Below are 68,251 nucleotides of genomic sequence, written 5' to 3'. Positions count from 1 at the left end.
ACCCGAAATGTTCATCAATGGAGATATTTGAAAACCGAGGTACCACTGTACTTTATTTAGGGGAGAAATAAAGGTTTCTTTCCTCAAAGAGCTCACATGCTAGTTGGCAAAAGGGTCAATTATTCATTCACTGAGTAAAGATTTGTTGAGCAGCTACTATGTGCAGGCACTGGGGCTATAGCTATGAATGAAATAGACAAAAATCTCTTCCTAAATATGGAAAGTAAAAAATGAAGCTTACATTCTAGTAGTAGTGCTGGTGGAGAGATGATAAATAAACTAAATCAGTATGATCATGACACATTGGATGATGGGAAGTCCTATCACAAAAAATAGAGAAAAACAAAACATAGGAAGGGGATATGGAGTGCTGGGGGTGCAGTTTTGGAAAGGTGGTCAGGGAAAGCCTTGCTAAAAAGGTAATCTCCAGGTGAAGACCTAAAGGAGGTGAAGGAGGGAGCCATGCAGATTTTGGGGGGAAGAGCATTCCAGGCAGGGGAAGAACAAGTACAAAGGCTCTGAGGCCAGAGCATGTGCCATATTCAAAGACTGGCTAGGAGACTGCAACCCAGTGAGTGAGGAGACATCGTGAGAGATGTTGAGGACAGAGGTGTAACAGGGATCAAATCCTGCAGGGCCTTGCCAGCGGTGGTAGGCTGTGGAGTTTGTTCTGCCTGAGATGAGAAGCCACTAGAGGATTTTGGACAGAGGAGGGACATAATGCAACTAGGTTTTACAAGGGTTACTGTAGTGTTGATAATGGGTCGTAGGGAGCATGGTGGCAGCAGGGAGACCAGTGAGGAGGCTACTGCATGGACCCAGGGGAGCAGTGATGATGGCCTGGACCGGAGGTGCCAAGGAGTGTGTGGGCTCAGAGAACAGTAGGGTGCTAATGGGGGGAGCTAGGGGGCAAAGTGTGGGTGCCACTTTCCTCCAGGATGGGAAGGAGTTGCTGTCAAGTCCTAGAGGCAGCTGCCTTGAAGGAATTGGAGAAGGCTAGAGAGGGCTCCCTGGTCCCACTGGGAAAGAGTGGCTGAAAGTTGAGCATGAGGCTGGTCTCTCTCCCGAACATACAACTCACCTCACAGCACACCTGCCACTCCCTGTCGCACCCACAGCCCTACTAGATGTGCTCACCAGAACATGGACAGAGGAGAGGTGGCTGCCCTGGGTGAGAGCTGAAAGGAACAGCAGGCCCTCTCAGGAAAGCCTGAAAGGATAGAGCATTCCTGCTGCCACCCCTGCCTCTCCAGCCGAGCTTGGCGTAAATGCTTGGCAATGATGACAATGGTCAGGACGACACACTTCCTAACCTTCCTGGGTCTTAAATTTGTGTTGGAGGGGCGAAAATACAAGCTATTACCCACAGTTGCCCACTTTCAGCCTGTACCCCCCTCCCTATTTCAAGCTCCCAGATCCTTACCCCTGGGTGGTCCCTGGCCTGGATCTGCCCACAGGCCCCATCCCCTCCTCTCTCCCTCCCAGCCCTGCCTATGGCCTGCCAGCCAGTCTTCCTGGCACTCAAGCTCCCATCCCTCACCCCCTCCACTCTAGCTTTAATCACAGCTCAGCCCAGACCTCCCTCCTGTGAATAATCGGGGCTGATTTAGGGGCTATCAGGGGAGGGGGGGGCTAATGGAGTTCGTGGGGGGGGCGCCCTGGTGATGAGGGGAAGGTTGAGAGGCAATTAGCAGGGCTGACAGCCTCAGGAATCACCTAATGCGCCCCCTTCCTCTGCCCACAATAAGGACTAAGGAAGGGTGAGGGGCTGCCCCATGCTCACATCCAGAGTGGACTTGGGCTTGGAGAGAGAGCCTAGCCTTCCCTCAGCAGGAAGCTGGAGGCAGATAGCAGGAGGGACTTCCAGAGAAACAAAAGCAAGGAGTAGGGTGGTGGGGCACTGTGGGGAGAGAGGAGACTGACAGGATAAGTCAGGTGCTCCTGGTCCCCCATAGCTCCTGACTCGTCAACACACACACACACACACACACACACACACACACACACACACACACACACACACACACACACACACACACAGTGCCCCAGCTGAATCCTATCCCTCACTGGGGACCAGCTCCTCATTAATACCAACATTAGCCCTGAACACTCTCCCCTCCTGGCCTCCTGGTCATTAATTACCTCTCCTCCCAGCCCAGCAGAGGGAAAGGCAGCTCCTCTGGGGCAGAAGGAACTGGGCCTGACCCCCTGCCCAAGAAGCCACTCCTGCCCCCCCTCCTCCCAACTTCCGAAGGAAAAGAGAAGAGAGGAAGGAAAGAATCCAGAGGAAGGAAGGAAGGAAGGAAGGGAGGGAGGGAGGGAGGGAGGGAGGGAGGGAGGGGAGATCATGTCATTCTATCCCTAGCACCCCCACACCCCCACATCTCCCTCTCTGAGGTGCTCACCCAGTGGAGTCTTTCTGCAGCCTAAGCCCCATCACCACCCCTGGAAATGGTCAGCAGGAGCTGGAAAACCTCTGGCTGGGAAAGGGGCCAGATCCCTGAGCCCCCTCCACTGCCTGCATCCCTTCTGATTGCAGGTTGGGAATGGGAATTTGCACAGACGTGTGCAGGGAGCCAAGTTTGCACAAACCTTCACCCAAGGACTGTCACGTGCAAACACAAAACCAGATATTCTGGGACCAAACTCACTCTGAGGGTGAGAAGGGGACAACATACTCCACTGTGAAGTGCCACCTACCACACACGCTGAGACAGCTGCTTAGAGAGGTGCGGGTTAGGTGTCACAGAGCACCCAAGTGTTAGGGGAGGACACTCTGCCTCCATGGGGGGAGGTTGAGGGTCATTTGCATATACATGAGCCTCAGGAGGAGGGATCCCTGCCTTCTCCCCCCTTGTGCTGCCATCTTGAATCTCTCGAGCTCAATTGCATTCTCTGTCTCTCTGTTTCTCTCTCTCTCTGCCCCCCCCCTCTTATGCACACACATGTGAGTGTGTGCCCATTAAAGCAAAGTGTAGTGAAATGAAACCAAGCCCACATCCACCTAAACTGTCTGGCCCACCCCACAGTGTCTGCTCCTTGCCCAGGATAACAAACCCTAGCTCCCCTCTCAGCTCCCTCTGCCTTCCTGGAGCCCTTGCCTCCCAAGTTGTGTCTCCATATGTCTTCCTTTGAGACCCAGGCAGCCCTGCTCCCACCCACTCTAGGGGCTAGAGGCTCTGTGAGGTTCTCCTGAGCCCCTCCCATCACCCTTCCTGAGCCCCTCCCATCACCCCCGTGAGCCCCGTTATAAGACCAAGTGAGCCTGGAGACCCCACAATCGATATTCCTCAAAGATAAAGACGCTAATAACTCTATCCCTTCTTGTCCTCTAACTCTCACCTACATTAGCTCTGACCACAGGCCCCAGGCATCTGGGACCTGCGAGGGGGGGGCGGGGGCTGGAGCTAACCCCTTCAGATCCAGGTAGGAAGCAGGACGGCAGATAGCAGGAAGGACTTCCTGACACTTAAGAATGAGAGGCCACAGGGATTAGGGAGAGAAAGCCTCAGAAGCATGTTCCCACTCCTGGATGGATGCACTGGAGACCTAAGAGTCTGTGAGGATTTGTGCCAAGATCCGTGTCTAATCCATGAGGGCTGCCCAGAGGAGGTGAGCTGGGAGGCAAGTTCCCACTGGGAAAAATCAGAGTCAGGGGACTGGAATTGATAGGGCTGATTAGAGGGGGAGCTCTACCTCTGTCCTCCCTGTAGTGCCTGGGGGCTCTTCCCCCAACAAGATCTGTCAGGGCAGCCCAGAGACCTGCAGCCTACAACATTTCAGGGGGAAGGAGCCCTCCTCACCTCACACACTCCACAGACAGGCAAGCCCTCTCTGGAGCAGCTGCAGCTGGAGGGGGTGGTTGGGATTAGGGGGCATGTGCTTAGTTTTGTGAGCCTTATCCCCCCAAAACATACCCCTGCCCTCCTGTCCTGCCTCATCCCCAAAGACCAGGGCTAGGGCCTGGACTGGGAGTAGGACAGAGAAGGAGAGAAGGAAATGGAGGAGTGGAAGCAATAAAAACAGAGAACATTTCCACAGCACCTACTATAGGCCAGGCCCTGTGGGAAAAGTTCTACACGAGGCACATTTAAACCTCATAACAACCCTACGAGGTTAGTGCTATTAGTATCCCCATTTTGTAGAGGACACTGAGGCACAGAAAGGTTGAGTAACTTGCTTGACATCACACAGCTGGTAAGTGCACAGCCAGGCACTCTGACTCCAGAGTCTAGAAAATTCTCCTCTAGGGAACTTAGCCCTGGAAGAGGAAGGGACCCAGTTCAGTGGGAGGTGGGCTAAAGAGCCTCTGATTAGAGGCAGAGCTCAGAGTATGGCCCTGCGGCTCTGCTCCCACAGACCACGGGCTCTGTCCTTCTGCACCTGAGCTCTCTCCCTTTTTCTCTGTGCCCTCTGCCTGCACAATCTGCTCCTCTGCGCAGCTCTGGGCCCTTCTGAAGGCTCCTCCTGCAGCTCTGGTCTGTCTGTCTCTGTCTTTCCCGGCTCCAGACCTCTCTCCTCCCCCAGTGCCCCAGAGCCAAAGCTGTTCAAACTTTTCCATCTTAGCAGGGGAGGCTGTCAGAGCTGGAGTGGGGGTGGGGGGACAGAGAGACAGTCGGGGAGGGGACTGATGCTTGAAGTAATGGAGTCACCTCATTCCCCAGAGAGGGCAGTGCAGGAGCTGGACTGCCTGGTGCTTCAGACGGGCAGTTAGGATTCCTGGGTCCTGGCTCCTCCCTGGACTGTCACTTCCTCCCTCACCACAGCCTGTCCAAGGCCACTTCACTTTAGGAATTTAGCAGGACAGGCTCTCTCCAGCTGGTAGTTAGAGAGCCCAGGGCCTCTGGAGTCTGGAATTCTCTCTAGGAACTCTTTTCACCTTGAGGGTTCCAGGGGGCACAGGACATGCCCCCCCAGGCTGAACAGATGCTCTGCTCTCCTGTTGGAATCCGGCCCCTGAGGGAGCAGGGCAGGAAGGAAGCCAAGGCTGCTTAGGAAGGCTGAGGGGGGCAGGATGGCTTTACCCCGGATTCTTTAGAGAGTCCATCCCATTGGGGGGCTGGGGAGCCCCCCTGGCTTCTGCACCACTGAATCCTTCCCTTGAGAGTTGATACAGAGGAGCTGGCAGGAGCTTCCTTAGAGAGAATTCTGGGTCCTTTCCTCGTTGCTGGGTGTGCTTGCAGTGCCCACCACCCTTTCTGAGCCTCTGCTTTCCATCCATTTCTGAGAGGAAGAGCTGGATGGGGGGGCCCACGCCAGGTCTAGAGGACCCAGATGTCTGATTCCCACAGCCTTGGGTTCCTGTCCCTGTCCCAGCTCCCAGGGCCCTCAGGGTCCCATTCCATTGATTCCCCCCCCCCCCCCCCCCCGCAGGCATCCATCTGGTGCTCAGCTCCTGGTGTGTGTGTGGGGTGAAGCTAATGGACTTGGCACAGGCAGGAGGTAATTAACAGGGAGGGGGCATGTGCCACAATAGGGTGGAGGGGGGTGCCAATGGAATCCACCAGCTATGAGTGATGGGCGGGCTGTGTGTGTATGTGTTTGCACGCGTGTGCCTGGCTGTGGGTTAGGCCAGTGTGTCTATGGATGTGCCATGCATGTCTGTCAGTGAAGCTGGTGCTAGCCCCCTTTCTACCACTCAGGACAAGGCTCTGGGCCCAGATTGCCTGAAGGGAGCCATGACTGGCTTCAGCTCCTGTTCCCAGATAGATAAAAGCTATCCGGTTCCCTTTCCCATGCTCTCCTGGAATTTTCCTTTCCCTGTCCTAACCTTGTTCCCAGAACCCCTCACCTCACCTGCCCAGCTTTTCCAGCAAAACCTCCAGCTGTGGTTTTAAGAGCCTCTGATGCCCTGAGGCTCTTGACCTTGGAAATGCTACCCGTGCCCTGGCAGGTCCCTTCTGCTACCTGCCCTCCATCCCCTCTGCTTTAATCCCGCTCAACGGTGGCTGAAACTCAGAGACCCTGAGCCTCTAGCACAGAGTCTCCAAGGCTGGGAGTACCCACCCCCTCCCCAGCCTTGAAGAAAGGCTCACAGGGCAGAGGAGGTGGGGAGGATGGGTGTGCAAGTGAGATAGAAGTGCCCCAGGAGTCCATACTATTCTCCAGGCAGGACACTGATTCAGCTGCTTGTCCCACTCATCTGTTCTCTGTCCGTCCTCTGTCCATCCATGTGTGTGTTTCTCTCCTCTCTGTTTGCTGTCTCCCTCTGCAGTCTCTGTGTGCCTCCATATCTGTAGGTCCTGTCCCCATCTCTGTCTGCACTGTCTCTCTTTGCACCTGTTCCTAGGCTCACCTGTCAGATCTACTCCCCATCGTCTTTCCCACCAGGTTCCCACCCCGTCTCCCCCCAATGACTCCACCTGCTTTAAGCCCCCCCTCACAGGGGCGGTGCAGCACCACCTCACCCACCCCAGGGCCACAGAGGAAGGCCTGTGAAGTTACCCTCAGCCACCAGACTCCCATCAATCAGCCTGAAGCCTTGGTCAGACCTCCATTAGCACTAACCAGCCTGGACAAGAGGCAGACACCATTGGGCTAGGCCTAGGGGTGATAAGACCCAGATTGAATCACCATGGGGGGAGAGTTGTGCACCCAAGGACATGAGGCAGCCATACCATTAGCCCTGAGGAGCTGTGGGGAACGTGGGTTATTGCAGGAGCTGGGCAGGTGATTGAAAGTGATGGGCTGTGGGCGGGAGGACTGCTCCTCCCTGGCTCTGGGGTGAGGCAGATGGGGGCAGGGCCCATGTCCTGGGGATGAGGAGCCTCACACAGCCTCCGTGCTGACAGAAGCCTCAGGCCACTCAGTAAGGCCAGTAGTGGCCACTCAGCAAGGGGGAGAGGGCAAAGGAGAACCCATCTCCTCCCTTGGGCAGAATGGGACAGGGACATGGCTTTGTCCAGTCCCCAGCCTTCAGATGCTGATCTTAAAGCTCTTAGAGCCAAGAAGAGTGATGGAGGGGAAGCAACAAGGGGTCCCGCCTCCTTCATCATTCCTGTATCCTGCTCCTTCCCTGTCCCTGCCACATGTACACACACGCTCTCTCTCTTTCTCTCTCTCTCTCTTGTCCACTGGTCCTACTGTGTGCTTGCACTGTTCTGAGCAAGGAAGACTCACCCGACCAATGTTCCCATCCTGTCCACCATGACAGCTAACTTTCATCCCTCCCACTGTAGCACCAGCTCCTGAGCATGAAGTATGGAGATAGGAGATTAGGGTCTGAAGGCCTGAGAAGCTTAACCTGAGGCTTCCTCACCACCACGTAAACAAGGTGACCTCAAGCCTGGGAGGCAAATCACAGCCACAAGGTGGAGGTGACAGCTACATGGAATAGGGGTAGATGCTGAAGGGAACCAGAGAGAGGGAGGATCCCAGAGAGTCACCCCCTACCTGAGTCCCAATACCACACTCCCAGAATGAGGTCATCCCAAGAACTGGCAAGAGACACAGCCAAGGGATAATAAATATAATTGCTGTGACAGAAGCCTACCTAGAGAAGAGGCACATCCCCCCTCCCAGACTCTACCCAACCCCTCCCGCATGCTGAGGGAGAGTTAGATGCTTTGGGATCACCCTGGGGCTGCTGGGAATTATGGAGTTGCTGAGGGCAGATCCCAGTATTCAGGCTACTCAGCCCCAGCCTCTGGCCAGCCCCTTAGCCCAGGACATCCAGGTAGACAGGAGGCGCCTGGGCCAGCGCTTGCAGCCTGGCGTGCACATCCTTGATGCTGTGGCGTTGCTGGGGCTCCCGCTGCCAGCAGCCCTGCATAATGGCATAGACCTCCGGTGGGCAGGCACGTGGCCGCTCCAGCTCACGTCCCTGAGTGATGCACTCAATCGCCTGGGGCCACCAGAAGGAGAGAGAAGAGGGCACACTGGGTTGGGAGACAGGAGAGTGCAGCCAGCCCCAGTACTACCCCTGCCTCACTGAGGCTCCCAAGGCAGGTCCCACAATTGCCTGGCCTCTTAGCTACTAATAATCTAAAAGGATGCAGTGAACCCCAAGTTCTTTCCACACTGACACAGTAGTGGGAAGGATTAAGGCCAGACAGACTCTGGGAAGGTTGGGCTGGGGGTGGGATTGCTTCCCATAGGGTTAGAATCATATCCTCAGAAAATTTGCCAGGTGAGTTGAGGAAGGGGAGGGGCCAAGGCATTTGCCAAATCCATCAGCCTAGTGTTTAGGGCTGAATGGAGGAAGGAAAGGTCCTCTACCTCTCAGCTTGAGGGCAAAAAGAAAATAGAGCAGGATTGTGGGCAAAGGCCTTGAAAAATGGCTGGCTTGCATTTGAAGGTAGAAGACAACCCCACTTCCTTTTCTCTTCTGTAGGTATCACTCTGCAAGGACCTAGCTCCTCTGAAAAGAAATTGCAGCAGGGGAGATTAAAGTTGGACTCCAGGAAGGACTGCCAGAGCTACTAAGGGATCTAATGAAGAAGAGATGGTGGCAGGGAGCTGGTTGAAGGGGCCTGGAGCCTCTCCCCTGCTCTTCTTCCCTCCCACCCCATTAGAGGACTTGGGTTATAGGCGGCACTAATTCCATTCCTTCTCTCAGTGCTTGAGAAAATTAAAATCTATAACCCTCTCCCCCACCCCACCAGCCTCCAGGGAACAGACTGCATTAGGAGAAGAAATGGAAACTGACAGCTGTGAGCCAAGGAGGGGGTGGGGGAGCTGCTCTGGAAGACAGAACACCTGGGGCCTGCTCTGGCTGTGTCCAGCCATGAGGGGGAGGGGGCAGGACTGTCCTTCCTACAGTCTAACCTTCAGCCTTCCTGCTGCAGTGTCAGGCCCTCTTGTGCTGTGCTCCTCTTCCCAGCCTCTCCCTTCCACCCTGATAATGCCTATTAGGTCCATAAAATGCAGCTAGCGATGGGGGTCTGAGTGCCATTTATAAAGTGCTTTGAGGTTCCTCAGGAGCCAGGAAGTGGAGGCAAGAATAGAAGAGGGGCAGAATGTAAGAAAGAACAGGGTTGGGGTGGAGGGAGCACAGTGTTGGCAGGAGGATGGGTGCCCGCTGGCAGTGGGATGAGGGACAGAAGGGGACGGAGTTCTAAAACAGAGCGATGGGGCAGGGAACGGGGTGGCCGACAGGGGCGGCCCACGAGGAGGGGCTGACCTCGTTGTTGGAGAGCTGGTACCAGGGCTGCTTGCCGTAGGTGAAGATCTCCCAGAGCAGCACGCCGAAGCTCCACACGTCGCTCTCGGTGGTGAACTTGCGGTAGAGGATGCTCTCGGGCGGCATCCAGCGGATGGGCAGCATCGTGCGGCCTCCCACCTGCGGCGGGCGGCGGTCACCTGCAGGGGGCGCCCCTGCGCGGCCTCCCGCGACTAGACCCGCCCCAGTCCCCTCATTAAAAATACATGGCAGTTGCTCTCCCGCCCAGGGCTAAGAGGGAAAAACCGGTGAAGCCGTTCCGCCCAGGGAAGCGGAGACAGCCCCTCCTCTACTGCCGGCCCCGGAGCTAAGACGGGGGTTTTAGCCCGAGAGCCGCAGACCCCGCCAGGCCCGAGGAAGAGGTGGGCGCTCCCGGCTAGGGCGGGGGCTCGGCATCCAGTGTCTGGATGCTGGGGCGGGACTGGGACCAAAGATCCTTACGCGGTAATAGTCGGTGCTGTAGATGTCCCTGCTCATGCCGAAGTCGCCGATCTTAACTACCAGTCCCTGACCCACCAGACAGTTGCGCGTGGCCAGGTCCCTGTGCACGAAGTGCAGTCCCGCCAGGTACACCATCCCCGCAGCGACCTGGCTGGCCACAGCCAGCAGCTGCCCCAGGCCCAGAGGGCCTGGAGCCACGTCCTCCCCGCCGGCCAGCAGCTTGGCATCAGGCCCGTGGGACCTGCAAAAGAGGGAGAGAGAAGGCGTGGGCTGGGAGGAGAGAATCCCCAGCAGCCCGAGGAAAGAGAGTCTGGGGAGCTGGTGTGGAGTGGGGTAGGGGACTCAGGGGGCTGGAAACGGAGGAAGGAAAGAGCAGGTGAGGCAGCTGTCTGAAGGGGGGGCATCGCCTCCCTCCTGCTCCACACCCTCCACTGGCTCCTCCCCACCCACAAGGGAAGCTCAGACTCAGGATCTCTCCCAGCTGACTTGTGCAGCCTGATTGCATGAATGCCCCATCACTCCCAAGGGATTGTTTGGGGACCAAAGCAGGACCACCAACTCACAGTCACACAAAGCTTTCTCATCCAGAATCACAGTCCCCTGGGTGGGGAAACAGGTCAGAGAAGAAAGCTACTTGACAAAGAAGGCTCAGCAGAATCCAAACCCTGGCCTCTCCCTGCCTCACACTGCCCCATCCTCACAGGGCTCATCTCATCAGAACGGGTGACCATTTACTTCATCAGAACATGTGACCATCACAGTCAGGGCTTAAAAGCAGGGCTCTGCCCAGGGTCACATCTCCCCTGGGCCATTTACTACCTATGTGCCCTTGGGCAAGTCATTGAACCTCTCTAAACCTCATCTGTGAAATGGGCACAATTCTTGAAGTTACTCAAATGATCAGCACAAATTAGTAAACATATCACAGTTGTTCCATCCAAAGCCAAAGAAATGAATTTTGGGTAACTTTTTTCAAGTATAAATTGCCATATATGCTTGGAGACTATGAAAAATAAATATATATTTCTATTATTATGCAGATGTATATGTACAAGTACATAGAGCCATATTAAGAATGGATTGTAAGGTATATAACGTAATGCCTGGAACATGGTAAGTGCCCGATAGATGTTTGTTGCAGTTTTCTCAACTGCCACCTCTCACAGGCATGGCTGCCGTGTGCCATACACAAATGCACACACTCTGCAAAGCTCACCATCCTGAAGTTTGAGTTCATGCCTTCTGCTAGTGCACCTCCCTGACTACTGCCACTCTCTGCTTTGCAAGGACTGTCCCCATGTCCACACACCTGCCTCAGAGCTCCCTGAGGTCAGGGGTCATGCCTTTCTGCTGCTTCTCGGTGTCCCCCTCATCCAACAGACAAGCAAGAATGTGCTTGCAAGAAAGGGACAACAGGGTTCAGAGCCAGGGGCCAGCGCGGGGACCAGGCACTTGTACCGGAGGAAGCGGTTGAGGTCACCATGCCGCATGTACTCGAAGACCATGAGGAGTGGGCGGCCCTCAGTGCAGACACCAAAGAAGCGTACAATGTGCTGGTGCTGCAGCATGGTGAGCAGCTCGGCCTCACGCTGGAAGTCCTGCCTGGCGCTCTCGGACACCTCCTTCAGCACCTGAAGGGAGGGGAGGGGACAGGACTGAGTGGGGAAGGGCCCTCACCTCCCCACGTCCAAGGAGGCCCACTCAGCTGCAAGTCGTGAGCCGCGCCAGATGCCAGCAGCCCACCCGGCAGCCTGTGCACCCTGTCCTGGAACAATGACTAAGGGCTTACCTTCACGGCCACCAGCATCTTGTCCTGCTCGGGCAGCAGGCTGTGGCACTCGGCAAGGAAGACCTTCCCAAAGGCGCCCTCCCCCAGCTCCCACTTGAGAACGATGTCCCGGCGCTTGATGTGACGAACACCTAGGGAGTGGCTTACAGGATCAGACAGGAGCCCCAGTCTTGGGAAGGATGGGGTAGGGGCCAAGGCAGGGCTGTCTGGCAGGGCTGTGCACTGCACAAGGCCACCAACCGAGGGGGCGGGTGGGGACTGAAGCTGAGCCTTTGCTTCTTCACCAAGCCCCATGCTGTGGGGTAGACAGGGGTGGTGATGGTGTAGACAGGAGTGGTGGGGTAAGGGAAGGCTTGTTCAGGCCTGGGGTAGGCGAAGGTGATGACACAGGAATATGCACGTAAACTTGCCCCACCCTCGACCCAGCATAGCCCCTCACAGGCATCACTGAAGTATTGTGGGTTCTCAATGATGTGGCCTTGGAGCCCGGAGCCTTTGCCCTCAGTGGGGGACAAGGAGCTGCCACCCAGTGTCATGAAATGCAGGGACATGGCCAGTCCATCTTCCGGAGCCAGCACAGCAGGGCCTGGACAGGAGACACAGCCACAGGTTGCAGGGTGCTAAGTGACCCCACCTTGTAATTTGCAGGGGGAGGAACAGAGGAGCTAGGGAGCAAAACAGCCAGCAGGGAGAAGGGAAGGCACTAAGGCCTCTCTATGTCTGGCTCCTGTCCAACTCCAGGCCCCGTGGGCCACCAAACAACTCCCCCCCCCCACACACACACCAAGCTCAGACCTCCCAGACCCACTTAGTGTTTGACTACAATCCAGCCACCAATTAGCATCTACTGCCTCTGAAACTACCCCAGCACCAGCCTGACACACACTCACATGCACAGCCTCACAGCCAGGCCCTCATACACCCCAAACACACACTCCCTAAACTCCACATGTCCCCCTACCCCACAGAAGACAGGGTCAGGAAGAGCTAGTAGGAAACAAAGCTAGTAGGACACACTGACAGACAGCCGCCCCCTCCACTCACGATTGATCCCAAACTTGTTCCTCCGGCCACATTTGTTGAGCACGAGGAACAGCGTAGAAAGGAAGAGGCAGGCAAAGACAGCCAGGCCCACAGCCACTGAGACCTGGGGGTGAGGGAGGGTGAGATCCAGGGCTTCCCTGGATCTCTAAGAGCTCCCCTACGGCAAACTGTTTCTCCATCCTATATCAGAGCCCAGGGCCAGGCTCTCAGACCTGCCTCCTTCCCCGGGGCCCCAGGTTGTGGCTGTGACCGAGTGCAGGCCAGACTGTAGTGATCCCCACTCTCTGATCAGAAGTGACATGCAGATGAGCCTCCCGATCCCAAGTGGACGAGCTTCCACCTCCCACGCTCACCCCAAAAGGTGTTTCCTCCTTCTTCTCCACTGGGTCTCCAGACGTACTGTTAGTGTCTGCGGGGACACAGCGCAGGAAGGTGGGCCTTGGCACATGCTGTGTCTTCTCCAGCAACTCCCCACCCTGGCCCAAGCTGACCCCTTGGGGATCAGGTTAACTGTACCCTCTGCCCCAGCCTTGGCTCCGGGGACCAGACAGAACCTACCTCCAGCCTGAGTTACTCACCCACTGGAGAGAAGGAGACTGCAGCAGGGGGGAGGAGAGAAAGCAGTCAGATGGGGGAGGAGAGCAGTGAGTCCCCTTCCCCCTCGAGGCTCCTCCCTTCATGGGCTGCGGGTGGGATGGGGTGGCGGGGTGCTGGACCTCAAGCAAGAAGACGCACATGGCCCTTTTCCAGCTGGGCCGTGGGTGCCCTGGTGTACAGCTCTCTCCAGCCAGCCCAGGTGAGTGGACTAGCTCAGGGACTCGGGACTCCTGGGCATGCAGGAGGCAGGGGCACGGGGGCCAGCACAAAGCCGGACGACAGAACGCCACTCGGCTCTCCAGCTTTTAAGGTCAGGATCACAGCAGAAAGTGGGCCAGGCCTCCCTGGACACCAGGATATGTACCCAGGTAGAGCCCAGGGAGTGGGGGCAGGGTTCAGGGTGGCCCTCGCACCAGGGATGGGGTCCTCGGGGTTGAACTCGAAAGGGTTGTCCATGAAGGCAGCTATGACGGAGGCAGCGGCCTGGCCTGAGGGGTTGGTGGCCAGCAGCGTGTAGTTGCCATTGTTGACGTGAGTGGGTTGGTTGAGGCGCAGGCACCCATGCCTCACAGTCTCGTTGGCTGCCGGCTCCAGGAACTCAGTGAAGATGAAGCTGGTCTCGTTGAGCACGGAGCCATTGAAGAGCCAGCGAAGAGAGGGTGCTGGCTGCCCATCCACCGAGAAGGGGATGCACCAGTGATGCAGCTCCACCGCCGCGTGCAGCTGCACACTGGCCGGGACTGTGGGCCAGAGAGAGCCGTGAGAAGTCAGGGGGCCGCTGGAGGGGACCGAGTACTGCCGGACACGTCCAGGGCTCGGCAGGGAGGCGGGGGGAACTGACAGTAAATCTTAAATAAATCGGGCAGCAAGTGTGTAAAATTCAGAAGCTTAAAGAAAAGTGGCGGGCCCGGCCAGCGGGGCTCGGTGGCTGAGTGTCAACCTATGAGCCAGGAAGCCATGGTTCAATTCCTGGTCAGGGCACATGCCTGGGTTGGGGGTTCGATCCCCGGTAGGGGGCGTGCAGGAGGCAGTTGATCAATGACTCTCATCACTGATGTTTCTATCTCTCTCCCTCTCCCTTCCTCTCTCTGAAATCAATAAAAACATGTTTTAAAAAAGAAAAGAAAAATTGTGGGCCTAAAGTAAATAAGTAATGACCCTAGAGAAGGGGGGCACCAGCTTATAGAAATTAAACATGGAGTCTTTTGGATAAGTATAATCAAGCTTAAGCAGAGGAGGGGGCCTAAAAACCAAATGAGCAAAAAATAAATAAGTAAAAGTTAAAAAACTTTTTGAAAGAAGACATGGTTTTGAAATAGGCTCAACCTGAAAGAGGCAGAAAGTCCCTCAATAATAGGAGAACATCTATATCTCTATATCTATACACATATGCATATATAATTTATATCGGAATTCCAGCCTGCGCTCATGCAGTGGAATATTATTCAGCAATGATTTGAATGAACTAAAGCTACTCCAAGTAACATGGGTGAATTTTACAAATATAATGTGAGCAAAAGGAACTAGACACAAAATAAACTTGAGGTCTGATTCCATTTATAGGATGTGCAAGAACAGGCAAAGCTACACCATATTGACAGGGAAGCAGAAGCATATAAAATTATTTTTTAAAGCGAGGAAATGATTATCACAAAAGTCAGGATGGAGTGGAGGAAAAGGATGGGTCCTGAATGGGGAGAGGAAGGGAGTGTCTGCTGAGGTGCTGGTGAGAATAATTACTGTGTAAGGGGTATAAGTTTTATGCAGGAATCTGTGTGTGCTATATTTCACATTAAAAGGAAGTTATATAACATAACTTTTCAGCCAATCAATTACTGAAGATTTAAAATAATTTATTGGCAGACCTAGAGAAATTAGGCAGTGAGCCTAGAGAGGAACTGGGGGGGCGGGGGGGATTGCTTCTTTTAAAACTAGTTTGTAGAGTTAAGGCCCTACAGAGGGACAGGCATGAAGAACGACAGCGGAGCAGTGAGAACAGCCGGGCAGCTGGCGTTGATGGCCTCAGGTAGCAAGACTTGGGCAGTGGGCCAAAAAGAAATCCATCTCCATCCCTCTGGCCTTGATGAGCCCCCAGGATTTCCCCCAAAGGATCAGGTTTTCATGGGAATCTGGAGACAGCTGGGAGGGAGCAGCTGTGGAGACACACATCCCACCCCTTTCCTCCAGCCCCTCCCACCCTCACATCTTTTCAGGGAAGGAGATGAGGGTGGTACAGGGCAGTCATTGGGACTCACAGGAGACGTTGACCTGGACAGAGACTTCAGCCCGGCCCACATCGTTCTCTGCCCAGCATGTCACATTCTTTCTATTGAGGTTGCTGGTGACATTGGCCAGGGTCAGCCCCAGAGATGGCAGACCCCCAGATTCCTGTGCCAGGAAACAGAGGAGAAGATCAGGAAGAGCATCAGCTGGCTTCTGGCTAGAGGTTGGGGCTAGAGCTGACATCTTTGGGGATCCCCTTTGGCTAGAAAAGAGAAGAGTGCAGTAGGGAGTGGAAGGAAAGAGGTATGGGAGAGACTATAGCAGAGAATGGGCCTCCTCACTTTAGAGTTTGTTCACAGACTCTCCCCTGGATTATTTATTTAATGATCTGAAAAATGTAAAACACAACCAATAACCTCAAAGTAGGCACAAAATACCCCAAACCAAAATCACCCTTCTGAACAGCTATGTAGATGCCACAGATTTCAAGCACCAAATACACACCACTCACTGGAGAACCATCTAGGACCTCGCCAGCCACTCACTCCCACTCTTGGCACCATTCTAACACCTTAGTCTCAGCCCAGGGAAGGTTGGAAACAAGGAGATGGCACTGGCACCATGACCTCCTTTGGCAGATGAAGACAGAGTGAAGTTGGAGAGGCAACCTGACTTCATTCTGAATCATCAAAAGGTCGAGTCAGGTTCAGATTCTCTTCCTAAGAAACCACAGACACGTGGAAGTTCTACGATCTTAATCTTGCTGGACCATCGTTTCCTTGTTTTTTAAGCGGAAGTGGTAGGCAAAATGATCTTCTGACATTTCAGAAAGCTGTTTTCATAAAATGATGAAAATAAGTGAAGTCGTGGACAAATCTCACTCATCTGGAAATTTCTAAATGTGGAATCCCTTGAATAAAGCCAGAGGAGGTTAAGTTTCCCTGGGCTTCCACTGGAATATGTGAGTTCAAATATGCTGGAAGTGCTGTCCAGCCTCTTGTGCAAGTGCTGGGTTCCAGCCCTGCCCTAAGCCTCTCTTGGCTGTCCCATCTCTTCCAGATTACCCTGGAGTGTGGTATCCTGTCAGCTCTTCCCTCTGAGCTGCTCTGCCACCCTTCACTCTCCTGAAGGTGGCCATTCTCCCCTCCCCTCCATTTAACCCAGTTAGGGTGTGACTTTTCTATAGGACGTTTCTAGAAAATTTAACTGGTAGCAAAATGTAAATCTCCCCAAGAGAAAAACAAAAGCCGATAATTTTTCAAAACATAGTTGATCAAAGGTCTCGCCACAGATAGTCATGGCCCACCTCTTGCCTCTGCCTTGCCCCCTTTCCATGGCTCACTCTCAGTGGCTTTGATCTCTGGGGGGAGGAACCAGTGGCTAGTGGTGCCTCCACCATGTCTGGAACCCCCTGCTCAGGGCTCTAGTGGTTCTTCCTGCAATATTGTTTCAGGGGCCTCCAGCAATTCTGGTGTTGACTCCCCTCCCAAAGTGAGGGCCTCTAAAGTGAACACCACACCCCAAGTTCCACTGGCCCACCTCCTTCCAGGGGCTGGACCCTGTGTGTCTACCCATGTGGGGACAGCTTTTGGGGTGGGCACAGCCCACTGTTGGCCCCTCCTGACCTTGTCAACAAGGTCTCCTGAGTCAGTTATGACTACTCTTGACTGCCTGTCACCAGCCTGAGGACACAGGGCAAGCCTGGGAAGGTGCCCAAGGACAATCTGAATGGCAGAGATAAAGGCCAGAGAGTGCCCAGGGGCAGGCAGGCCATCAGAAGGCCATCATGTCCACCTCCTCAATTTACAGATAAGAAAACCAAAGCACAGGCAGATTAAAAGATATTTCTGAAACTCACTCTAAGAATTAATTAGGGAGCAAGCTGGAACCATCCCTGGGAGGGATGGTCTGCGGGGTCCCCCTCAGCTCCAATATATGAAGGCTCTGTGGCCCTCTGTCTTGCAGCCAAAATCATGTTCCCAGAGAGGGGGCCTAAGTCCCTGTGGCTCCAGCAGAGCATGGGGTCCCCACTGCCCACAGCATGAGCCTGAGCACCGTGGGTCTAAACCACCTCTGCCCATCCATTGCCCTCTATGTGCTTCTTACTTGTGGTCTCTTTTCCTGTCTTTGTCCACTGTGTTCTGCCCAGGGTTCTCCTGGGGAGAGGGGGAGGAGGCAGCCATGGTGAAGGGCTTCTCACCATCACTGTGGCCGATTCTTCCAGCTCGGTGAAGATCCAGCCGGCCTGCTCCAGGCCCTGCCCCTCCACCTGGCACTGCAGCAACACGTCATCCCCCACGTCCACGGAGACATTGGGCATCTGGACCTTCAGCATGGGCACACCTGGTCACCCAGGATGCCCAAGGGGTGTTAGAGAAAGTAGTGGCCTCAGAACCCTGCTTCTGAGCAGTGCTCCTTCCCCCAACCTCCTCGATGACCTGAGCCCACCACTGGCAATACTCTCCCCAACCCTCAGTTTCCTCAGCTCTTGTCAATGCCTGTTCCCCAGGTGTCCTTCAGCGCTGCCCTCCCAGCTCTGCTCTGTGCCCTCTCCCCAGCCCCTTACACCACCTCTAGCACCTACCACAGCTGGTGTTGGACCCTTGGGCGAAGGGCTCCTGCTTGAGACACTGGAACTTCACACCACCCAGTCCCTCCTCCTGCCAGCGCTTCAGCCAGCGCAGGGCACAGGAGCAGCGCAGAGAGTTCCCAGACAGGTCTCTGGTGGGCGTGGGGGATAGCAAGAGTCAGGGGAGGGGGAGGGGGGGCCTGAGGAGCCACAAAGAATGAAGTACTACCTAAGACAGAGTGTGGCTGGCAGCGTGGAATGTCTAGAGGGAAGGGAGCGTGGGCCCAGGAGAAGTCCCTCTCCTCAACCAGTAACAAGACATTGAAAGAAATAGAAAGCAGAACGTCAGACAGTTGCCTATAGGCCACGTGGAATTCCTGGATCCCAGGCTCCCCAGGGGGAGAGGCCAGGTGACAAGGAGGGAGGGACATTGCCCTCCGGAGTGGCCAGAGGCCGTGGGTGCCCACCAAGCACGTGGCTCACTGTTGTCCCACCCATCCCATGTGCACAGGCAGCTGGCAGCCCTCAGCCCCCTGAGCACACACAGAATTAGTGTCCACCCCACACCCCTCCCGACCCCAGGGCAATAAGCCCCTCCAAGGGTAGGCCTGCAGCCTCTGTTTTTATGGGAGGCTCCCAGGCAGGCACTGAGTCCCCAGCCTCAGCTCACAGGTAAACAGGGAGCCCCCAGAGCCACCCCACCCCTGCCAGTTCCACACAGACACAGTGACACAGAGATACAATCACACACACACACACACTTGCTGCTCTGGCCCCTGGAAGCCCCCACACTCACAGTTCCTGTAAGGAGAGGCCCTGGACAGTTTTCCAGGAGAGAGACTCCAGAGCATTGAAGGAGAGATTCCTGCGGGAGTTGACACAGCAAGACAGACAGACCCCAGTGAGCAACCCGACCTCCCTCTGACCCAGCTTGAGGGAGGGGAGGAGCCCAGGAGGAAGCTGACAACCAGAACCAGCTCAGCCCAGCAGGAGGGCCTTGGGGGTGGGGGACAGGTTAAGCTCTTCCAGTGCCCTTGTTCTTCCTGGAACAAGAGCTCACCCCACTTAACCCCCTCTCCAGACCCCAGGGAGGGGGTCTCAGGGAACAGCTGCTCCTTCCTCCCCACCCTTGGCCCCAGCTGGCAAAGTGCTGAGGCCCCAGCTGGGGGAAGGGGCTCCATCTGTGCTCTCCTCCCCACAGAGCCCAGGACAGGGCCAGAGGAGGGGGAGGACTTGGGCTCCCACCCTCTCTTGCCCCCTACCGGATGACAAGGGTTTCAGAGTACTTCCTCAGGTCCCCTCCCCATTCCTCCTCAGGGATAACTAAAGGAGGGATGGGGAGGGGTCCCCAGGCCCCCAGACCCATTATTGTAGAAATGGAGAAAGTGAGCTGGGGAGGACCAGCTCCAGGCTACACAGGAAGCTGGTTTAGGAGCTCCCATCACCAACCAGGCTGCCACTCCCAGGGCCTTCTGCCTCTGAGAGGCCTGCCCTGACCTCTCTCCTTGCCTAGCTGTCCTACAGTTTTGGGGGGCTGGGTTAGAGAGGTACCACCACCCAGGGATCAGAAAGACTACCCACTTCAGCACCAGACAGAGCTGAGTGTGATTCTGTCCTGCCATTCACAGCTGTGTGACCTCAGCCCAGAAACTTGACCTCCCTGCATCTCAGAATCCTCAATTATAAAGTGGGGATGACACTCTCTCTAGGTTGATTGTGAAGATTCATTGACACAAGTATTGTGAAGTACACATTTTTAACTGAAGTCCCGGTTCATAATCAGTGATGTAACATCACTTTATTTGGTGTTGTTGTTGTTGCTGTTGTTGTTGAATCACTGGACACAATAGAGAGTTCAGAGTACCCAGCACAACCATGTGAATGACAGCTCTCCCTTCCCGTTGCTCCTCCTGCCTGTGGTGGGGAGAAGTTGCTAAACTCTTGCCCTCAGAAGGCCAAGAAGAGGCAGTCAGGGACACCAAGGGTCTCTCCTTCAGCAGTCTCTCCTGCCTGCCCCTCTCCTCCCTGTCCTGAGCTGCGACTCCCAGGAATTGGGAGGGTGATGAGTGGCAGATATGATACCCCAGCTCCCAGGGGAGATGGAGTCCCAGCCGGAACCCAGGGTCCTGCTCCTGTCCCTTGCTCCCCAGTTCATGTGTATCTGAACCCTGGGAAGAAAACAATGGGACAGGCACCTATGAGAAGTGTTCCTGCAGCATGAAGCATGGAAGTGAGACAGCAAGAAGGACCTTCTAGCTGTCGGGGAGGGGGGGAGCTGAGAGTACGGCCATCCCTGAAGTGGATGAGAAGCCCCAGGCTGGAGCCTTCCTCAGAACAGGTCCCTGGAGAGGGCCAAGCCCATTAGCTGCCCAAGTCTGGGTGGCCTCCCACCCTCTCTGCCCAGCCAGGGCCACTCACAGGCGACTGAGCCGAGGGGTGAAATGAAAGGCATCTGGCGCCACGAATCGAAGACCACTCTTCACGATGGTGCTGGAAAGGGGTGCGGCAGGGTCAGCCCCAGGGCCTTAGTTACAATGGGTCCTGGCATGTCTGCCCATGCCAGCCCCCAGGTCCTGTGCTGAGCCCTGGAGCCCTCCCCCGGCCCTCATAGCTTCCTCAGCTACCCTGGACCCATGAGCCTTCTGACCTCCTCCAGCCCCTCAGGCTCAGCCTCTCATGTCCTCCCAGACCCCTAGAATCTTTGAGCCCACCCTGACCCTCTGGTCCAACAGGCTCTGTGCAGAGCCCTACACCCACAGTCCCCAGCCTCCTCACAGGTTTCTCAGCTCCCCCAGGCCCCTCAGATGATTGGGTTCCAGACGCTGTAGATGCTGCTCATTCTCGATGTAGCTGTGGGGAGAAGGGGTGGGAGTCACAGGAAGCCAGGCCCACACTTGAGTTCCCATAAGCACCCACCCACCTCCCTCACAATCACACATGCACGTATGCATGCATGCACACTCATATGCACAGACCCATTTACACACACACACATGCACAGCCATGTATCCACACCTGTATACACATATGCACAGATACACACCTCCTCGCACCATCACACATGCACATGTATGCGTGCATCCTCACACCATCATACATGCACACTCTCATGTACATGCACATGCTCAGGCATGGACTTACACACACAGAGGCATAAATATATGCACAGAGACGCGCCTCCTCACACACGGTCACACATGTGCATGCCTGAACACAGACGTGCACACGTGTATGCTCACACTCTCACACATGGACACCCGTGTACATGTATCTCTCCTGCACACACGTACACATGTGTGCGAATGTGTGTGCATACTCACATTCATAAACACACACAAGTCCATTCTTGGCTTGGTATTCTGCTTTTACACAAGGCGTCTCCTGCACATGCTCAACAATGGGGCTCATGCTGAAACACTGGCTTCCGTAAGGGGCTTAGGCTCATAGCTGCCACTGCCCACCTAGCACAAAGGATGCCTCATGGTCACGCAAACATGTGTGCCCAAACACACCTGCTCACCCATACTGCTGCACACGCTCACACACACACCACCCTCTCCCCCTTGAAGCCACTGGCCCTTCTCCACACAAGCAGCAATTCCTACTCCCTCCCAACCACCTTTCAGCAGAGCGAGCAGAGGCACAGAGGCTGTCAGTCAGGGACATCTTGAACCCCTCCCTGCCCCAGGAGGGACCTAGGAGGGAGGAGAGGGGCAATGAGAGGATGGGTCAGACTGGGGGGGGTGTGAAGAGGCAGGACTTACACAGTGAGAGAGGGGTGGGAAGGCTCATGTGGGGGGTGGCAGAAAAACAAACAGGAAGAGCAAAAAAGAGACACTGAAAAAGAGTAACTGACAGAAGAGACTGGCATAGAGAGAGAGAGACAGGGAGAAAGACAGATAAGGAAAGGGAGACAGAGAGACAGATAAAGGGCTGAGAGCCAGAGAAAGCTAGATAGGGAGATGAGAAAGAAAGAAGAGCAGGCATGCAGGGGTGGAGGATTGTGGGCGCCCTGGGCACTGCCCAGCTTCTGGATCTGGCATGCCAGGGAGTTCCTGAGAACTCAGCTGCCCTGCAAGGGCATGTCAGTGAACCCCCCACCCACACCCACGCCAGGGGCCCCTGACTCACTGCCTGTCTCAGAAATCTCCCCTTTTACCCCCTTACTTTCTGTAACTTGTGGGAACCAGGAACAACCTGAGTGACCCTCTCCTTCTCTCCCCTTCCCAACCTTGGCCCCAGCAGGACGGCAGTGCAGTCCCCTAGGGCCTAGGGAATAAACTCCAGTGACTCTGAGGGGGAGTGGGTCCCTGCCCAGAGGGTTTAGAGCTGTATAGACCCGGGGAGGGGTGAGAGTGGCCGGGCATGTGCAAGCTGTCAGGCAGCGTGCTCAAAGCTGCCTCATTCGTTTGGATTCATAATCAATCTGTCTATTCAAGTCCATTATCTCCTCGTTAGTTCTGCCAGTGATGGAGGAGGAGGGGACCCTGCAGGGAGAGGCAGAGGGTCAGGCTGCTGCCCCACCCAGAGAGACATCTCAGCTCACCACCCTGCGTGCCTCCTAGTCCCCAGCCCCAGCCTGTCCACAACCACCCCCCACTCCAGGCCAGACCCACTTGGGGTTTGGAAGGAAACTGAGAAATGAGAGCTCTCATAGGAAATATTCAGGAGACTGGGCCCTGGTTTGAAGGCCCAGGGTGATGAATGGAATAGACTGGGGGTGGCAGCCTGGATCTCATGTCCCCTCCCATTATGCCAAGACCTAGGCCCAGACCAAGACAAGGCCATCTCTTCTCCTCCTGGTCTCCCTAGGGCCATTAGAGAGATTGAGTACCTTCCCGTTAATTACCACAAGATACCCGAGTAACTCAGTGCCAATTATCTCAGGCTGCTCAAGTAACTTCCAGACAGTGATGGCCCCTGACTCAGATACCTTCCAGCTTGTCCATCACTGCATGAGACAAGGTTCCTTGCCCACCCTCTAGGCCCCAGGCCCCAGGAGAATGATTTTCTAGCAGGTCCTCCTCTCTTCTAGAAGTCTTGCTGGCCCCACCAGCCGCAAAGAATACTCAAGTATTTTCCAGCCATCACCATGCGATGCTGGAAACCAATTATTACAGAACACTCCCATAGGTTTCACCAGCTGCTAAAAAGTACTCGAGTATTTTGTAACCAACTACTGCACAATGCTGGAGATTCCTCCCAGTTTGGGGCCCCAAAGGGAGGAGAGTCCTCAGCAAGGGCCCTGACTTCCTGTCCCAAGCAGAGAGACAAGGGTGGAAAGGGAGATGGGTGTGGGGAGAGAGAAGCCAGGGGGGTGTCTCCTTTCCTACATTCAGATCAAGGCGTCGTGGGGACAAGGGAAGAAGAAAGCTCAGCCACCCAAGCTATGACTCCTCACCACCTCCCACTTTCCCAACTCAATTCCCAATTCCAGGGGGAAGAGTGGGGGTCGCCTGGTCCTGACGAGGAAAGGGGTGGGAGCTAGTTCCCCCTGGAAAGGGGATAAGGCAGTGAGGGTGCCCAAACGGAAGGGTTCTCCTGAGCTCCAGAAAGCTGCTTGGAGACGGCGGGGTCTCTCAGACCTGGTCCGCGGAGAGTCCCCCTTGCTCCCCCCGAAGCCAGCGCCCCAGCTGCACTGAGCGCTAGGTAACGTCTAGGCAGTAACTACAGTCGCTGCCAGGGCGGCGGCGGCCGCGGAGGACCAGGGCACAGCCTCCTGCCGTGCCCGCCGTCCTGACCGCAGGGAGTCCGCACCCTCGGGGCTCGGCTATGCTCGCTTGTCCCCGCGCCCCCTCGCCCGCCGGACACTCACAGGTCGGTCAGGTTCCCGGCGCCCGGCAGGTGGCGGAGGCTCTCCAGGGCCCCAGCTCGGGTGCAGCGCAGCCCCGAAGGGTCTTGGTGGCAGCAGACATCGGTGCAGGGTGCGGCGCCCGCAGATGCCAGCATCAGACAGGCCAGCAGGCGGCCCGGGACCGTAGCCAGGCAGTGCCCGCGGAGCTGCCCGCGCCGTCCGCCTCGTAGCATCGCGGCGGCGCCCGCCTCGCCCGGGCCGGGCCGCCGTCTGTGCGCTCCAACGGCGGCAGCCTGGCCTCCCCAGACACGTGCGCTGGGCGGTGTTAAAGACCCAGTCGCCAGGAAAGGGCGGAGCCAGCGGCCCCCGCCCGGCCCCGCCCCACCCCTCTGGCTCCCATCCCTCCCACACCCCTCCTAAGCCCCCCAACTCGGCCCCCACCCTTTCTGGGGCCCCACCGCCAGCTTTCTCCCCCAAGATCCCCCCAGCTCTGGGAGACGCGGAGGGGCGATCGCAGAACGCCTCAGAGGTGTCTGCTGGGGTGGGGAAACTGGGAAGCTGATATGTTATTTCTCCCAGCCTAAAGCAGCTGCATCCAAGGGGGAGGGGAGGGGACTGAGCCCGGGAAAGGTTGCCGTCCAGGTCATCCTACCCAGCCCCCGGCCTCAGATCTCGCTCCTCACGGCGCATATGCCTGTGGGAGTGTGCAGTGTTACTTGGGGTAAATTAGGTGAAACGCTCTCTAAACCCTAGGAAGAAAAGGGAAGGGACCCCAAAAAGACAAAACTCCGGACCTTGAGAGGAAAAGTTAAGAGTCAGAGAAAAAGAGAAGGTGTAGCCCAAAAAGCGGGAGAAGGGTGACTAGGGAACCGAGATGCGGACTTCCAGCAGAGGCCACTGGGCGGCGCAGGAAGCCAGCGTGCAAAGGTGTGAGCTCTGGGGGGTTGGGTGGGCGGGGGTGCGGCCTGCAGCGTCCACCGCCCTGCGCCTCCTGACCCCCAGCATCAGCCTCCGACTCAGGCCAGCCAGCGCTGGCCCCCAGGCTGGGTAGGTCCAGGTTGGGCTGGCATCGATCGCCGCCCTGACAAGAGCATCGATTTCTGCACCGAGAAATTAATAGATCTTCTCTTAGCTCCTTGAACGTGGGAGCGGTCGGCGAGTGGAGCTGGGGACCCGTCGGTCCTAGGAGGCCACACACCCGGAAAGCCCCGGGATCCCCAGCACCCAGGGGCCACAGGGCATGTACCAGCCGCTCACACCCCGTCGGCCTTCGTGGCTGCAAGAGCCCGTCCGCCTCCAGCCAGGGAGAGGAGGAAGAGGGGTCCAGGAGGAGGGTTTGCGGGGGGGGCGCAGACAAGGGCTCCAGGGAGAGAGCGGCGCGCGGCTCTCTTCTTCCCCAGGGCTCGGGCACAGACTGCACACACACACACACACACACACACACACACACACACACACACACACACACACGCCACCCGCCCATTCCCTGAGGCTGGGACGAACAGACAAACCAGGCCCATCAAGCAGCCTGAATTCAAGAAGGCAAGGACAGAGGAGGGGCCCCGCAGGGTGACTGCCCTCTCCACGGGGATATTGGTCAGAACCAAGGGACCTGGCTGAGAAGGAACCTCGCACCCCAAAGCGGACGTGGAGGCCTCGGGGGATGCTGAGCGGCTGGGAGAGGCCAAAGGCTTGAATATTAAGGAGACACAATTCACGTTCCCGCCAGGTTTCTACAAGCTCGCTCCGCCGCGCCCCGGCTGCCAGAAGTGACCCCGCAGGTGTCCGGGCGTGAAGGCAGAACCTGGAACCGCTCCTCCAGAACCCGGCTGCTGGGAGCACGCCTCGGGCGGTGCAGCCCAGCCTGAGGAAAGTCCGCAGGGCGGGGCCGGGGAGCTCAGTTCTTGGCCTACCACCACCTCCCCTTTATTTTGGCCTTATTTCCCCAACAGACCTGTCCCCATCCCACCCGCCCCAGTTGTCAGGCTAAATATTTTGGCTTGGCGGGAGGGGCGGAGAGAGCCTAGAGGTCCCAGCGAACCAATCCATTTGGACTGGGGGCGGGGGGAGGACCGGAGCGCCCCCCCCCCCCGCGTGCGCAGCGGGAGGCGGCCCTCGGGCACTCGGGAGCAGAGCGCGCCCCTGCAGATCCCGAAAGACTCTCCCGCGCGCTCCGCTCGCGGACACTCGCTACTCTCCGTGGCACGGCAAGCTCCTCGAGCTTCTCTCGCCCTTGCGGCGGGCTGGCCCCTTTTGCTCTGCACCCTGTCACTTTCTCCCCCTGGGAGCCCCTCTGAGCCTCTCCCTGTGCTGTCTGCATGCCTGTCCTCTTCTGTCTCTGCCTTCACGCTGAGTCCCTGTCTCTCGATGCCTCCACTGTGTCTCTGTGGCTGTCTGTCATTCCTTTGTTCTGTCTCCTGCCATAACTGGTAGGATTCCATGTGGCTTGGTCCCTACCCTTCCTCTCCCCTCAGAAGCTTGTGTCTCTGTGTCCCTTAGGGCCTGTGAGACCCTTCTGCCCAGGGCCATCTGGAGAGTCAGGACTGAGGCAATGGCAGTGACCAGACTGTGGCCATGGGTGGCATGTCTGCTTGTGATCCTCCTGTCCTTGGGATTTGGCCTGGACACACTAGAGGGTGAGTCTCCCGTACTGTCTCCTAGAGCCCCATCTCCCTCCCAGTCAGCTGGGAGGCCGAACAACTGAGCTTCCAGCTGGAACACATCAATTTAGCTGCTGCTGTGTGAAGACTGGTGTTAGCTCTCAGAAGGACTTCCCATCAGGAAGAGCAGTTAGTTCCCTACGTGAGGGTGTTTTCCTCTCAGTTCCCCGGGAGGTAAAAAAGACCTTGAATGGAGATGCCCTCCATTCCCGCTTATGAAACCATGATCCCAATAGAGCCTGAATGAGAACTGAAATGAGGGAGGAGAGTCTTAGAGATCATTCCCAGGGCCCCTGAATGGGAAGTGGGCAGGAATGGAATGGGTAGCTGAGAACTAGGCACAATTAAGTGACTGAACCCACTGCGCAGGCAGGAGACGGAGACTCAGGGAATTGAGAGGTAAAGCTAGACTGGAGTTCTGAGCTCCTGCCTCCAGGGCCCTATCCCATGTTCCCCACCTTAGGGCCCATTCACTGGAGTGGGGTGGGGGCTGCTTTTTATTGATGCCCCAGGCCAGACAATCCCCATGTATAGGGTTTGGGGTGGGTGGGACCATACAGACTAAGTGGCCCTCATGGGGGTGCTGGGGAATTGGCTGGGAGAAGAAAAATGCTGAGGATGGAAGATTCAAAAGGGGAAGGATTAAGAGACTCCCCCTTCCCCATATCCACTGTTCCCTTCCAGCCTCCGGGGCTCAGGAATCCAGCACATCCAGGACTCCATGCCTGCCTGACATCCTCAGACTGGGGGCTCCCCGGGGCAAGGCAGAGTCTTCCCTTCCTACACAGACAAAAATGATGCAAATGGATTGGAGTAGGAGGTCCCTGAAGAGTCACAGACTCACTGCCTTCAAAGCATAGTCCCTCCCGGACACCACTTCCCCTCCTCCACTGTGTGCCAGGATTGGGCACAGAAAATGCCAGCCAGAAGCATGGTTGTCAGGACAGGAGCACGTCCCTGGGGGGATGGAGGGGTTGATGTTTGGTCAGGGGACCCAGATGTCCCATTCCCAGTGCAGCTCTGCGCAGGGCCATGCCCTAAGGGGAAGCAGGTGAGGGTTAATCTGTGAAGGTCTGAGATTTGTTTTTCCAAATGACTCCCATCAGGGGAGCCCTAGAGAGGCAGGGGGCATGATGGAAAATGGCATTGGGCGCCTGAGAGAATCCCCCATCTGCCTCGAAGAGCCTGATTGGCCTTCGCCTGGAGGGATAGAAGTGTTTTCTCATGTTCTCTCCCTCTTTTGGGTTTGTGCCTGTACCTGCACGTGCTCAGACACACAAACTCAGAGCTGCTGGAGGAACTAAGCACAGGGCCCATTAAGAACAACAGGGAGGAGGTGTGAAGTAAGCTCCAGGGAACCTGCCCGCCCCACTTTTACCCATCAGGGGATGGCCTGGTTATGTGTGACACTTGTGATGTTGCTGAGGGGTAGGTAGGAAGGGAGGGAGTAGAGGCTGCAGAGGTCAGCAGGACTTGAATGGCAAGTGGAAGAACAGATTTGAATCTTCCCCAATGGGGAGCCATGGAAAGTATCCCTGGGATCAAGTGAGTGCAGTGACCAGGGAGCCCATTTAGGGGACCGGTCCTAGGTGCCTTGGGGAGAGAAAGGGAAGCAGGGCTGGGGCCCTGGAGAAGCCAGACATATTGGCATCCCCAAGGAGTGGACTTGGGATCCAGATGTCCATCCATTCAACCCATGGTTTCTGAATGCTCTGTGGTTCCAGCCTTGAACAAGCCAGCTAACAAGGGCCCTGACCTCAGAAGACTTCCTCCTTGGAGGGGAGGGGAGGTCATATATATAGAGAGCAATGTTGAGGCAATGCCCCAGTTATTCTAGTGCGGGTACTGGACTAAGTGCTGCTGAGCCTGAAGGGAAAGTGATTAACTCATGGTTGGAAGGTGAGGGAAGGGGTAGAGGGCCTTGACCTGAGGCTTGCAAGACAAGAGCTGAAGTTATTACCAGGGTGAGGAACCCTTCTGAGGCTGTAGATATTAGTGGGGATGAGTTTAGTGTCAGGCTGAGGTATTTAAACTTCAACTTTTGGCAATGGGGAGCCATGGGATGTCCCTTCAAAAATAAACAAATGCAGGGACCTGGCATCTAAGCTCCCTTAGGTCTGGGAGAGAATTAGAGTGTATGAAGCTCAGACTACTGATTCCCAGTCAAAGAATTCATTCATTCATTCTTTCATTCATCAAATATTTATTGAGTGCCAGTTTTGTGCCAGGCACTATACTAGGCACCAAGGGTACAGCAAAGACTATACAGAGATCCCTGCCTTCCAGAGCTTACAGTAAACAAAATTAATAAATTATATATTAGCAAGTGTTAAGAATTATGGAAAAAATAAAGTAGGAAGGGTCACAATTTTATTTTATTTTATTTCTAAATATGTCTTTGTTGATCTCAGAGAGAGGAAGGGAGAGGGAGAGAGAGAGAGAGAAACATCAGTGATGAGAGAGTCATTGATCAGCTGCCTCCCGCACACCCCCTACTGGGGATGAAGCCCGCAACCCTGGCATGTGCCCTGACTGGGAATTGAACTGTGATCTCCTGGATTCTAGGTCGATGCTCAACCATTGAGCCATGCCAGCCAGGCTGGAGTGTCACAGTTTTAAATAGGATGGTCAGAGGTGACATTTGAGCAAAGACTTAAAGGGGCTGAGGGAGCCATTTAGAGAGAAGAGTTTCTAGCCTGAGGGAACAGAAAGTGCCAAGACTTCAAAACAGAAGTTTGACTGGTTTGTTTAAGGTACAGTAAAGTGGTCAATGTGACTGCAGAAGAGAGAAAAAGGGGATGGTGACAGAGGCTGCAGAGGCCTTATAGGCTGTGGTAAGGAATTTGGCTTTTAATCAGTGATATAGGGCCATTGGAATGTTTTGAGCAGTGGAGGAAGATGATCCAACTTGTGTTTTGAGAAGATCACTCTGGCTCTAGAGTGGAGCATAGACTGAAGAGGGGACAGGGTGGAGGTGGAGGGGCTGTTTGGAAGGCTGTTGCTGCAAATGCAGGAGAAGATGATGGTGAAAGCAGTGAAGGTGGTGACCAGCAGTTGGATTCTGGGTGTGCTTTAAAGACAGAGCCCACAAGGTGTGGACATGAGAAAAGAAAAGGAGTCAGGATGGTTTTAGATCTGGAGTCTGGCTGCAAGGAGAAAGTGGCAATCAATGGAGAAGGGGAAGTGGGGTGGGGGGGCTCGTCTGCTCATCTGGCAGAGCCCCCTCAAGCTGCCCGTGAGACCTCTGAGGCCCTTAGAGGAAGGCACCCCACACCCACAGCAGAACCTGGCTCCCACTCCATGTCCCACTCCCAGTATGATTCCCTCCTCCAAAGCTGCTGGGGTGGGATGAAGTGCTTGGCCCAAGCTGTACTGACCACTTCCTGCCCTTGTGCCCGCAGTGTGCCCCAGCCTGGATATCCGCTCAGAGGTGGCAGAGCTGCGGCGGCTGGAGAACTGCAGTGTGGTTGAAGGCCACCTGCAGATCCTGCTCATGTTCACGGCCACAGGAGAGGACTTCCGTGGCCTCAGCTTCCCACGCCTCACTCAAGTCACCGAGTACTTGCTGCTCTTCCGTGTCTATGGCCTGGAGAGCCTGCGTGACCTCTTCCCCAACCTAGCAGTCATACGCGGTGCCCACCTCTTCCTGGGCTATGCGCTAGTCATCTTTGAGATGCCACACCTGCGGGACGTGGGGCTGCCGGCACTGGGGGCTGTGCTGCGTGGGGCCGTGCGTGTGGAAAAAAACCAGGAGCTCTGCCACCTCTCCACCATAGACTGGGGCCTGCTGCAGCCTTCACCTGGTGCCAACCACATCGTGGGCAACAAGCTGGGCGAGGAGTGTGCCGACGTGTGTCCTGGTGTGCTGGGCGCTACTGGGGAGCCCTGTGCCAGGACCACCTTCAGTGGGCACACAGACTACAGGTGCTGGACCTCCAGCCACTGCCAGAGAGGTGGGCACTGGCACAGAACACAACTGGAGGGCACAGGGAAGGCAGGGTCAGATGGGTGGCTACAGGATGGTGTGGGTCAGTACTTTGCAGCCACCGTTCATTTTAATCTTCAGCCATCCTATGAGGCAGCTACTATTGTTTTGCAGATGAGGAAACTAAGGCTCAGAAAAGTTAAATAACTGATGTAGCATAAGGTAGTCAAGACATAGGCACAAGATGGCATCAGGTAGTAATGGAAAAAGTAAAGTGCAGGTACAAGGTGGGCATGGGGGTAAGAGTAGGCATGAGTGGGTATAAGACAGCAGCACAAGAAGCATTTGGGGCAGTGGTTAACTACAAAGCCAGAGGGCCTGGGTTCGAATTTCAGCTCTACCACTTATTGGCTGCTCTTTTAGCCTATCTGTGCCTCGCCTTCCTTATCTGTAGAAAGATTATAGGGTTCTTGTAAGGAATGAGCTGGCTGATAAAGCATTAGAGCAGTGCCTAGGCTGTGGTAGCAGTCCTGGTCCTGACAAAAGTGACCACAGCACAGGTGACCCAGGGTGGCTGGCAGCATTGTAACGGGGAGGTTGGAGGCTGGGTAGAAGAAAGGAGGAGGTGACAGACGGAGAGGACAGGCGAGGACCACTATGTGAGGTGGGATCTTTAGGAAGTAAGGAGCATGGAGAGGAAACAAAAGGAAGGGGGAGGAGAAAAGGGAGGGTAGACCAGAAGGGGCTGGTGGGAAGAGGGGGAATTGAAAGTTCTAGGGGAGAGAAGGCCTTTCAGAGTCTGGGAGCAATCTGGGGTCCTTTCCAGCAGTTCCTGGGGATCAGCTTCCCTCACCCCTCAGCATCAGGGCAGAAGAGTAACCAGATCCCTACTGTATCCTTCCAGCCCGCCTCCCTGATGCCTCCCTGTTGGCTGTAAACACAGCTGCTGCACGCCCTCTCTCGTGTCCTCTCTCGTGTATAGTGTCAACATGCCCTGGCTGACCCACACCACATGCACGCTCCCACAGACATCCAGCTGCCACTGTGCAGAGTTCCCAGGCTGCTGGTTCCCCAGCCCCAAACCCACCCACTTTTGCTTGGGACTGCCTCCTTCCCAGGGCAGAGAGCTGAAAAGGGAGGAGGTATGGACAGGGGAATGGGTGAAATGACCCACCTTGCCCTGGGCCTAGCTACTCAGGAGAAGCTGGCTGGTTCACCCTGGCACAATGCCCAGTGACGATCTGGGCACCAGGCCTAGACAGGACAGCAGGAGGGGGAGCAGCAGCCCTGATGGACAAGGTCACTGCTCTGGGATGATACCCCTGACTAGGCACTGCGGGAGGTGGGGAGCCACAGAGAGGGGCCACAGTCCTTGTCCTCAAGAGCCCCTTTCTGAGGGAGAGTCAGCAACCAGTGTTATCTGAATTGGAGTGATTTGGGTTCAGACTAAGAGAGTTATCCCAGATGGAGGGGGTGGGGCCAGGGCCACAGACGAAAGGATACAGTCTCACACAGCACTCTGCCCACAGTGTGCCCCTGTCCCCACGGGCGAGCCTGCACAGCGGAGGGTGAGTGCTGCCACACCGAATGCTTGGGGGGCTGCAGCCAGCCAGACGACCCCAGTGCCTGCGTTGCCTGCCGCCACTTCTACTTCCAGGGTGCCTGCCACCAGGCCTGCCCTCCAGGCACCTACCAGCATGAGTCCTGGCGCTGTGTCACAGCTGAGCTCTGTGCCAGCCTGCGCTCTGTGCCCAGCCACGCCTCCACCTTCGGTATCCATGAGGGCAGTTGCCTGGCCCAGTGCCCTCCAGGCTTCACCCGTAATGGCAGTAGGTGAGTGTAGGGTGGGTGAGGGCACCCTTGAAGCAGTGAGAAGGCTCAGACTAGTCCAGGGCTCATGCCACACCCTCTGCTTGCCCCTGCAGCATATTCTGCCACAAGTGTGAGGGGCTCTGCCCCAAAGAGTGCAAGGTGGGCACCAAGACTATCGACTCCGTCCAGGTGGCACAAGATCTGGTGGGCTGCACGCACGTGGAGGGGAGCTTAATCCTCAATCTTCGCCAGGGCTGTTAGTACATTCTTCGGGGCCATACCTCTCCTCCTGGCTATACCCCTCCTCCTGCCACACCCCTTACAGAGGCCCAGCTAAAGCACCACTTCCCATTACCCTGGCTGAGGATCCCCCCTGCCCTGGACCCCATTTAGCCCTCTGCCCTGTGGATGCACCACTTTCACTGCCCCTGCTCCAGCCCTGTCTTCTCCCTCCCCAGACAACCTGGAGCAGGAGCTGCAGCACAGCCTGGGGCTGATAGAGACCATCACTGGCTTCCTCAAAATCAAGCACTCCTTTGCCCTCGTGTCCCTGGGCTTTTTCAAGAACCTCAAACTAATCCGGGGAGATGCCATGGTGGATGGGTAAGGAGTCAGAAACAAGCCTTTGACCAGCTCCCTCTATCACATCTTCACCCCTACACTCCCAAAACTGTGGTGAAGAGCATGGGCCCTGGAGCCAGCTCTGCTACTCACTAGCTGTGTGACTCTAGTACGTTGGTTACTTAATTTCTCTGGTCCTCAATTTTCTCATCTGTAAAATGGGGTTAATATAACACTACTTATTTCTTAAGACTGTTGTAAATATCACTTAAATTGTTCTGTATAAAGCACTTAAAACAATGCCAGTATATACTATGTAAACTGCAGTTACATATAATCTCTATGGGTTGGCTATAATTGTTATCTGATCCTTTCAGCTGCAGAGCAAGACTGCCTGGGTTTGAAGCCCATTCCAACCACCTACCAGTAAAGGCCTATCCTTAATATTGCCAGGGTTTTTCAAAATAAAGACAATGTTTAAAATTCCCATCCAGGCAGGTGGTTCCTCATGTCTCCTGGCACACTGCCATGTACCCCCAGTGTTGCCCACTCTCCAGCTGGAGAGGCATAGCCCCATGCTGAGTACCACTCCTTAGCCTGGCATGTAGAAGGTGCTCAGTTAATGTGAGGTGAGGGAAGGAGGGAGACAGAACAACTGTCAACCCCAGTGATGAGGAAAAGACAGGGAGTGTGGGTGACTCCTGGTCAGTGGTATAGAGTTGGTGTGTATGAATACCTCCAGTGCACTGGTGAGAGTGGGTGGGTGCGCCCCCTCCCCTGTGCCCCCAACACAGCCTTTCCAAGGGGAGCCCATAAGGCTCCTCCTCCTCCCCACCCTTGCCCCATCTCCCGTTTGGAACAAGGTCCTCTCTGGCCCCCAGGAACTACACTCTGTACGTGCTGGACAACCAGAACCTACAGCAACTGGGGTCCTGGGTGACTGCCGGGCTCACCATTCCCGTGGGTAAGATCTACTTCGCCTTCAACCCACGCCTCTGCTTGGAGCACATTTACCACTTGGAGCAGGTGACCGGCACGCGGGGCCGGCAAAACAAGGCGGAGATCAACCCCCGCACCAACGGAGACCGCGCCGCCTGTGAGGCCCAACCCCCATCCCGAGGGGGGAGCACACGACCCCAAGAAACACCCAGAAGCGCAGCCGGGTGGGAAGGGGCGCTTGGAGGGGACAATGTGATAACTGCTCTTCAGAGGCGGTGTTGGGGGTGGGATGCCGCGGGGTCAAGGTCGGGGCTTGGAAGTGGGCGGCTCCAGAGGATGACCACGCGGCTGAGGGCGGGCGTTCGCCACTCGCCCCGCCCAGGCCAGACCCGCACCCTGCGCTTCGTGTCCAACTTGACGGAGGCCAACCGCATCTTACTGCGCTGGGAGCGCTACGAGCCGCTGGAGGCTCGCGACCTACTCAGTTTCATCGTGTACTACAAGGAGTCGTGAGTGCCCCTGCGGGGACAGAGCCGGGCGGGGCCAGGGAGGGGACCCAAGGAGCTGGGCAGAACCGGGGCGGGGTCATCCTGACCCAAGGCAAAGGAGGACAGGCCCACGCAGGGCTATGGGGAGTCAGGCAGCCAGGACCCCCAGGGCGCACTCCCTGTATGTAGGGCCCACCCACCTCTGGCTCGCTCCTCTTACCTTCATCCCTCCGTGTCGCATTTTCACCTCACCTAGTGAAATGAAAAGGGGAGTCAGGACTTCTGAGAGCCAGGGAGAGGTGCCCCGCTGGGAAGGCTTGGATAATTAAACTTCAATTCACTGTGCTAATATTCTATACTGACCACATGCTCCTGCCCCAGCAGCGGTCTGGGAGTACCCACTAATTTGGCCAGCTTTATATGCAGCTTGGCCAGCATTTCATTAAAGCCTGACGAAGGAAGGAACCAGGGACAGCCAAGGACAGGCTGCTCTTTGCTTTGGAGAGTGTACCGACCAAAGCAGGAGGGATTGTGCTTAGGCCACAGGAAGCATTTGGGATGGCAGGCTGGGGGGGGGCAGGGGTGAGGAGTACTCCTCCTCCTATGGTAGAGAGAAGATGGGAGCCACCTGGCTTAGAAGCATTTCCTGCAAATTAAAATTAAGAGGTCTTAGCTGTTCACTAGCACAGGCCCTGGCCTGGGAGGAAGGGAGGGAAGTCAATGGTGGGAGGCTTGCTCAAAAGGCCAAAGCTCTCCTAGGCCTCAGTGGTAGGTGATGGTCTCTAGCATGGGAAGCTGGAGAGCTTGTTAAATACAGATTCCTGGGCCCCACCCCCACAGATTCTGATTCAGTTAGTCCTGGATAATGCCCATGAATCTGCATTTCTAACTAGCTCCCAGGTAATACTAAATCTTCTGGTCCCTGAACCATACTTTGAAGAGTGCTAACATGGATTGCAATGTAAATGGCACCCCTTGGCTTGTGCAACTGACAATCTGCACAACTATACGCGTGCCTCTGGATTCAAGGGGCAGAGTATCGAAGAGCTCCTTCAGGAAGCTCCCCACCATCACTGCAGGCTGTGCCCCCTCAGAGACAGATACTGTGGATCCTGCCTCAGCTCCAGCTCTAAGCAGACCCACTCTGTGAGTGCCACAAGGCACCTACCCCAAAGGTGGACCCACATCTGCTTCTGGATGCCTCATGCATACTGGAAGAAGAATGGCAATAACAGTCTTGGGATGATTTAGGGAGGAGGGAGCTGCTAGAAATTGGGGGTGGGGTGTTCAGCCCATTCCAGAATGCCACGGAGCACATAGGTCCAGATGCCTGTGGGACCCAGAGCTGGAACCTGCTAGATGTGGAGCTGCCCTTAAGCCGCAACCAGGAGCCAGGAGTGACCTTGGCTCCCCTCAAGCCCTGGACACAGTATGCAGTGTTTGTGCGGGCCATTACGCTGACCACTGCTGAGGATAGCCCCCACCAAGGAGCCCAGAGCCCCATCATCTACCTCCGAACCCTGCCTGCAGGTAGGCCTTTGGAGGGAGTAGGAGTTAGATGCCTGGGTCCTAGTGAGAATGGGGGAACCCAGGCACCAGAAATAGAGATTCTGGGTCACTGAACACTTAGCCCACAGAGGATGGGAGGCCAGATGCTTGAGTCCTAGAAAGAGCAGAGAGCAGGCTCTGGCCAGGTAGCTCAGTTGGTTAGAGCATCCTCCCTATACACCAAGGTTGTGGGTTTGATCCTGGTCAGGGCACATACAAGGATCAACCAATAAATGCATAAATAAGTGGAACAACAAATCCCCCCCCCTTCTCTCTCTGTCTCTAAAATCAATCAATAAATTTAAAAAAAATTATCCCTGGCCGGCGTGGCTCAGTGGTTAGAGCATTGGCCTGTACATGGAAAGGTCTCAGCTCGATTCCCAAGGGCACATACCTGGGTTACAGGTTTGATCCCCTGTCCAGTGGGGGCGCAAGCAGGAGGCAACCAATCAATGTATCTCTCCTACACCAACGTCTCTATCTCTCTCTCCTCCTCCTACTCCTCCCTCCCTCTCTTTCAATAGAAAAAAACATCCTTAGGTGAGAATTTAAAAAAAGAAAAAAAAGAATAAAGGGCATTGCCTAGATCCTAGGGAGACTGTGGGTGGGACAGGGCAGGGGAATAACTGAGCCAGATCAAGGGCCCTTGGGGCACAAATAAAGGACAAACTGCTCAGTTCTAGGAGGAGGAGGTTGAGAGTCACCTATTCCTTGGGACAAGTGGGAGTTGTACTCAGAGAGGGGGAACAGACAGTATTTGAAAAGGGATCTGCAGCTTCTCAGTTGTACCCTTACTCACACCCCCAGCGCCCACAGTTCCCCAAGACGTCATCTCCACGTCCAACTCCTCCTCCCACCTGCTGGTGCGCTGGAAGCCACCGACCCAACGCAATGGGAACATCACTTACTACCTGGTGTTGTGGCAGCGTCTGGCAGAAGACAGCGACCTCTACCTCAATGACTACTGCCACCGCGGTGCGCGGGGAAGAGGCCTGGGAGCGGCTGGGGCACCGGGCGTGCGGGCTGCCGCTCTAACTCCGTCCCTCCCTGCCCACGCGCCAGGCCTGCGGCTGCCCACCAGCAACAACGACCCACGCTTCGACCACGAGGACGGGGAGCTCGAGGCGGAGATGGAGCCCGGCTGCTGCCCTTGCCAGCACCCACCTCCCGGGCAGGTCCTGCCACCGCTGGAGGCGCAAGAGGCCTCGTTCCAAAAGAAGTTTGAAAACTTTCTGCACAACGCCATCACCATCCCCAAGTGCGGCGCCGCCTGGGCGGGGGCGGGACAAGTGGGCGGGGCCTGGGGCGTGTCTTGGGTTTGCTGGCGCGGCCCGGTGCCGGGTGGGCTGGGAGGCTGTGCGCCGCTGCGCGGGGGCAGTTCCGGGCGGACGTTGCAGCGCCCTCCCTGGTCTCCCCAGATCCCCCTGGAAGGTGACGTCCATCAATAAGAGCCCTCAGAGGTGAGCTGGGGTGGGGCTACGGCTGAGGGGTGTGGCAGGGGTGGGGGGACCCGGTTCTGACTCGCGCCCTCCCTAGGGACTCGGGGAGGCACCGCCGCGCCTCAGGGGCCCTCCGACTCGGGGGAAACAGCTCAGATTTCGAGATCCAGGAGGACAAAGTGCCCCGAGAGCGAGCCGTGTTGAGTGGCCTGCGCCACTTCACGGAATACCGGATCGACATCCACGCCTGCAACCATGCGGCGCACGCCACAGGCTGCAGCGCCGCCACCTTCGTCTTTGCGCGCACCATGGCCCACAGTAAGGAGCGCGCCCCACCACCGACCCCGAGCACCCTACCCAATTAGTGCTCCATCCAGCGAGTCTGAGCTCCAGCTAACCCCAGGGCCTTGCTTTCCTCGCTCCTCCCAGTCCCCACAATCCTAGAGTTTCCTCAAGCCTCCCAGTTTAGTCTCCTTGGGTTTGCATTTGAAGGCCAGAGTCATTCGCTGCTTAACAACGGGCATATGTTCCGAGAAATGTGTGGCTAGGCGACTCCGTAGTTGTATGAACATCAAACCTAGATGGTATAGCCTGCTACACACCTAAGCTGTATGGTCTAGCCTATTGCTCGTAGGCTACAAGCCTGTACAGCATGTCACTGCACAAAACAACACGAGGTTAAATCAGGCACAAGAGAAAACAACGCAGCCAAGAAACACAGTAAACGCGTGAGATGCAGCAGCCACAACGCCGAGTACTATGCTCACAGCAAGCATTTTTTATAAATAGAAAGAGCACCCTCTAAAATAAGGACAGCCCTGGCCGGGTGGCTCAGTTGGTTGGAATGTCATCCCCTACACCAAAAAGTCTGTGGGTTTGATTCCCAGTCAGAGCACATACCTAGGTGAGGGTCCTCCCATCCGAGTGCTTACAGGAGGCAACCTATCCATGTTTCTCTCTCACATTGATGTTTCTCCCTCTCTTCCTCCCCCTTCCTCTCTCTCTCTCAAATCAATAAAAACATACCCTCAGGTGCGGATTAAAAATAATAATAAAATAACAACAGAAAGTATATGATAGTAAATACATAAACCAGTAACACTGTTTATTATCATCAAGTTCTATGTACTGTACACACTTGTATGTGCTATACTTTCATACACCGATGCACTGGCTTGTTTACACCAACATCCCCACAAATGTGAGTATTGCTCTGCGCTATGACGTTAGGACAGGTACAAAGTCACTAGGCGGAATTTTCCAGCTCTATTATAATCTTATGGGACCCCCATTGTCTGTCGGTCACTGACAGAAGCATCCTTATGTGGCACATGACTGTACTTGTGACTGGGCTGCCCCTTCCCGCAGGAGAGGCTGATGTCATCCCAGGGAAGGTGGCCTGGGAGGCAGCCAGCAAGAGCAGTGTCCTCCTGCGCTGGCATGAGCCATCGGACCCCAATGGACTCATCCTCAAGTACGAAATCAAGTACCGCCGCTTGGGAGAGGTAGGTACCCCAGAAGACCCCCTAACCCAGCTCCAATTTGTGCCTCCACCCACTTCCCAGCCAGCTGTTCTGTGTTGCCCTCAGGAGGCCACAGTGCTGTGTGTATCCCGCCTGCGATATGCCAAGTTTGGGGGTGTCCATCTGGCCCTGCTGCCCCCTGGAAACTACTCTGCCAGAGTTCGAGCAACCTCGTTGGCTGGCAATGGCTCTTGGACAGAAAGTGTCGCTTTCTACATCCCTGGCTCAGGTATACACAGCCTCTGTCCCAGACCTGTACTCCCAAATGGCTCTACCCAGGTCCCCAGCCACATCTCCAGTGTGGGGACCACAGGCCCCTCCATCCCATCCTTGGCCCACCCTCATCTTCCGTTGTGGAAAGAGAAGTGTCATCTACCCCTGACTTCTCCCTCTTCAATGCCACCCTCTGTTCCTGCCCTCTGACTGACCGCCAGAGGAGGAAGACTCCGGGGGGCTGCATGTCCTTCTCACTGTCACCCCCGTGGGGCTCATGCTGCTCATCATTCTTGCTGCCCTTGGTTTCTTCTACAGCAAGAAGAGGTAAGGAGAGGTCCCGCTGCTTCCCAGCCCCCTTCTCTCCCTGAGCCCTCAGCATAAAGTCAGTGCAATCAGAAGGTAGTAGATGAGATGGCAGGAAGGACTTCCTTCAAAGAAGTAACCCCCCTGAGGCTGGTGTGGAGGAGAAACATCTTTCAGTTAGGGCGATCAGCTCATTCCAGTTTCCCTGGGACTTTCTTGGTTTTAGCAGTGAAAGTCCCACATCCTGGGAAATCCCTCTGTCTGGGTCCCCACATGAATGGAGCTGGCTCCGCCTAGCTGGGGGAGAGGCAGGAGACCGCAGGCTCTATTCTGGGATGCCTGATGTCAGATGTGCCCTGGGGCTGAATAGAAGAGGGAAGTGGGGCCAGGACTTTGATTAGCTGGGTTCTAAGGTCTACTAGCTGAGGAAGCAGGAGCCCCTTTACTCCTGTCCTCCCTGTTTCCAGCCTGTCAGATCCTAGGTCCCAGGACTAAGACCAAGATGAGTTTAGAGAGTGCTCAGGGCTCCCCAAGTGTCACCCTGATCAGGGTGGGGGTATTCAGTAACTTCCCTCCTCCTTGCACTGTCCCTCTTCCTTGTGCTCTGATGTTGCTCCTTCCAGCCTGATCCCCTCACCTCCCATTGCAGAAGCAGCACCCTCTATGCCTCTGTGAATCCGGAGTACTTCAGTGCCTCTGATAGTAGGTCTGGGGGTGGGTGGACAGGTGGTGTGGGAAAGGGAGACAGGAGGGGAGGAGAGGCAAACTTGCAGGAGACCTTTTTGGAGCAGAGAGCCTTGGGACCTGAGCCCTTCAAAGGAGGAGAGACGTGGGTGGAGGAGTGGCAGACAGCAGCATCCTTGCCTTGTGACCCCCACCTCCTCTCAGTGTACATCCCTGATGAATGGGAGGTGCCTCGGGAGCAGATCTCCATAATTCGGGAACTGGGCCAGGGCTCCTTCGGGATGGTATATGAGGGGCTGGCACAAGGACTTGACGCTGAAGAGGAGTCCACACCTGTGGCCCTGAAGACAGTGAATGAGCTGGCCAGCCCACGAGAACGAGTTGAGTTCCTCAAGGAAGCCTCCGTCATGAAGGCATTCAAATGTCACCATGTGGTAAGGGAGGGTCAGTGGCATTGTCAGGGTCATAATTAGGTAAGAGGGATACAGTCAGGGATGAGGTCAGGGCACCATCAAGGTCAAGGTTGGGACTGTAGTTAGGACCCTAATTGAGGTAAAGGTCATGGTTAGGGTTAGAGTCAAACCAGGGTCATGATAGGGTCATGGTGGACTCATGGCTAGGGCTGAGATAAGTCATGGTTGGGGGTCAATATTGAATGTCCAGATCATTATTGGGATTGGGATTGGGATCAAGGTCAGAGTTGGGCCAATCATAAAGGGTAGGATGACAGATATAATCAAGGTCATGGGTTAGGGTCAGGGTTGGTATCTGGGTCAGAGTGTGGTCATAGCAGATCAAGATTTTGGCCAGGTGGATCCAGGGGAGCTGGGTGAACCTGCAACCAGGGTCTTTGTCTATCTCAGGTACGTCTCCTGGGTGTGGTGTCTCAGGGCCAGCCAACTCTGGTCATCATGGAGTTAATGACCCATGGGGACCTCAAGAGCCATCTTCGATCTTTGCGCCCAGAGGCTGAGGTGAGGACTGGGAAGACTCTGAGCCAATGGGCCAGAGAGTTAGAGAAGACTCGGACATAGTTATGGGGGATAATCCTTGGTGAGGCGTCTTGCCTTTAGGTTCCTTCATCACCAGCCCCTTCTCTTGGCTCTAGAATAACCCCGGGCTGCCACGGCCAGCACTGGGAGATATGATCCAGATGGCTGGTGAGATTGCAGATGGCATGGCCTACCTTGCCGCCAACAAGTTTGTGCACCGAGACCTAGCAGCCCGAAACTGCATGGTGTCCCAGGACTTCACCGTCAAGATTGGGGGTATAGAGGAGTTGAGAGGCTCCCTCTAAGCTAAGCATCCAAGGACCCAGGCTTCGCCCACAGCTCTATCCCTGATAGCCTCCCACCCTGAATCTCAGTCTCCGTCAGAGTACAGAGGGGTTCGAATGGGAGAGTCTCTGATGTACTTAGAGCCCTCACATTCCAGGATTCTTGGAGACTCTGGAGGTGGAGAAGGTTCGGATAAGTATTCCTGGGGCAGGAGCTAGCGAAGGCTCTGCTGCCCCACACCCTGTCCCCCTTACTTTCCAGACTTCGGGATGACTCGAGATGTGTATGAGACAGACTATTACCGCAAGGGCGGGAAGGGGCTGCTGCCTGTGCGCTGGATGGCCCCCGAGTCCCTCAAGGATGGAATCTTTACCACCCACTCGGATGTCTGGTGGGGCCTGGCTGGAGCAGAGGGCTCAGGGGGTGTGGAAGTGGGGTCTGGGGAGAGGTCTGGGTGCACTCTCTCATGAAGGGTGGTAGGTTCAGTCCCTCCTATGTGTCCTCAGGTCCTTTGGTGTGGTGCTCTGGGAGATCGTGACCCTGGCTGAACAACCCTACCAGGGTCTATCCAATGAGCAGGTGCTCAAGTTTGTCATGGATGGTGGGGTTCTGGAGGAGCTAGAGAGCTGTCCCCTTCAGCTGTGAGTCACCCCAGCCTGCCCCTTCCACATCCCTGCTCTGCCTACCTCTATCGCCTGCCCAGGGATCTGGTCTACCTCCTTTGAGGCTTTTACTTCCACTGATCCCCAGCTTTAAACTCAACTCTAAATCCCCACTATGTTGCCCATTTACTCCCTGTGACCCCCTACTCATACTGACTGACCCTCTCAGTACAAGAGGCAGGGGCTGTAGACCCCTCTGACCCTGCCCTCCCACCCCACCAGGCAGGAGCTGATGAGCCGCTGTTGGCAACAGAACCCCCGCCTGCGACCAACATTTACCCACATCCTGGACAGCATACAGGAGGAGCTGCGGCCTTCCTTTCGCCTCCTTTCCTTCTATTACAGCCCAGAGTGCCGGGGGGCCCGGGCTCCCCTCCTACCCACTGATGCAGAGCCTGACTCCCCAACCCCAAGAGGAGCTTCCCCAGACTGCAGCCCTCAAAATGGGGGTCCAGGGCACTGAGGGTCACTCCATTCCCTGGGTGATTGGCCTCCCATGGGCAGAGAGGAAGGGACCTGACCTTTTCAGCTGAGATGTGCAGACTTTTACACCCCCTGACCATGGGGTGGCCAAGGGTGGGGCAGGAAAGATTTGGGTTTGATTAGAGCACTCATTGTAAAATTTTTTCAGGAGTCTGAGTGCTCCCTGAGAAAATAAACAAGGTCCCAGCAGGAATGGAGATTAGGCCCTCAAAGAGCCCCTACTCAGACTAAGAAGAGAGGGCCTGTCCACCCCAGAGGTATTGTCCGGACAGCCCCACCTTCAGCCCACAGGTCTCTTGTGGACTGCGGGGCCATCAACACGCTTGAAACCAGATAAGCAACCAGAATGGTCCTGGAACCTCCTGTGTCCATGTTTAGGCTGCTGGGAAGCATGACCGTCTTTCTCACCACTGCGTGTCACCTCCTACCCTCTGCCTCAGACACCAGGCAGGGTGGAAGCACCCAGGTCCAGCCTGGCCCTGAAGGCCTGCGCTCACCTCTTCCTCTCCTTTGCCATCCTGGGGATTCCCAAGCTTGGTGCTCCTCCTTCCTGCTCTCCTGAAAAATCCCTTGGAGTGAATCACCCACCTCTCCTGGTCTCACGCCCTCAATCTCCCTCATACCCTTGGATTATTAAGGCTTTAAGAGGCTTGCTTCCTCCCTGCCCTCACTCCTGCCCCCTCCCCTCCCCTCTCTGGGAAGCCACAATAAATGCCAATGTCTGTTTGTACCCTCGTCCCCAGCAGCCCATTTTCTCTTCATCTCTATGGAGTTAACACTAGATGAACTTCCCCCCTCCCTCCTTGGAGACTTGAGGTGGTGACCCTGAAGCAATGATACAGGATGAATGCTGCTGTCAAACACCACCTCCTGGGGGCCTGAGCAGCCAGGGTTGCCATGGCAGTGAAGCAGGACCACCCTGCTTGTATCTGAGCTCAGGCAGCCCGAAGTGGCTGAGCCCAGCAGGGAACCCTGTATCTGGCCTCCCAGGCTCACCAGCCTATCCTGACATCTCATCTTGAAGTTATCTCTTGCTATTTCCATGGGCAGACATGTCCTGGGGTATCTCAGGACAGACTTGAAGTGGGCAGAACACGAGGTGGGGAGGGGCCTTGAGGACATCACCAGTCCATGCTCAGTGCCACCCGGTGAGGCATCAGAGCAGTCTGTGTGTCTGGCGCCCCTCTCCCAGCAGAGATGCCCTGGAGGCCTGTTGAAGCACAGGGGAGTTCATTTCCCAGCTCTCCTGCCAGTGCCACCCAGGCATTTGAAAGGAAAGGACTGCAGAAGGGGGTGGCGGTGGAAGCAGCTGGTCATGGCTCAGGACTTCTTAGCATCCTGTACCAGTGTTTCCTGCATCCCTCCTCAGGGCTATAGCTCCCGCTGCCACAAGCTGCCACACACCTGGACTCTGAAGAGATTTGCTCACTCCGGCAGCTGTCCCACAAAGCACAGCTCATTAAGGCAGGGCCCGAGGGGAGTGGGCATGAGTCTATGACAATAATTACAACTCATATACACTACCCTGACCGGTCAGTCAGGGTGGGCAGCAGGGACCACCTGTCACGGGACCCAGGCCCCGACCCACCTGTCATTGGTGGCTGAAGCAACAGCGGCCCCTAATGGTTTCTGGCAGAACCACAGCTTAGGGAGAAGGGGGCAAGTTGTCTCCCTTGCGTTGCTGGACTCAGAAGCCTCCAGCAGGGTAGAATGGAGGAGATACTCTGCACAAAAACCCAGGATCTGAGACCCACACACTCACACGGAGCACACAGCACCCCTGCACTTGCTCAAGCCCTCTCCTCACCACCCACGCCCCCAACCTCCACGGTGCTGGATATTGCATGCTCAGGAAGTGCTGGTCACCTGAATATGAAAGGGTTTAAGGATGGGATTGAGTGTAGAAGGAAAGAGAGCTTCAGAAAAATTCTGTCTGTGCTCCATCTCCAAAGATGAGCAGGTGGTGGCTGGCCAAGAAGAACTTTTTGGAGAAGGAAGTGGGGATGCTAGAAAACAAACTCTATTGCCAACCATATCCTAGAAAAGAAGTAGATTAAACAAGGTAGCAAGAGAGATTGGGGTTAGACTTCAGAAAGGACTTCCCAACTATACAGGGAAGTTGTGTGGATGCTATGTGTAAAGTCTCAGATATACTTATATTTAAAACTCAATTGTTGGAATTTTCATATGAAGTTGATGTGAAAAATTGAGGAATTGCCAATAAATGATACTTTTTTTAAAAAACAACAACACAGAAACAATTGAAAATAACATATCATGCCTATGACCCTGAGAACACCATTTGTGTAAATTAAAAACTGATATTAATAAAACCAAAGGGGAAAATGTTGGAAAAAAATTTTTCTCGTACTTGTCTTTCATAGGCTCTCAAGTCTGCTTACTTTTCTACTGAAGGACTTCCAGTTCCTTAGGTGCCAAAATTTATGTCTTATTATGAGTCTGAATCTGTCCAACCAGTATGAGGATGTTGGATGAGACGACAGGCGGAAGTTAACCGTGGACCTTCCCCTGGCCTAGTATGGAGAATGCTGTGGAGGCTCCTCCTGGACCAGAACTTGTTTCCCTTTGTCTTCAACCCTGTGTTGAGGGTTAGAACGAGGGAGATGTTAGTATACGGCCATCGCCCCAAGGCAAAGGTCTTCTTCCTTCCTGCTAGGGGCCCCTTGCACGACCCCTCAGGCCAACACTGCCTGCCCCAGGGTGAGAAGGTGAGTTTTGGTTTCCTCCCATCTCTGTGGGGCTGACAGACAGTGGTCAGGCACCTCCTGACCATCCCTGTCTTTTTCCAGATGTCAGAGGGTCTTCTCCGAGTTGCCTGCCACGAATAGGAGCCCCTCTGGGTCACTTGTCTAAAGGAGCCACTAGTGAGTGGACACTAGGGTGGCCACTCCCTGGAGAGGATGAGGGAAGTGACATTGGATGTGTATCAAATTGGGAATCCAGGCTGGTAAGGCTCAGATGGAGCCAGAGAAGAGGGTACTAGGTGGGGCCCTGGGCACATGGTCGGGAGGGGGGTCACTTGATGGGACCTTGGATGTACAGTCAGGAGCTTGAAATCAAGTCCTCAGCTACCCCTGATGCTGACTGAAGCAAAGGCCCTCAAAGGGGCCACATGTCTAAAAGTTTTGATGTCTTGCTGTTGAAAGGAGGCTTGAAGGGCCATGAAACTGGTGTTCAAAGTGGGTGTGGTGAAGGGTGGGGTGAGTACAGGGCCTGGGTATCTAGATTACTCTAACTCAGGGCTATTTGCCTTTCTCCAAGGCCAGGAGACATAGCTGCCTGCCCCGTGTCTTGGCTGAGTAGATATTCCAGCCGCAGCTTAGATATGCCCCTCGTTTGGTTGCTGGGAAGCCAGGACATCTGAAGAGTTTGGCCTGTAGGACTGAACAGCCCAGAAGCTTCTCTTCCCACCTTCATCATTCCCACCACAGAAGACAGAAGAGAAGAGATAGGGGCCTTGATAAGCAAGGGGTGCCGATGGGCAGAAGGGAGGTGCTCCCAGGATAAAGACATTGATTGAAAGCCCAGGACAAAAAAGGGAGGGCTTATTCAGGGCACAAGATATGCCTCCCTACCTCTCTCCCCACCTTCACCCACCCCGTGGCTGCAGCTCTCAAGCACTACGGTTCCCAAATGTCAGACAGAGAAAGGACAGGAAAGGATGGGGTTGCCAGAGAAGTAGGAGGAGAGAGAAACAGAGGCAGGCGTGGGAGAGACAGAGAGGCAGGGGGCCAGGAGTTTAGTTCCTCTGTACACAGGTGGAATGGAAGCTGAGAGGCTACCTCAGGACTTCTTCCCCACCTGCCCTTTTGCTCGCTGTGGGTCTCCCCCCAACACTGGTGAGCAACAGCTTGGAGACACTGGGGGGGCGCACATCCTAAGGGAGCAGAGGATCACTCAGGTTCCCTCCCTCTTAGGTTGTGTCAGGTTGGTCCTTATGCGTGATTGACAGGAAGGGGGGAGCGGGCAGAGGCGCAGAGGGAGAGAGGGAAGGATGAGCCATGCACAGGAAACTAGGGTGGCAGGGGGAAGAAATTCTGAGAACGCGGAGGAGGGTTCTCGAGAAAACGAGATGGGGATCTTTCTCTCCGGGAGGCAGAGAGAGGGGAGAGTGTGGACAAGGGGGCAGAGGTTGACAGCTGGGTCAGGTAGGAAGCAGTGGAGACGGAAGAGAGGGGTCCAACCGGTGTCCATCTCTCCCCAGGGCAGCCAGAGTGGAAATCAACCGCTGGTGAAGCAAGAGGAACGAAGGTGGGACTGTAGAGAGACCTCCAGAGCGTGGGAGGCACGGGTGCGAGGAGGCAGGGGTGGCCTCATTTGGAAGCAGGATTACACAAGGGAGAGACCTGCGTTCGGGAAGGCCGTGGACTGAAATAAGATAATGGACAACAAATGCTTTGTAAGCTGTAGAGCACTATAGAAATTATTGTCATTGTGATCTAATTGTGATAGCCTTAAATAGATGCTGCAGAAGTACATTTAGTACCTTGGAAAGATGGCCACGATGACCTGCAGAATGAAAGGAGCAAGTTACAAATAACGTGAGTGCCATTGTTTGCGTTTACACGGACAAACTCAGAAAAATACCTGGGAGTGTAAACACACATCTGGGAGATGGTATTGTGGATGATTTATGTCTTATTTTTGCTTATCTGTATCTTCTCTTTATGATTTTTTAAAGAACATACATTATTTACAGAGTGAAAAACAAGCAGTTTGCTTTAAAAAGGAGCTTCCTCCCTGCACAGGTGGTGGAGGTGGAGGTGGAGGCCCAGGAGGGGTGAGGTCCAAGCCTGCAGCTGGCTCTGCCATCTCTCTACCTGGTTGGGTACCTCGGAGTCTGACCCACTCCCACTGTCCAAAAACACTTTTCCTCCATGTTCTGGGCTGGGCCAGAGTCAGTTTTTGTGAACTTAGGATTGGCAGCATGTTGCTGTAACCCCACGATGTTTTGTGTCTGGGGAGATAAAAAATCAGGCAGGAGCCCTAGCTGGTTTGGCTCAGTGGTTAGAGCGTCGGCCTACAGACTGAAAGGTTCCGGGTTCGATTCTGACCAAGGGCACATGCCTCAGTTGCAGGCTTGATCCGGGCCCCAGTTGGGGCGCGTGTGGTAGGCAACCAATCGATGTGTCTCTCTCACATTGATGTTTCCCTCTCTCTCCTCCCTCTTCCACTCTTTCTGAAAAGCAATGGAAAAAATATTCTCAGGTGAGGATTAAAAAAAATAAAAATAAAGAAATTAGGCAGGAGGTAGAGAAAAGCAGACATTTCTCAGAGATTCCTGGCAACTCTGGCCCCCCCAAAAACAACAGCCCTCTGCTTGTAGTGTCTTTGGGCCATAAAAAGTGAGGGCATCTTTCCCTTCCAACCTTGCAGGATCAGCCTCCACCTACAGTGGTTCTCACGCACCCCTCGTTCCTTAGTACCATGCCCATCGCTTTTTCCATTCCCCCCCATCCTCTGCCCAGCTTTGCTTGCCAGTCTGAGTGTGGACCTTCTCACCCCAGCGGTCTCCCCCACATTCTTCCCCACTGGGCTCTCACCCTCCTCTCTTTCCCAGCCTGGAAATACCCTCCCTGGTCCTGTGAGCCCCTCCTCCAGAGCTGCTCTTCCCCGCCTACTTGGAATAGTATCTAATATCAATAATTCCTTATGCTGACAAAGAGCTTTCTATTTCCAAAGTGTGAGTGTGTGTGTATTAAAATCCACTTAAGAGAGAATGCAATCAGTGATCTGAGAGGCAAAATGACTTGCCTAAGATCACATAGCCAGTCCCTGGACATCCAGCCCCTTCCACCACCATCCTGTCTCAAGGGCTGAAAATAAGCTGAATTGTCCCCTCTTGTCCTTCAGTCCCTTCATTAACTCTCTTTTTTCTTTTTTTGGAGGGGGTCTGAAGTCTTTATTCATACTCAGTAATTCATATAAAGGACAAGTCTGTCTTAATTTTCCATATCATAAGAAAATATACCATAGTCACTGTTTTTGATGTGAACTCTCCTAGGAAATTCCTCTTGTGCCCACTCATTTTATAAGAATGTCATCTTGTGCTATTATGTCAATATTCTGCTTTATTTCTATTATATTTTTCATAAACTAAGGGAAAACTTTTTCTTTAAAAAGTTAGATGTTTTCTCTTAATTCCATATCATATTTACAGCTGAGGAAAAACTGTTTTAACTGAAGTGTAAAATGGTTAACAATGGCAAATGATATAGCCCTCTTAAAGTTTATAAAAAATGTATACCAAATAGACATTAATAAATAAAACAAGCACTTGGAAAAGTCCTTTGAAAGCAGACCTAGGGATGTCACCTACATCCTTTGCACAGATTTTGTTAATCTAAATCTTTCACTCAGTGACAGATTTCTCGTCTGAGCATCTTGCATTGCCTCCCCAATCTTTTGCTAAGTTCTTCCCTAATAATCGCAAAACAGGCAGCCTCAATCCATGGTCACACAGCCCCATGTGGCGCAGCAGCATCTCTGTGCTGAGCACTAGGGTCTCGGGGTTGGCCGTGTCCTTGCCGGCGATGTCCAGGCCTTCCCATGAACCAACTCGAAGATCGCGACCAGGTTGGCTGGCACCAATGCTTCTGCTTGGTGTCACACCAAGACCTCCAATCAGTCCCGCACACAATTATTTCAGGATATCTCCGTACAAATTTGGCATAACAAGAACATCAAATCAGGATGGATCTTGGACCATATTAAAACATACTGTATCAAGGTACATCTCATTAAATTTGATATCTTTACAGTTTTCTGCAACTTCCCTGCATTTTTGCAGAAAAAGCATCATTCACACGACGTTGGCTTTGTGATTGGCAGGGGGGGTGACATTGCTCCAGTGATTATTCCCGGCCCACTCACAGGCGAACTCCCCGATGGGTCTCCTCTCCTCCTCCGTGACGCGCTTGGTGCTCTGCACAGCTCTGTCCACCGTCACATGCTCGACCCCACTGTACTCTGTGTTCTCTCTAATGGTGACGATATTTACATCGTCCATTGAGACACGAGGTCAGGCATTTGCATAAAGGTCAAAGGTTTTACACAGCAATAAATTCACGGATGGGGGACCAGCTGCTATCGAGGTCATTAAAGGGGGTTTCAGGCCCATCTTGTTATTCTCCATGGACTCCTTGGCTTCGGAAGGGATCATCCACTTTCCTGCTGAATGGCAGTGACATTCAGCTCCTCCCACTGAATGGGCGCTTTGGCAGCATCAAAAATCTTCATAACTGAGGCTGAAATTTCTGGGCCAATACCATCCCCCGAAATTAAAGTTACTGTCTGAACACCACCAGCAAAACCTCCAGTCACCTGTTTTGGGTTGTGGAGTGCCCCTATCAGCGGAGAGACCTTGGACATCTGGGGTCCCCACGATCATGTCTCTCTCCTCTCACCGGGGCCACAGCAAGGCATTAGTGTGCAGTCACTCCTTTCTTTATCTCTAAATTGCATCTTCCCCGCCAGCCTTCCACTTCTAACTGCAAACTCCCTTCTCAGCATCAGGACCACTCCAGAGCAATCCAAACCCTCTGTTTCAATCAGTTATGGCAGCTCATACTGATATCTGGGAACTCAGGGAGAGCGTTCTGGGAGGGAACACCAGCCGACCAGCCACCTCCTACATATTCCTCCTGAACTCTTCCTGTCATCAACCCAGCTCAGACTCCGGCCTCCACAACCCAGCCAGAGGGAAGAGCTGAGGTTTTCCCCTCCCCCCAGCTAGGAGGAGCTTGCAGAAAAGGAAGGAACAAAATACCTGAGCTCCTCCTACATCTCAGACAGGTGCTCTGCTGGGCTCAGCACCCATTCACTGCGGGAATCCTGCAAACCCTTCCACAGAGGTGATCTTCCCCATTTCCCAGGTGAGGCACCTGGAGCTCGAAGAGATCCAGTAACTTACCCGGATGACCTTGGCGTACGGTGGAAGGAGATGAAAAACAAATAAGGGTGAGAAACAGTCACAGCCCCAGAGAGGCTCAGGCTCTCCAAGTGCCATTCATCTGATGAAATGTGGAGACGCATGTGAGATTCCTGGCAGCCCCGTAACCTGGTCTGCATCTGGACAGAGTTGTTGATGGGTCAGCTGTACCTGGGTCTAAGAAAACCCTCCGCTTGCCAGTGCCTCTGCCTGGGCCCAGGCCTCCAGACAAAGAGAGAGTGATTCCATTTTAAAAGTGAAAAATGCTTCTGTTGCAGTTATCACAAAGTATCAGAGTGGAAGGCACCGTTTCCAGAAGTGGGCTGTGCAAAGCAGTAACTCCAGCCACGCAGGGCATCGATCGACCCGCAGAGCCCTGGCGTTCATGGGGCTGCACTGAGCGGGCTCCTGTCTCCCGCTGACCAATTACATGGCAGGTTATGGAGAAGGTGGCAATCAGGTGTGAGGGGAGGGGGCCGGATGCTTAATACCAAGCAGTGCTAATCCTCACGGTGTCCTACGCTGGGGGATGGAGGGAGAAAGAATCCATTTCCAGGGTCCTCCCTGTCCAAAGCCAGAATCCTGAGGTGGAGGTGACCAGGGTTCTGGAATTCTCTGCTGAATCTGGGCTGGGTAGGCAGACTTCTGGGCTGGAAGGGGCTGTACAACTCCTCCATACCCCTCCTTTCTGCCTTTTTTCTTTGTTTCCATCTTCCCCAACACCTTTCAGGCTGGTTCTGCCCCATCCCAGCCCTGGACCAGCCTCCCTACTTCCCAGAGCAAGCAATTCACAGAGGCAGGAAGCTGTAACTGAACTGGTACAGGCGTGGCTGGCCTGGGAGAGGCAGGCTGCACGTGCAGGAGCCTACAAGGGAGCCCACTGGCCCCAAGGTGATTCTCAGGCTGAGGTTGGCAGACTGGCCCTGTGACTGTGCCCTTTGCTCCAGGCCACTGCATCCCTGTTCCACCTGCTCCAGACACTTCTCCAGACCTCAAAGAGCTGGCCCCTTCTTACCTGGTGAGTGGATTAAAGTGGCTGTTACCTGCTCAGGGGAGGCCTTCCAAAGCAGCATCTACTCTACATCTAACACCCTACATTATCATCTTCATAACTCAGATCACAATCCGAATTGTTTATTTGTTCACAAGTTTCTTTTTCTCTCCCAGACCAGAACGAAGGGCCCAGAGAGCAAGGCTATGCATGTTGCTGCTATATCCATTGCGCTTAGGCTGTTGACACATCATGGGAGAGTTCACCTCTGTTGAATGGGCCAACTGGATGGTCCTCCATTTCTTACTATTACTCTATTGATATAATAAATAAAATAATAATACTGAGTACAACAGCCTTTTCCAAGGTCCATAAGTTTAGTACCTATGTTTTCTTCTATGTAGTTTATTGTTTCAGATCTTATATTTAGATCTTTGATCCACTTTTAATTAATTTTTGTACAAGAGAACAAACTATAATCTAGTTTCATTCTTTTGCATGTGGCTTTCCAATTTTCCCAGCACCATATATCAAAGAGGCTTTCTTTACTCCATTGTGTGTTTTTTGTTCCATTGTTTTTTGTTCCATTGTTGAAAATTATCTGCCCATATACATGTGGTTTTATTTCTGGGCTCTCAATTCTGTTCCATTGATCTGTGTGTCTGCTTTTCTGCCAGTACCATGCTGTTTTCATTATTGTAGCTCTGTAGTGTAATTTGAAGTCAGGTGGTGTGATACCTCTGGTTTGTTCTTTTTTTTTTCAGGGTTGCTTTGGCTATTTGAAGTCTTTTATGGTTCCATACAAATATGATGCTTTTTTTGTTCTATTTCTTTAAAAAAATGACATTGGGATTTTGATGGGGATTGTATTAAATCTGTATATTTCTTTGGGTAATATGGCTATTTTAACTATGTTGATTCTTCCAATCCATGAACATGGAATATCTTTCAATTTCATTATGTCTTGTTCAATCTCTTTTAATAATGCTTTGTGGCTTTCAATATATAGGTCCTTCACATCCTTTGTTAAGTTTGTTCCTAGGTATTTTATTCTTTTGGTTGCAATTGCAGAAGGAATTGTTTTTTCATTTCTTTTTCTGAAGCTTCATTGTTAGTAAATAGGAAAGCAATGGATTTTTGTACATTAATTTTGTATCCTGCAAATTTACTGTATTTGTTTATTGTTTCTAATAGGGTTTCTAAAAAATATATTTTTATTGATTTCAGAGAGAGGAAGGGAGAGGGAGAGAGATAGAAACATCAATGATGAAAGAGAGTCATTGATCAGGTGTCTCCTGCACGCCCCTGCTGGGGATAGAGCCCACAACCTGGGCATGTGCCCTGGCCAGGAATCGAATCAGGATCTCTTGGATCATAGGTCAAGGCTCAACTGCTGAGCCATACCAGCTGGGCTCTAATGGTTTTTTGGTGGAGTCTTTAGGGTTTTCTATATACAGAATCATGCCCCCTTACCTCATGAGACAAAATCCTTTTTCTCTCTAGGTTCTTCTCAGCAAGAATAGTTGGCCTAAATCATGGTGAAATTAGTAAGAAATCTAGATTATATGCCAACTCCACAACCAACTCCTGACACACTGAAAAACCCTGGCTAAGGCACTTTTCCAAGCTTCAGTTTTCCCTTCTGGAAAAGGGATAATGTTCTGGGTCCCCTTCTCATTTGTGAGGGATCAAATGAGAGAGAAATGGGATTGGTTCTCCAGTGCAGCAGAAGACACAAGCCCACTGCAAGTTTAAGACACGAGCATTGAAGTTATTAACAACTGCTAATAGTGTCACTACTAACAACAGTTGGCCTAGTTGGAGGAAATTCTCCCTCCTTCCCTCCCTCTAGGTTTGTCTGGTTTACCCTAACCCAGCTCTATAATCTGCTGGAGGATTAACCCAGGCCCCCTCCTCCCTACCCTTTGTCTCACAGATTTCATATGACCTCAAAATGTCCTTCCACAAGTCTGACCTACATCCTTCCTGTTGCAGCCCTGCCCACTCCCCTTCTCATGTGTTCTAAGGACATAATCCTGAGTATAAATCTCCAGGGAGTACAAAGCTTGAGTACCTTATAGAGCTTATCTTTCTGAGGTTGATATCCCCACTGCCAAGGCTCAGAGCAGAAGCTGAGAGAGAGACAGTGAGAGACAGAGAAAGGGAAATCCCAGTCTAGAGTGAGGGAGTAAAGAAAGAAACAAGGGGGATTGAGGTCAGATAGCAGTATGGAATTCCTAACATCCAGACACAGAGTGACAAATACCCGCCACCACACCACCACCACCTTCAGCTGCCTGTCTTCTGGGGGCGGGATTGTTGTCTTATGGCTTTCCATGACGTGAGTCCTCCGCTAGGGCTAGGGCTGTGGGTAACGCGACATTTCCTGCCCAGGGGGCTGGAGTGAAAGGAGAGTTGCTGAGTGTGCACACCTTTTGAGAGCACAGACATACACCCTGCTCCTGGGCTCCTTCTTAGGCCCCCATGGAGTTCTCCCTGGCCCAGATAAGCTCCCAAGGTAAGTGTGATGTTTAAGAATGTGGATGGGACGGGACAACACCCCCACAGCCTGCTCTCTACTGGGCCAGAGCCCTACCCCAAGCCAGGGCTGGCAGGCTGATCAGCAGGGGGCCCACAACCCCTTCTCCTTCTCTGGGACTGCACGTCCCTCAGCCCTGAGAACAAAGGTGAAAAGGGTCTGCTGTGTGCTTCTTGGAGAGGAGGGAGGAGGGAGCAGGAGGGATGGGGGAAGCCACAGGAAACTGGGCCGGAAGAGGGGCTTGCACTAAAGAAATCTGCCTCCCCTCCCTGATTGTGGGACTGACTTCCAGGCCACCAGAAGGCCAGCTGACATCCAGCTCCCCTTTCTGGTACCCAGTTTCCCCAACAAGCCCCTCTGCTCCCTCAGCCCCTCTGAACCTCCTTGGCTCCATACACTCCTCTTCCCTGATAAATACCCCCGCCACACACACAGCCTCACTGTCTTACCTGCATTTCTCCTGCTATCATAACTGTCCCTGTCCTATAGGTCCCTAGTCAGAGGCATGCAGGGCGCTTCTAAGCCTGGGGGAGGGGTGGGCAGCAGAGAGAGGCAGTCCCTCACTGAGAAGCCCCACCTGTCCTCTTTGTGCTAACAGGGAGTTACAAAGCCCCCACTCCAACCTTCACCACGTTCCAGTCCTTGGACTCGACCCAAAAAAGCTGCAAGGGCCTGGGCTTGCTTCCAGAGCCCAGACTCCAGGCCCTGAAGGCTGAAGAGACCCCGTTCAGCCACAGAGCCCCGGATGTCCATGCTGCGGTGAGTGGGAACCTGGGTATGCAGCTCCTTCATCTGCTCTCAAGCCTCCCATGGGTGAAGACATACAGATGGACAAAGGCCAATGGGGAGAAAGCTGAAGTGAGCTGGGGCTGCCTACAGGGCAAGGGTACAGAGAGAGGCAAAGGGGATGGGAAGTCCCTCCTTTGTGTGCTGAACTGCTCACTCACTGCTCCTCTGCCCCTGGGAAGCTCAGGCTGAGTCCCCAGGTGACCAGGGTACAGTGTATCAGGTCCCGGAAGCAGGCATCTGCATCTTTGTCCTTGGCCTTCATTTGCCTGACACAGCCCATCTCAGTCTTTCTAGCCCACCAGCTCAGTTCCTCCTCCTGTAGGGTGAGCTCTCCCTTACTCCAGCCTCTGGGGTGACCTGCATCATCTTTTTTCATCCTCCAGGCCAGGGTATGACTTTCTGTCATCTGGAAGGGCTCACCCTCATTTAAGCACAGTTTAACAGCTTACCACTGCTGGTTTAAAGGCCCTCAGGATCCAGGGGGAAGTAGAAAGAAATGTCTCAGAAACCAAAACAGCTGGAGCTGAAGAAGGGATTTAAGTTAGACCTTGGGAAGGACTTTCTGGGCAATTGTACTTAAAATAAGCAACGGGCGGGGGGTGGGGGGGGGCTGGGAGCTTCCTCTCCATGCCCAGCGGGGTCTGGGGATGAGGGTGAGAGGGCAGTCGCTGGCTTGGAGTCCGGGGAAAGCCCACGAATCCTGGCAACTTTCCCTCCTTAAACTCTTCCCCTGACTGGTTATCTCCGCAGGCCCTGGGGGCTGCCTCCGGTCAAGAGGACACCGGAAAGGCTGAGGAGGTGCCTAGGGAAGGAGGCCAGGCTCTGCAGGCTGAGACCCTGGCTTGGTTCCAGAAGACCCAAGCCCAGGGACTCCTGCAGCACGGGGCAGCCCCTCCGTGGTTCCACGGCTTCATCACTCGGAGGTGAGTCACCTAGGAGGAAACGAATGGGCCCAGGGAGGACCAGGGGCAAGGCCTGGGTCCTGCAGCCAGTCAAGAGTAGATTGAGGCTGCAAGTCCAGGCTATGACTCCTGGAGGTTCCCAGGCCATTCACTAAGGATCTCTCCTGGAGGAGATCCTCGGAGAGGCTCCAGTCCAACCCTCTCTGGACCTCAGTTTCTCCTCTCTGGCTCAGTTATCCTCCTATATCTAAGGCCTCTAATCCTCAGGGTTTCCACCTGGGTCTCAGGCTCTCTGGGCTCACCCAGCCCCCTCCTCTTTCCTCCCTCCCCTGCAGTTCCTACCTCCTCCCCCACTTCTCAGCTTCACCTCTGTGTCTTTGTTCACCACCCCCTTCAGCTTGACCTTTGACATCTAGAAGTCAGCCACCAACCCCGTAGTTGCGGCCGCAGCAGCATCACCACCATTCCAGTTCCGCCACCCCACCCCACCCCCTGCCAGACCACACACACCGCCGGGGCCCTTCCAGGATGGGGCCAGGAGGGTGCAGGCCTGGGAGTCGCGCCGGGTGGGACCCCTCGGCCCGTCCGAGCCCAGGCCCTCCAGCGGAAGAGCAGCGCCCACATCCTCTCTCCTACCTCCACCTTTCTCTAGCCGCTTTGGTCCGCTTGGTTGGGGGTAGGGGTCCCCCATGAGAGCCCGCGAGGCAGGGGTCAAGGCTGCAAGAGTCAGGGCAGCGTCTGTCTCTTCTCCGTCACCCACAGAGAGGCCGAAAGGCTGCTGGAGACCAAGCCGCAGGGATGCTACTTGGTGCGGTTCAGCGAAAGCGCGGTGACCTTTGTGCTGACTTACAGGTGAGGGGCGGGGCCTCGGGCTACTCGGGGGCGCGGCACTGGGCGCCCTCGGGGGTGTGAGGGGCGGGGCTGCTCTCCGCTCCCTCCCCCTCCCTCCCCCCTCCCCAACCCCACTGAGAGTGGGACGCCCGGCGCGGGGCGGGTAGGGGGCACGCCTCGTGCCCGAGGCCCGGGCCTGGAGGGCTGGGAGTGTGGGGGAGCAGATCTGATCCCCACGGGCGCCCACCAGGAGCCGGACTTGCTGCCGCCACTTCCTGCTGGCGCAGCTCGAGGACGGTCGACACGTGGTGCTGGGCGAGGACAGCGCCCACGCGCGGCTGCAGGACCTGCTGCGGCACTACTCCGGGGCCCCGCTCAGCCCCTACGGGGAGACTCTCAGCCAGCCCCTCGCCCGCCAGGTACGCCGCGCCCATCCCCGCCCTGACCCTCGCCCGGGACCCAGGCCAGCGCCCCTTCTCCTGCAGGGCCCAGGCCGCAGGGCCATGGCACCAGGCACTTTCTCATCCAGACAAGACTGCCCAGCTGTGCCTCCCTTGCCCACATATCTCCGTGGGAAGCCCTTCGAGAAAGATGCATGCTGGGGAGAGGGAATTCTTGAGAGACCAGCCCAGAGAGGCACACGGGTCATTTGTGGGTTTTATTTTGTTTTGGCTTTTGGTTTCTTAATTTATTGATTTTAGAGAAAGAAGAAGGGAGAGAGAGAAATACTGATTCGTTGTTCCACCCATGCATGCATTCACTGGTTGATTCCTGTATGTGCCCTGACCTGGGATCAAACCCACAACCTTGGGGCGTCCGTCGATGCTCTAATCAGCTGAGCCACCCAGTCAGGCAGGTCATTTGTTTTGCTTTTAATTAAAAGATATTTACTGAGTGCCCAGCATGTCCCAGATGCCGGCAGGCCCTGGAAATAGAGCTGTGGACAGACAGGCGGGTCCCAAACCCACAAAGCTTACTTACCAGCAGCAAAGATAGGCAAATAATGGGAAACAAGTATGAGGGTGTGATGAGAGAGGAAATACAGAGCCCGGTGCCATTTCCCTCACTTGGCCGGGAGCTGTGTCAGGGAGTGCCTCCCTGAGGAAGCTCAGGCAGTTCTAAGGGACCACTCTGTGCCAGGCATTGGTCTGGGCACTGGGAAAAGAGCCATAAACAAAGCTGACCAAAACATCCCTGCCTTCATGGAGTTTACATTCTAGTGGGAGGAGACAGGCAATGAACACACAATACAGGTAGCAAACAGATAATACATAATAATATGTTTTATAATGATAAGTAAGTGCTAAGAAGAAAAACCAAGCAGTGACAGGAAGTGACAGGTTTGGGGCTATTTTACATAGAGAAATCAGGGAAGGCTACTCTGGTAAAGGGACATTTGAGCCAAGGCCTAAAGGAAGTAAGGGAGAAAGCCATGCAGATTACTAGAGGAAAAGCCCTCTTGACAGAAAGAACAGCAAGTGCAAAGGCCCTGAGGTAGGAGGATGCTTGATGTGTTTGAAGAAGAGTGAGAGCAGTGAGGAAGCTACCGTCAGTGGAAAGGCAGGAGGTGAGATCAGAGAGGTGAAGGGAGGAGGCCATGTAGACTCTTGTATGGATTTGAGATTTTAGTCTGAGTGAAATGATATGACACTCGACAGTTGTAACCTGAGGAGTGACATGACCTGGCAAGTTTGGAAGGGGAAGGGTGACCAGAAGGAGGCTACTACAATACTTCAGGTGAGATGATGGCAGCCTGGACCAGGATGGTACAGGCAGACGGACAAGGAGGTAGACTGCTGGGTCTGTTTTGAAGGTGGGGCTGGCTGAGGAGTGTGAAAAGATGAGTTCTTGCTGACAGTGCTACTGGATGGGGACTGGGCCTCGAGTGGGTTTGCCTCCGGCCCACCCATAGTATGTGGGTTCTTTACTGTGCAGGAAAGAATTCGCAGTATGAGTCCAGGTGATTTTGAGAATACATTTATTAAAGCTGGGGACAGTGAAACAAAGGAAGGGCTTAGGGTAGAAGAAGCAACAGGAGAGAGCCTAGGTGGTGCCCTGTTTTGGCTCCCTAGAAATGTTATAGGAAAGAAGTGAGCCAAGCAGGGCTGCTGTTAGCTCACTGGGAAGTAAAAGTCAGTGACAGAAGAACTCACTGGGAAGTCAGAAAAAAAACGGGGCCTTGGAGACAGGTTCAGGGGGGAAGCCTGGGACAAGCTGCTTCTGCCTGCTGCTCCCCTGGTTGCAAGTCTTGTGGGGACCCTTAGAGTTTAGGAGAAAGAGAGCAGAGATGCATGGCGTGGGTGTGCTCTAGGGAAAGTGAGGCTTGTGGCTTTTTGTCTGTATTTGGCCCGTGGGAATCCTAGGGGAGAGTATCAATAGAATATTCATTAGCTTTTCAGGTGTGTCCTTCAATATGTTGATTCATCAAAATGTGCATATAGAGAGGTCAGGGGTTATTTTTTGGTTAGTTTTACTTTTAAAGAACATTATTGAAGAAGCTGGTCTGCCCCAGGACAGTCTAGAATGTGTAAACCACTTGCTCCTAAGTGTCCTTGGTTAAGGAAAGAAAACCTTGTGATTCATTTAGCTTGCTGTGAATTGCTCAAATCGTTTGGCCTGTGTTAATGATTTTGTCTCAGTTTCCCTTACTCCACTTGTCAAAGAATTTCCCTAGCTTCTTACCATCCTGCCACAAGAGGAGGAAGCTATAGAAGGAGCAAGTCTGGGGGCAGTGGAGATCAGGAGGTCACTTTTGACATGTACAGTTTGAAATATCCATTTGATATCCACATGGAGATGTCAAGTAAGCAGTTGGAATATACTGGCCTGGAGTTTGGGACAGAGGTCTGGAGTGGAGATAAGTATTTGAGGGTCATCAGCATGTTGCTGGATTGATTCTAAAGCCTTTAGGAGGGGTGAAATCTCACTCAGGAGAGTGTAGATGGAAAAGAAAGGACTACCAAGTGTTCAGCATTTAGTTTGCAGAAATGAGAGAACCTACAAAGAAAATTGAGAAGGAGCAGCCAGAGAGAGAGAGGAGAAAACCAGGAGAGTGTGATGGTCTGGAAGCCAAGCAGAAAAAGCAAGTCAAGGAAGAACAAGTGCATAGGGTCCAGAACTGACCATTGAATTTAGCCAAGAAGTCATTGGTGACCTGGGCAAGAACGGTTTCATGGAGCTTAATTGAATCAGTTCAAAGAAGTGGGGAGTATGCCTATAGGTGACTCTTTTGTGGAATTTTGTGAGGAATAGGGGGAGACCTGAAGATTCTGGAGCAATGAGGACAAGGTGTAGGGAAGTTTGGAGGCGAGGGGAGCCAGCTGGAACCAACAGAGCTGAAGGCAGAACTCTTGGAGACCAAGCCCTATGATCTGGTCTCAAAGGGTTTTGTCATTCAGTATCTTTGGAGTTTGGACTTTATCAGGGAGTAATGGGCAGCCATCGAAGGATAGTTACGAGAGTTTCTGCAGGCTCACTGCCCAGAGTGGAGAACGGACTGACAGGGCAAGATAATGCAAGGGGAGAATTTAAGAGGCTTGGACTAGGGTGGTGACTGTGGGCATGCAGAGAAGTGTGCAGATGTAAATATATTTAGGCAGTGGAAGGAGTAGGGCTGTGCTGCATCAGATGTGGGTAGGGAGGAGTCAAAGTTGACCTCTAAGGTGCTATTGTGGCCACAGGGTGAAGGTGCTGCTTTTTGTTCATAAAGGGGATGCTGGGGGGGGGGGGCAGGGAGTAAGAATTCTGAATTGGATGCATGAAGCCTGCGGCGCCTGTACACCTCCAGATGGTGACACGCACTTGGTGGATTGCAGGAGCACAGGAAAAGCCTGTGGCCTGAGCATGCCGGCAGAAATGGGCATATGGGAGCATTCATGACCCCAGGGCTAAATGCTGAACTAAAAGTGTACCTATTGTGGGAGGGAAATGTCCCACTGCCAGGCTCACCTCCCCTGAGGCAGTCTCTCTGCCCTAAAATATCTAGCTTACAGGCCCATAAAGTACTCCTCTGGCACCTGCAGAAGAAAACGTAGGCACAGCAGTCTTGGAGATCTGTCATGCCAAAATTTTTAACTTAAGACTTCTCAAGCCTTGTTGCATTTTTTCTTTCTTTCTTTTTTTTTTTAATCTTCACCAGAGGATATATTTTCCATTGTTTTTCAGAGAGAGTGGAAGGGGGAGAGAGAGAGAAACATCGATGTAGGAGAGACACATCAATTGGTTGCCTCCCACATGCCCCCAACCGAGGTACGTGCCCTATGGTCAGAACCGAACCCGGGACCCTTCAGTCTGCAGGCTGATGCTCTGACCACTGAGCAAAACTGGCTAGGTGAAGCCTTGCTGCATTTTTACAACCACAGGCATAAATGGAGACCTGCCTGGCGCTGTGTTCCAGATGAAATTAAGTTGAATGCTAGATATTGCCTGTGACCAGAGCTACTTCCCCATCACTCCCTGGTCTCTTTGCCATCTTCATAGCCTCTTCTTCACCCAGGGCACCCAGCACAGGCCAAATTCCTGTGCCTCTCCCAGCCATCCTCCACCTGGACTGGTTTATTTTTTCCTTCTGGACCACCTGCCCACCCCCACCTGCTGTCCCTCCTCAACCAAGTCCCTCAAACCTCCTTTCCCTGCAGACTCCTGAGCCAGCAGGACTTTCCCTAAGGAATGAAGAATCAGACTCTGGAAGCAAAAGCGAGGACTCATACCCCCAGTATAGCCCAATCCTCAAAAAGGAGCCCAGAGCCCCCACGCAGAAAGAGGGGGGCAGTGAGCCAAAGGAGGTATTGGGCTGGAAGAACCGGGAGGGGGCCGGGCAGGAGGGAGGCGAGGACCCAGGAGGCAAAAAGGAGACAGCGGCCAGTGAGGAGTGGGGCCAGTTTGGAGGAGCGGGGTCTGCAGAGGGCACAGTCTGGGGCTGGGGTGCTAGCTCCCACTGTGACCCTTCCTGAGTTGCTCTGACCCACTCTCTTTCCTGGTGTCATCTTCTCTTCTAGCCTTCCCAGCGACCAAGGCCCAAGCCTCCTGTTCCTGCCAAACCTCAGCTATCACCCGAAGTCTACACAAGCCCAGCTTCGAGACACCGCCCAGCCCTGCCCTCCAACCCCTCCAACCCCATCTACCACGAGCCCGATGAACCCATAGCTTTCTATGCTATGGGCAGGGGCAGCCCCGGGGAAGCCCCCAACAACATTTATGCCGAGGTGGAGGTGGGGCTGGACGTGCCATCAGGGGGAAAGGGCCCACCGTGCATCCTCTGGCACTCGGCCCTCAGGAAGTGCCGATCCAGGCCTGTCCCAGGAAGCCAGGTAAATGGGGGTGCAGGGAAAAGCTGGATCACAAGAAGGACTTCCTGAAAGCTAGTTTGGGAAGGGTTCACATTGGATGCCTGGGTCAGGGTGAAGGTCAGAGGTCTGAGGTGAGATGGGAAGGACAGAGTCCAGGCTGCCAGCATTCCTTTTGCAGGCCCAGGGATTACTCCCTCTGCTCGCCCTGGAGTCACTGGGAGAGGGCCTAGGACTTATTCATCTCCGTTTCCAAAGCACCCAGCACAGTGCCTGGCACAGAGCAGGCGCTCAGGAAATGTTCGTTGAATGAACGAGAGGGATGTAGCCCTCCTCTGTGCAGGCCAAAGACTGTTAAGACCAGATGTCTTGGCCCTTGAAGCTGCAGATAGGCCTGAAAGGGTGTGACCTAAGACTGTCCTTCTCTTTGCAGAATCCAGGTGGCCAGCAACTGCATTCTGACAACTCTGTGGCTAGACAAGGCCCTCCCGTGCCCCACAAGCCCCTGCCTCTCGGGGGACACAGCCTCCCTCACATCATCTCTAGACAGGTGCTCCAGGACAGAGGACAGGCATGTCTTCCCCTGGGGCCTCCTCAGTAGCCAGTGAGTCTGAGCTGAGGGAGGATAACCTGGGACATCAGGTCTAGAGAACTTCACACACACCCAGGTGCCCTAAGGAAATGTGGATGAACAAACTGTAGGTGACTGATCAAAACCTGGAAAGGACCTCAGCTGTCATCTATTGCAAAGATGGCAAAAATGTGTCACCTTGTATCCCAACTCCGGTCCATTGGTCCTTGCTGCTTATGGCGCTGCATTGGGAAGGATGTTAAGGTCATATCTGAACTCAGCAGAAAAGAGCACCGTGATTGATTAGTGATGTCTGCCGTGGGTGAGGGAAGGAAGAGGAACAGCATCGTTTTTCGTCCTTCCTGATCAAGTCCAACTCCCTCACTGTGCAGATAGGAAACAAAAAGCCAGAGTGGGATAGTGCCTTGGATGAGGTCAAGGACTGGAAACCAGGCCTCCTAATTCCCTAGTTTAGTGCTACTTTCCTGACCCCACATCCACTAAGTCTTCACAAATTTCCTAACATAGGAAATCTGGCTGCTTTCCTGAGTTCCACTGCATTGGGTCCCCGGGTTCCCTTCCTCCAGATCCCAGCGTAGCCGTTACCTTGACAGGTCTGGGACCCCCACAAAGAAGCCTGGAGGTCAGAGGAGCAAATGTGGAATCCACTTTCTTTTAGGGACACACCCACCGGTTCCCTCTGACTCCTGTGTTTGGTGCTCCTCTAAGGATGTGGCCTAGGAGGGCCCTGCTGCCTCCCACTGCCCTGGCCTCTCCTCATGGAGCCTGATTTCCTTGGCCCTCTGAGCCTTTGGGTCTGGGCCCTGGTCCAATGCTGCTGTTGTCTGAGGGTTGGTTTGGTGAGAACAGATGTTAGAACTTGTTTGTTGATTCTTGTCTGGCTAATAAATCATCACCAACCACCTTCCCCTACAGGGATCCAAGTACTCCAGGCTCCTTCTGTCTCTGACTCTCTCTCATATTGTAGAAAGGCAGGTGGTTGAACAGCCATTGCAGTGGGAGGAGAGGGGTCTGGGGATTGAGAGACACCTGGGCAAGGGTCACAGGCCTGTGGCCGGGGGGTCAGGAGACACCAAGACAAGGGACACAAACCTTTCTCTGCAAAATATTCCTTCCCTGGCTGGGTTGGCTGGGCAGGCAGCCAGGGACACAGGGGTGGCTCTATCTCCTGTGGATGCCAGGAAAGAAAGAGAGGTAGGGAGGGAAGTGGTTGAGAGTAGCCCCTGCATCTCCTTCCCCAACCCCCCTGCCAAGCACAAAACTGGGAAGGGGGAGAGTGCACTCTCAGCCTGCATGTGAGCCCTTAGAGGATGCAGAGCCCCCTACAGCGGCTCCAGTACTCTCTTGTGTCTTCCAAGTAAGGCCAAGCCATAGGCTTTTGCCTCAGTCAGGGCTCTAATTCTCTTCCCTATCCCTTTCGTGAAGCATCCTCCCTTCTCTGCCCAGAGCCACTTCAGGGCAGCCTCCTGCCCCAGTGCAGGGCTCTGGGCTTTCAACCACCTGAAAGAATCTGCCCTAAGTCTTATTTTTGTCTCAGACTTGAGGGCTCTTCAAGGCAGGACAGTATCTGCCCCTGGATTGCCCTCAGGGCTCAGAATAGAGACTGCCCCCCACCCGTCCTAAAGCCACTCAGGCCCAGGTACTCCCATCTATGCAGCCTGTTCAAGACAGTCAGTGCCTATCAGGGTCCCTTTTCCTGCCAGAGGCACAGAAATCCCCCAGACCCGCCCCTGAAGCCATGCCCCTGGGCTTAGGTGCTGCAACCATCACGCCACCCCCAGCCTGGTGCAGGTGCCAGCTCCAGTGACAAGCGAATTCCCCTCCTTTCCACTCCAGTGCTAATCAGCTTAAGGAGAAAGATGATTGCTGAGTCAACAGAGCTGGGGTTCCACTTCCTGCTGTCTGTAGGTCTAAACTCCCTCCTGAGCAAGAGGAGAGAGAGGGAGGGCGGGGAGCAGATGGTTTACAGAAATCAGAGAGGCTGAAAGTGCAAAAAAGTCTCAGATTAGACTCAGGGAGTCACCTAGTGGCTGTTTCCTTGTGGTAGGGGGAGGAGGCAGAAAAAGTTCACTGTATAGCAAAAGCTAGATCAGAAAGTCAACACAGGCTGTAACAGGATGGGCAGGTCCAGGGAGGAGGTGGAACTAACTGCCTAGGGACCCACTTGGTGTTTCCAAAGGAGCAAAGCCTGCTAGAGGGGCACAGAGTGGGACCCAGTGACCCTCCCTCTCCCTCTGCAGCTTCACACAGCTAGGGGTGGAACCCAGATGTTGGCATCCAAAGCCCTGGGTTCGTGTTGTGGCGTGGTGCTAACTGGCTGCATAACCTTTGGCAGGAAAACCTTTCTCTGCGACCCTGTTTCCCGCATTCCTTTGAAACAGAAGTGATGCCTCCTTATTTACACACAGGGCTGCTATACAGACCAGACTAGACCATTCAAATGAAGGGCTTGGCAGAGCACCACTGCCGGGGCTGAAAGGGACTTCAGGCCCTTTGTGGCTGACTTTTTGGTTCAACTAAATAGGCAACTGAGGTCTAGAGAGGGGAGGTGATGGATCAGGCCCAGATCTTGTCATCCCAATCTAGGGCTCTCCTTTATACCACAGGGCCCCTCCACCAGCTGCAGGCCCAGCCTTGAGGCCAAAGTGGTAGAGCCTCCCTTCCCCTCATCAAAATCATGGGGCCCCCAGCACCATCCTGCTAACCTCACTCCCAAGCTAAGGCCTGGGGCTATGGTGAGACCTCAGGATGAAGGTAACTTTTATAGGAAAAGAAGCTGGAGCCATTGTACTGGGGGGGAGGGGCCGGGCATTTCCAGCTAATTCAGTCTTCCCACGGTCATCCCATCCCTATTGCTGCCTCCTCCGGGCAGGGCTTTCTCTGGCGCAGCCCACTCTCAGATTTGAGAGGAGTCTCCCACCCCCAGCCCCAGGTCCCCTTCAGAGCCTGAAGGCTGTAATGAGTGGGCCTTTCCTTCCAGCTCGTCCCCGTAGCACAATAGCTGACCCTGACTCTATATTCTTTTCCTGCCCCTGCCTCCCCTAAGCTGCCCCTTTCATCTTATCTGCTCCCTTGGCCAATGCAGTAGACCATCTCAGGAAGGTGTCCTGTAATTCTGGCTCAGGCCAGGGGGGTTGAAAAGCAATGAACTCCATAACCTCAGCTATCCCAATTCCACAGCACATCACTCCCCATGAACCCACTCATCACTGACCCCCACCCTCAACTACCTCTACTCGCCTCAGAGCACCTGACCCTACTTGAACGAAAGCTGAGGGAGAGGGTAAAAAAGGTTAGGAGCAGCTAGCACAGAGCTTCCCAAGGCCCCACAGAACTTCAACCATCCCCTCCAGACTATGGCTTTTTGGACAGCAAGCTCAGCACTCAACTGGAATGAAGACCTGGCCAAGCCCCTCCCCAGAGCCAAAGGCTGTGGGGTAGAAGCTGAAAACCCCTCGCGACAGCTTTGCTGTCTCTGTGCAGTTTCTAAGTTGGATCCCTGTATACCTCAGCTTCCTAGGCTCTGCAGTCCTGGTCAGTGCAAGGCTGCACTGGAACTGTGCCCCAACCCCTCCAAAAATCTGCCAGGTGACCTGGATCCATTTCCGACCAAGGCCTTCGCCCCTTCCTCCCTCTGCACTTGGCGGCTGCTGCCTGCCAATTTTAGCCAAGTGCCATTCCTAACTCCTCTCCCTCACCCATCTTCTTTCCTGTTTATTTACCAGAACTCGAAGTCGGTCCATTTTCTAAACTGTCAAATTTCTCTTGGCGACCAAGAGTTTCCACCCACTAATAAAATGTCAATGTTGATAGAACTATAAAGTAGCTTATAAAAAAGTAGCTTAAAATGACTTGCAGAGAACCAAAGGAGGTGGAAGGCAAAGAGGAACCTTAAAGATACCTGGCCTTACTATCCATTTCCAGAAGACACTGGACTCTCCCTACCTACCATGTCCTGTCTCCCAGGACAGAGCCCTTCCCGCTCCATCATGATGCAGCCCCTAGAATGAGAAAGTTGAACTGCTGAGTACCAGGAGCGTGGCACCTCGGGAGTAGGGCTGCACCTGTAGCATAATGGATACAGTAAAGAGCATTTGACTCCTCAGGATCCCAGTTTGGCCCTGTTAAACCTACCTCACCACCTAAGACACCCAGAGGGGCGATCTCAATCCCCAGTGCCTCTGTGGATGGTGGGAGTGGTGGGAGCTGATGCATCGATTTTGACAATTACAGCCTGAATGTCCCTGAGGGATGCAAGAGCCCTGTCTGGCTCCAACCCCAAAGTAGGTCAGATTTCAGATAAGTGGGTGGTTTTCCTGTAAGTGATGAAACCCTCCTCCCCCCCACTTAATGGCAAACAGACTCAACTTACCCCAGCACACAGGACCAGATGCATGGTGAGAGGCCACACTCAGCCTCTTCCTTCTCAGCCCCAAGTCCCTACCACGCACCTGAACTGCCCCTTTGGCCTTAACCTTCCTCTGTCACCAGGACTGTCAAAAACTAATTCCTCTGTGTATTCCCTGTTCCGAACCTGCAACTGGAGTCAAGCTTCTCTGTCCAGTCAGTGCTCCTCTGACTGGCATCCAATGCCTTTCTTCTTGTAGGAGTTTCTTCAACACTCTTCCTGTAGGAAGCCACTGCAGGTAAGCCTTACTGGAGTCCCAGTACCCTTAGCAACGCATTATAGGGAAATCTGCAGTTTTGTGACGAGTGCAAGTATCTCCCCTCCCTACTTGATCCCTTCCCTGGCAGGGAGAAACCACGCCTTCTATCTTGTCGCTTCTGGGCATCACAGTGCCTGACAGCTAACTGAAGTCCATAGGCCCCACCGTTTCCCTTCACCAACCACTCACCCAAACCACCCCTTCCTCGCTAGCAAAAGGCTAGGGGTCCAGAAGCCTCCCAGATTTGTCTAGCCCCCAAGCTCTATGCAAAGCTTCCAAACCAGTCTAGGCCAACGACTACCAGTATAAACTTAAATCATCTCCAGGGACAGGCATGTCACCATGTTACCCCTTGCTGGACTGAATTTTATGTCTAAAAATTCTCATGTCACAAAAAGAACCTCCTGACTTCCCCCAATCTTCAGGGACACTGGAGATCAGCAGTATTTCCCATGTTCAGGATCACAGGCTCCTGCCCAAACACAATTTACATACAACTCCTGGGGTCTTCAATGGCCGCGAACCTAGTTTAGGTGGTGGGTACAGAGGACAAAGGCAAGGTGACCATCGAGGTGACCCATGACGGTTGGAGTGCTTTACACCAGTGTTATCTGACCCAGGGACAGGATAACAAATGAGGTTTAAGTCTGGAATGAAAAAGGAGGCCATACTAAAAAGTAGGAAAGGGCATAGGCCAGGCATCTGTCAGACTGAATGTTTTATTTCAACAGACATCCCTGGTTTTAAAAAAAAAAAAAAAAAAAAAAAAAAAAGGGCGGAGGGAGGGGTTCAACATTTCATCACACCCAACAGGGAGCAAAGTCCCATCCAAGAACTCAGAGCCCCTTCTGAGGCATCACTCGAGTCTTTGCTAGCTCCAAGACAGAAAGGAGCTGAGTTTTCTAACTTTTGTAAGAAAAATCTATCAAATATGTTCATTCTCGCAGAGGCGAGGGCTGGATCCTCAGGGAAAGAGGTTCTGGGCTTGGAGCAGCCGGGGTCCCAGAGGTGAAGCCAGGCGTTGGGCCAGCTGGGCTGCAAGAGATCCTGGGATCTGCGATCAGGCCCAGAGCCTTAGAACCCATACTTGGCTTGCGTCTGCCGGCGGCTGAGCTTGTTCTCTGACCAGGTGTTCTTCAGCTCCAGCTCTCGCTCCTTAGCCTGTGGCAAAGAAGAAGGGGCAGGGGAGAGTCAAACTGAGGTTTTGACAGACATTTTTCTCTTGCCTCTGTAAGCTTCCCAATTTAAAATATTTCTCCCATCATAATAATCATGGGAAAATAACAAATCACTTGAAAGACATAATTTTCTCTTATTCAAGTATAAGGGAAAGACCCTGGGGAAGCAAAGAAAAATAATCCCTTTGGGGAACTAACACAATATAAACAGAATAAAAACCCAAGAATCCTGGTCCTTCATCTGCTAGATTTAAAACTGAAATCCTCAAGTAGGAAATGGACAAATGAGAACAAGAACTGGCATGTGAAAGGAAGACACATCCGCTGCCTTGGATACCTGACCAGCCAAGTGGGAGAGGACAGCCTCAAAGACTTGGATAGGTCCAAAT

General features: G+C 54.1%; 4 protein-coding genes and 1 pseudogene across 5 annotated transcripts in view; 2 read left to right on the top strand and 3 right to left on the bottom strand.

The window, feature by feature from the left end:
• Positions 1-7,521: 7,521 nt before the first annotated feature.
• NTRK1 (neurotrophic receptor tyrosine kinase 1) lies at positions 7,522-23,850 on the bottom strand. 2 transcript variants are annotated; one of them, XM_016221325.2, is made up of 17 exons: positions 23,639-23,850; positions 20,599-20,673; positions 20,242-20,313; positions 18,620-18,688; positions 17,839-17,975; positions 17,455-17,597; positions 15,287-15,419; positions 13,445-13,771; positions 13,013-13,030; positions 12,788-12,843; positions 12,435-12,537; positions 11,830-11,976; positions 11,391-11,521; positions 11,060-11,232; positions 9,602-9,842; positions 9,122-9,280; positions 7,522-7,843 (listed from the first exon to the last, which is right to left on the bottom strand). In XM_016221325.2, the coding sequence occupies exons 1-17, from the start codon at positions 23,848-23,850 to the stop codon at positions 7,658-7,660; spliced, it is 2,382 nt and encodes a 793-aa protein (XP_016076811.2). In that variant the 3' UTR covers positions 7,522-7,657. The 2 variants fall into 2 exon arrangements, with proteins under 2 accessions (XP_016076811.2, XP_087684237.1); XM_087828111.1 differs by lacking the exon at positions 13,013-13,030.
• A 2,148-nt stretch (positions 23,851-25,998) lies between these two features.
• Positions 25,999-43,209, top strand: INSRR (insulin receptor related receptor). The gene is made up of 22 exons (XM_016221635.2): positions 25,999-26,253; positions 29,679-30,230; positions 31,732-32,035; positions 32,128-32,270; positions 32,473-32,617; positions 33,457-33,671; positions 33,897-34,023; positions 35,294-35,532; positions 36,358-36,525; positions 36,613-36,808; positions 36,969-37,010; positions 37,087-37,307; positions 38,358-38,494; positions 38,579-38,741; positions 38,947-39,052; positions 39,681-39,733; positions 39,920-40,149; positions 40,579-40,689; positions 40,824-40,983; positions 41,254-41,383; positions 41,499-41,633; positions 41,877-43,209. The coding sequence occupies exons 1-22, from the start codon at positions 26,169-26,171 to the stop codon at positions 42,115-42,117; spliced, it is 3,903 nt and encodes a 1,300-aa protein (XP_016077121.2). The 5' UTR covers positions 25,999-26,168; the 3' UTR covers positions 42,118-43,209.
• A 5,287-nt stretch (positions 43,210-48,496) lies between these two features.
• Positions 48,497-49,529, bottom strand: LOC107543792 (isocitrate dehydrogenase [NAD] subunit alpha, mitochondrial pseudogene; annotated as a pseudogene).
• Positions 49,530-53,513: 3,984 nt separating this feature from the next.
• SH2D2A (SH2 domain containing 2A) lies at positions 53,514-62,943 on the top strand. Its single transcript, XM_087828270.1, has 8 exons — positions 53,514-53,597; positions 54,217-54,377; positions 55,158-55,330; positions 56,072-56,161; positions 56,391-56,559; positions 60,778-60,924; positions 61,147-61,449; positions 61,859-62,943. Exons 1-8 carry the CDS (start codon positions 53,564-53,566, stop codon positions 62,024-62,026), a joined length of 1,245 nt encoding a protein of 414 aa, XP_087684396.1. The 5' UTR covers positions 53,514-53,563; the 3' UTR covers positions 62,027-62,943.
• Positions 62,944-67,385: 4,442 nt separating this feature from the next.
• Positions 67,386-68,251, bottom strand: part of PRCC (proline rich mitotic checkpoint control factor) — a 22,433-nt gene continuing 21,567 nt past the window's right edge. Inside the window, exon 7 of the mRNA XM_016221594.2 lies at positions 67,386-67,845. Within this exon, the coding sequence (XP_016077080.1) occupies positions 67,759-67,845 (87 nt within the window). The 3' untranslated portion in view covers positions 67,386-67,758. The remainder of the gene's footprint in view (positions 67,846-68,251) is intronic.

The sequence above is a fragment of the Miniopterus natalensis genome, chromosome 19 (assembly GCF_054644295.1).
Source record: "Miniopterus natalensis isolate mMinNat1 chromosome 19, mMinNat1.hap1, whole genome shotgun sequence".
Classification (NCBI taxonomy): Eukaryota; Metazoa; Chordata; class Mammalia; order Chiroptera; family Miniopteridae; genus Miniopterus; species Miniopterus natalensis.
The sequence above is the reverse complement of the archived record's forward strand: the minus strand, read 5'-3'. Positions and strand labels throughout refer to the sequence as shown.

Excerpts from the sequence above, each read along its gene's own strand:
- SH2D2A (XM_087828270.1), top strand. The coding sequence starts at position 53,564 with ATGGAGTTCTCCCTGGCCCAGATAAGCTCCCAAG. Across the intron at positions 55,331-56,071 it reads CACGGCTTCATCACTCGGAG|AGAGGCCGAAAGGCTGCTGG; the intron begins GTGAGTCACCTA and ends CGTCACCCACAG. Across the intron at positions 60,925-61,146 it reads GGGGCAGTGAGCCAAAGGAG|CGACCAAGGCCCAAGCCTCC; the intron begins GTATTGGGCTGG and ends TAGCCTTCCCAG.
- NTRK1 (XM_016221325.2), bottom strand. The coding sequence starts at position 23,850 with ATGCTACGAGGCGGACGGCGCGGGCAGCTCCGCGGGCACTGCCTGGCT. Across the intron at positions 15,420-17,454 it reads AAGAATCGGCCACAGTGATG|GAATCTGGGGGTCTGCCATC; the intron begins GTGAGAAGCCCT and ends TTCCTGGCACAG. Across the intron at positions 7,844-9,121 it reads ACCAGCTCTCCAACAACGAG|GCGATTGAGTGCATCACTCA; the intron begins GTCAGCCCCTCC and ends TGGTGGCCCCAG.
- INSRR (XM_016221635.2), top strand. The coding sequence starts at position 26,169 with ATGGCAGTGACCAGACTGTGGCCATGGGTGGCATGTCTGCTTGTGATC. Across the intron at positions 30,231-31,731 it reads CTCCAGCCACTGCCAGAGAG|TGTGCCCCTGTCCCCACGGG; the intron begins GTGGGCACTGGC and ends CTCTGCCCACAG. Across the intron at positions 38,495-38,578 it reads AGTACCGCCGCTTGGGAGAG|GAGGCCACAGTGCTGTGTGT; the intron begins GTAGGTACCCCA and ends TGTTGCCCTCAG.